A 72,089-nucleotide genomic window follows, 5' to 3' on the forward strand; every position below is an offset into this window, starting at 1 on the left:
GGAATAGTACGTCATTGGTGTCAGCGGGGGGGGGGATAGTGCCCTGTCATTGGTGTCAGTGGGGGGGGATAGTGTCCCAGCATTGGTGTCAGTGGGAGGAATAGAACCCCATCATTGGTGTCAGTGGCGGAAGGAATAGTGCCCCATCGTTGGTGTCAGTGGGGGGGAGGAATTGTGCCCCATCGTTGGTGTCAGTGGGGGGGAGGAATAGTGCCCCATAATTGGTGTCAGTGGGGGGGAGGAATAGTGCCCCATTGTTGGTGTCAGTGGGGGGAGGAATAGTGCCCCATCGTTGGTGTCAGTGGGAGTAATAATGCCCCATCATTAGTATCAGTGACACCAATGATGGGGCACTTTTCCTCCCACTGACACCAATGACACGTAACTTGCTCACCCCTACTCCAGCATGGTGCTGCTGCAGCCAGCATATCTGGTTGCAGCAGCACCATCAGCACGGCACACTTACCTGTCAGCTGTCCTTCTTCACTCTGGCCTCTCCCTCACTCGATGTTCACGGGGCCGCTTGGCTCTGCCTCCTCGCAGGTGATTGGCCGCTTGTGTGCCTTTCCTGAGCTACAGTTCTGGCGCCCAATCACTGGTGAGGAGGCGGAGCCGAGCGGCAGGAGTGAGGGAGTGGCCGGAGTGAATGAAGGAGCAGCGCTTCCTGGACTGGATCATCGTGGGACTGGGACCGGAGCCAGGTAAGGTAAGGTACAGCAGCCCCCTGCCCACCCCTGTACTTAGTGTCCCTTCCTCACGGAAAATACGCCCCTGCCGGCGGGCCGGATAAATGGCTTCGGCGGGCCGCATGTGGCCCGTTGGCCGTAGTTTGAGGACGCCTGATATAGATAATTGTATATAGTAATGATCTTTCCTCTTAACTCCCGGTTCACATATATGCAGCCGTGTGGGCCACGTTTTGCACAGGCACAAGAGCCCATTCATTTGAATGGACTCCCGTGCCTGTGACACGCAGGGAAAGAAGTCCCGGCACTTCTTTGGAAAATGCAAACAAGGTCCTCCATCCCTCTTGTTAGCTTTGTTGCCCTTCTTTGGACTCTCTCCAGTTCCAGCACATTCTTCCTGAGGACTAGTGATCAGAACCGGATGGCACAATCAAGTTGTGGCCAAAGCAGAAATTTGTAAATTGGTAGAATTTTACACGGCTCAAAACAATTAAAGGAACACTTTGAAAACACATCAGATCTCAATGGGGAAAAATATCATGCTGTATATCTATACTGACATGGACGGATAATGTGTTAGGAATGTAAGGACACCCCATGGTTTGAGGGAAATGAAAATCATCGACCTACAGAGGACTGAATTCAAAGACACCCCAAAAATCAAAGTTAAAAAATGATGCAGCAGGCGAGTCCATTTTGCTGAAATTTAATTGCAGCAACTCAGAATGGTCCTCAGTAGTTTGTATGGCCCCCACATGCTTGTATTCATGCCTGACAACGTCGGGGGAGGCTCCTAATGAGACCACGGATGGTGTCCTGGGGGATTTCCTCCCAGATCTGGACCAGGGCATCACTGAACTCCTGGACAGTCTGAGGTGCAACCTGGCGGTGTCGGATGGACCGAAATATGATATCCCAGAGACGTTCTACTGGATTTAGGTCAGGCGAGTATGGGAGGCCATTCAAAGGTTTCAATTCCTTCATCCCCCAGGACCTGCCTGCATACTCTCATCATATGAGGCCAGGCATTGCCATGCACCAGGAGGAACCCAGGACCCACTGCACCAGGAGGAACCCAGGACCCACTGCACCAGTGTAGAATCTGACAATGGGTTCAAGGATTTCATCTCGATACCCAATGGCAGTCAGGGTGCCATTGTCTAGCCTGTAGAGGTTTGTGCGTCCCTCCATGGAGATGCCTCCCCAGACCATCACTGACCCACCACCAAAACGGTCATGATGAACCATGTTAAAGGCAGCAGAACATTCTCCACGGCTTCTCCAGACCCTTTCCCGTCTGTCACATGTGCTCAGGGTGAACCTGCCCTCATCTGTGAAAAGCACAGGGTACCAGTGGTGGACCTGCCAATTCTGGTGTTCAATGGCAAATGCCAATCGAGTTCTATGGTGCCAGGCAGTGAGCACAGGGCCCACTAGAGGACGTCGGGCCCTCAGGCCACCCTCATGTAGTCTGTTTCTGATTGTATGGTTAGAGACATTCACACCAGTGGCCTGCTGGAGGTCATTTTGTAGGGCTCTGGCAGGGCTCATCCTGTTCCTCCTTGCACAAAGGAGCAGATACCAGTCCTGCTGATGGGTTAAGGACATTCTACAGCCCTGTCCAGCTCTCCAAGAGTAACTGCCTGTCTCCTGGAATCTCCTCCATGCTCTTGTCTCCTGGAATCTCCTCCATGCTCTTGAGACTGTGCTGGCAAACACAGCAAACCTTCTGGCAATGGTAGGTATGTGCCATCCTGTAGGCGTTGGATTGCCTGTGCAACCTCTGTAGGGTCCAGGTATGGCCTCATGCTACCAGTAGTGACACTGACCCGAGCCAAATGCAAAACTAGTGAAAAAAAGTCAGAAAAGATGAGTATGAAAAAAAATGTCAGTGGTCTCCAGCTGTAAAACCATTCCTATTTTTGGGGTCGTCTCATTGTTGCCCATCTAGTGCACCTGTTGTTAATTTCATTAACTGATTAACAACCCCCCCTGCTACTTAACTGACCAGATCAATATCCCAGGAGTTTCACTGTCTTGATGCTAGACTTTGATTAAAAAGTATTCTCTTAATCTTTTTGAGCAGTGTAGTTTTATCTGCGGAGTAAATACCCCTTTTAATGCACTAGTAATCTGGTGGCCTTGTTTGTTGCAGCTTTGCATTACATGCTATTGCTGGGACTTTCATCTACTAGGACCTCCAGATCCTTTTCCATCCTCTACCCCCCCCCCCCCCCAAAGATTCTCCCCCTAGTGAATAATTGCATTCATATTTTTAGCCCCCGATCCACAGACCAGGATACAGTTGTAGGGAAGAGGTCCCCCGGAAAGGTACTCTCAAGTTGAGGACATGTGTCCTGGCATGGTTTAGAATGGGAAAAGTGAACCCTCATCCTGTTTCCTCATCTGGCTGCATGCTTGGATAAGGGTTTGGTATAAAATTTTGAGAAGACCTCTGTTTTTGTGGGATCCCTCTTAAAATACAGAACGAAAGCAACTGGTATGAATTTTGGGGGGGGCTCCAAACCATTTTTTCTTTTTTTTTTGCACACTATCCCTGCTGTTTATTAACATTCACCTGTCAGTTGGTAGAATACGGCTGATAGATGAAGGTGCTGGGAGAGATTGAGTCACTGGCTGTTAGGATGTTGGCAATTACCAGCTCCCTAACATCCAGGAGGAAGATGTCACAGCTAGAAGGGCTAATAATACCATTGCTAAATGTTTCACTTCACACCAGGGGCGGACTGGCCATTTGGAAACTCGGGCACTGCCTGAGGGCCCGGAGTCAGTAGGGGGCCCCATGAGATGCCCCTGGTACCTTTTTCATAGGCTTTTTTAAGTTTGACAAGGACACAGGGGCCCCATGATCCCCTATTGCCCGGGGGCCCCATGAGTTGTCAGTCCGCCCCTGCCCCAGTGTAGCTCAGGGTCACCGCTTCTGGTACTGAACCTTTACCCCGACCTACACTCGGGAATACCGCCAGGGGGGGTTAATGCACACATTCATTCATTATGAAAAGCTGCCAATCCATCACAATGGATGGAAAACATGCAGGATCTATTTTTTGTAATGAGGCAGCACACCACAGAACATGGTATGTGCATTATGGTGCCTTGTGGTGTGTTGTGTGTTGGGATCTACTGTACAAAGCATTGGGGTGCAATTTACAATGAGTGACATAGAGGACGTACTTTGCCAATGCATTGTTACAACATGAATAAACACTGTAATCATACGCACAGAGGACAGTGGTGTATATAGGGTTTGCGCTGCGCTAGGCAGCACAAAAATCAGCACTCCCCTCCTGCAGAGAGAACCTGACATTGACCAAGAACACCCCTGCCCCCCACCAGAGAGAACCTTCCACTACCACTGCCCCTCCATACACCAGCCACCATCCATTGATAGGCTTTTTTGAGTTTGGGCAAGGACACAGGGGCCCCATGATCCCCTATTGCCCGGGGGCCCCATGAGTTGTCAGTCCACCCCTGCTTCACACTGCAGATTCACTCAGTGAACCCCTATGGATGAGTTGAACTGTCCTTGAATTCTGCTCTATCAAAGCTCAGGCTGCGCTCCTTTACCGTTGTCTGATTGAAAGATTCTGGCTTCAGCTCAGTCTCCACCCCTTTGATATATTTCACCTGGATTGGATTTAATTGTACAGTTACCACTATGATTAAGCCCAATCTGGGCGAAACACATCAATAGGGCATGGAAAACTGGCAGGGACTGAGCTGCAGCTGCAATATTTCAATGAGACATTGATTGGCATCAACAGAGTGCAGCCAGATTTTGGTGTAGTAGTACGTGAAAAGTGGGACATGCTCTTCAGCGATGCAATCAGCGAGCGCTTCAAATAATAGCAGCTATAGCATGTAAGGTAACCAAAAGTTAAACCTCATAAACATGTATATAGAAAGTGCAGCGCTGAATCAAATATGTATACTCCACTGAAATATGCTATATTCAATATGTTCACAATGTCATATGGATAAAAGAAGTACCACAATAGAATATTAAAAACAATAAATAAATAAAAGGTGACAGTTCGTGTTCAGTGAATTATTCAGGAGTTGCTAGTGACGTTCTGATCCTGTGGCCTGGTGACAAATACGCCTGCGATACATAAACCAGATACCTAAACTAGGAATTGGACTGGGTACTGGGCCCAACATCCAAGGAGAACCTTCAGGCATTATCCACTTAAGTCTAATGCAGGCCATAGATGGGTCGAAAATCGGCCGATTCTTCGGCCGAAAATAAAATCGGCCAATTTTCGGATCGTTAGTGGGCTATTTGTTCGGCCGTTTTTCTGTATTTTGGCAGATTTTTTTTATCGGTAAAGTTGGGGAAAAAAACGGCCGATTTTGCCGTTCGGCCGATTTTAACGGGAATGATGGGCAAATCGGACGATTTTTTACCGATAAAAAAATCTGCGCATGAGCAGTGACCTGCAAGAGGAAGACAAAAAGAAGAAAAAGAAGAAGAAGAAGAGGATGATGATGAAGAAGATGAGGATGATGAAGAAGAAGAAGAGGATGATGATGAAGAAGAAGATGAGGATGATGAAGAAGAAGAAGAAGAGGATGATGATGAAGAAGAAGAAGAGGATGATGATGATGATGATGATGATGAAGAAGAGGATGATGATGATGATGAAGAAGAAGAAGAAGAAGAAGAGTATGATGATGATGATGAAGAAGAAGAAGAAGAGGATGATGATGAAGAAGAAGAAGAAGAAGAAGAGGATGATGATGCTGAAGAAGAAGAGGATGATGATGATGATGAAGAAGAAGAAGAAGAAGAGGATGATGATGATGATGAAGAAGAAGAGGATGATGATGAAGAAGAAGAAGAAGAAGAAGATGATGACGATGAAGAAGAAGAAGAAGAGGATGATGATGATGATGATGAAGAAGAAGAAGAGGATGATGATGATGATGAAGAAGAAGAAGAAGAAGAAGAGGATGATGAAGAAGAAGAAGAAGAGGATGATGATGATGAAGAAGAAGAAGAAGAGGATGATGATGATGAAGAAGAATAAGAGGATGATGATGATGATGAAGAAGAAGAAGAGGATGATGATGATGAAGAAGAAGAGGATGAAGAAGAAGAAGAAGAGGATGATGATGATGAAGAAGAAGAGGATGATGATGATGATGATGATGATGAAGAAGAAGAAGAAGAAGAAGAAGAAGAGGATGATGATGAAGAAGAAGAAAAAGAAGAAGAAGAAGTAGGATGAAAAATAAGAGGAATTTCAGTCCAGCAAAAAGTGTCCCTGCAGAGAGCTCCGCTATTTCTTTGACAGTTCCTTGACATTTACAGCGGTTGCAACATTGTATCTATTTGTTTCCGAATAAAAACATCTGTATACTAAATGGAAACAAATAGATACAATGTTGCAACCGCTGTAAATGTCAAGGAACTGTCAAAGAAATAGCGGAGCTCTCTGCAGGGACACTTTTTGCCGGCTCTAGACGGGATGAAAATCGGCCGATTTTTTTTTACCATTGATGGTAACGTCAGCCGCTTGAACGACCGATTTTTCGTTTTTTAAAAGAAAAATCTGCCGTTTTTCTCCCCGTCTATGGCCTGCATAAGACCAGGCCGCCTTCTTACACTTTTTGTTTACAAGCAAAAATTTGTGCTAGAACTTAGAACCCCCAAACATTATATATTTTTTAAGCAGAGGCCCAAGAGAATAAAATGATGGATTTTACACATTTTTATGTCACGGTATTTGTGCAGCAGTTTTCCTAATGCAATTTTACACATTAATGCAAAAATACACTTTATTATATTTTAATGCACACAAACACAATATATATGGTGTTGCGCCGAATACATAGATACCAAACATGTCGTTTAAAATTGCTTGTGAAATGGTGACAAACTTCAGTATTTAAAAATAGACATAGACAACGATTTATAAGCCTTTACAGGATACCAGTTTAGAGTCACAAAGGAGGTCAGGTGCTGGAATTATTGCTATTGCTCTGGCATCTGTGGCAATACCTCACATGTGTGGTGCGATTTCCATTTACATATGTGTACAGGACCAATGTGTCCTTTGCATGCAAGCATGGGGGGGCGGGTGATTTAAATGTATCTACTTCTTTATTGGTGGGTCACAGGTACACTGACAGATTTTTTTGTGCACTTGTACAATGTGGCAGATGTTGATCGTCCAACAGTGAAACAAGTTGCAGTGGAACACTATTGCAGAAGTTTAGTGCACTGGTACACTGACAGACATTGATATGACACTGGTATATTGTGAGAGATGTTTTGTACACTGGTACACTAGTGCAGATGCTGATGTGACACTGGTACAGATGAGATGATGTGACACTGGTACAGATGTTGATGTGACACTGGTACAGATGTTGATGTGACACTGGTATACTGTGAGAGATGTTTAGTGCACGGGTACACTGTGACAGATGTTGATGTGACACTGGTGCAGGTGTTGATGTGACACTGGTATACTGTGAGACATGTTTTGTGCACTGGTACACTAGTACAGATGAGATGTTGATGTGACACTGGTACAGATGTTGACGTGACACTGGTACAGATGTTGATGTGACACTGGTACAGATGTTGATGTGACACTGATATACTGTGAGATATGTTTTGTGCACTGGTACACTGATAAAGATGTTGATGTGACACTGGTACAGATGTTGATGTGACACTGGTACAGTTGTTGATGTGACACTGGTATACTGTGGAGATGTTTAGTGCACTGGTACACTGTGACAGATGTTGATGTGACACTGATATACTGTGAGAGATGTTTTGTGTACTGGTACATTAGTACAGATGAGATGATGTGACACTGGTACAGATGTTGATGTGACACTGGTACAGATGTTGATGTGACACTGGTATACTGTGAGAGATGTTTTGTGCACTGGTACACTGTGACAGATGTTGATGTGACACTGGTATACTGTGAGAGATGTTTTGTGCACTGGTACACTAGTACAGATGAGATGATGTGACACTGGTACAGATGTTGATGTGACACTGGTATACTGTGAGAGTGAGAGATGTTTTGTGCACTGGTACACTGTGACAGATGTTGATGTGACACTGGTATACTGTGAGAGATGTTTTGTGCACTGGTACACTAGTACAGATGTTCATGTGACACTGGTATACTGTGAGAGATGTTTTGTGCACTGGTACACTGATAAAGATGATGATGTGACACTGGTACAGATGTTGATGTGACGCTTGTACTGATGTTGATGGGACACTTGGGCAGATGTTGATGGGACACTTGGACAGATACAGATGGTGCTTGGTGTACTGTGTGGGAATGGCTGCAATCTACCTTGCCAGGCCACATGCCCTTAACGTGGGGGGGTGTTTTCTTGATGAGGACGAAAAGCCTATTCCCCACAACCCTGGTCGTGGTTGTGGGGGTCTGGGGGTGGGTTGGCATATGAGAATCTGGAAGCCCCATTTAAAGATTACATAGGACCCTTACTGTTCAGTGACCATTTTTTAATGAAGATGCCAAAATATAGCCAGTGTTCACATTTGGGCAGTGATGCCTCTGCTATCCCCCCTTCTTTTGCTTATGTGCCGAGAATTTTCAGTGACATCAGCGGTTCCTAGGGATGCAAAGGTGCAAGCATGCACTGTTTTCTTAGGTATCACTGACAGCAGGAGGCTGTCATATATAGAAGCAGTAGAACTATCACTTCTATATATTATCATTGACTCCCACCGAAAAGAAGGGTGAAAGGGGAAAACTTTGACCATTTTTCTGAATGCCCAAACAGCCAAAGTTTGTTTCAAATGATTGGCTCACCTTTGTTTGTCCGTTCACACAGGATTCTCCATAGAGTGTACACAGTGCTGAGATCTTCATATTATTTGTCTAGCTCAGCAATGGGCAAACTACGGCCCGCGGGCCGTATACAGCTCGGCGGACCTTTTAATCCGGCCCGCGGAGCGTGATACTGTCAGGATGGCTGTCAGGATGTGTGTAGGAGGGGCAGCGTGACGAACGTGAGGGGAGCTAGGCTCCTCTCACAGTCCGCCCTGAAGACCGGAACGCGAGAGGAACGCGCGAGCAAAGGTAAGTGAATTGACACAGGGGGACTTGGCTTACTACTTGGCTTACTACTTGGGGGGGAATAATATGGGGGATGAATTAATATGGGGAATGAATTACTATAGGGGGGATAAATTACTATATGGGGGATGAATTACTATAGGGGGGATGAATTACTATGGGGGATGAATTACTATGGGGGATGAATTACTATGGGGGATGAATTACTATATGGGGGATGAATTACTATGGGGGATGAATTACTATATGGGGGATGAATTACTATATGGGGGATGAATTACTAAATGGGGGATGAATTACTATGGGGGATGAATTACTATATGGGGGATGAATTACTATATGGGGGATGAACTACTATATGGGGGATGAATTGAATTACTATATGGGGGATGAATTACTATATGGGGGATGAATTACTATGGGGGATGAATTACTATAGGGGGGATGAATTACTATATGGGGGATGAATTACTATATGGGGGATGAATTACTATGGGGGATGAATTACTATGGGGGATGAATTACTATATGGGGGATGAATTACTATAGGGGGGATGAATTACTATAGGGGGGATGAATTACTATGGGGGATGAATTACTATGGGGGATGAATTACTATATAGGGGATGAATTACTATATGGGATGAATTACTATATGGGGGATGAATTACTATGGGGGATGAATTACTATATGGGGGATGAATTACCATGGGGGGTGAATTACTATGGGGGATGAATTACTATGGGGGGTGAATTACTATGGGGGATGAATTACTATGGGGGATTAATTACTATGGGGGATTAATTACTATGGGGGATGAATTACTATATGGGAGATTAATTACTATGGGGGATGAATTACTATGGGGGATGAATTACTATATGGGGGATGAATTACTATATGGGGGATGAATTACTATATGGGGGATGAATTACTATATGGGGGATGAATTACTATATGGGGGATTAATTACTATGCTTACTATGAGGGAATATTACTATACTTACTATGGATGACACATACACATCATTCATCTACTCTTGGTCCGGCCCCCGGGTCCAATATATGAACCCATTGCGGCCCTCAAGTCAAAAAGTTTGCCCACCCCTGGTCTAGCTGGTCCAATGTTCTTAGCCTATACCCTTAGGCCATTTTCTCTATTGGTGAATGATGATGGTCATTGTCAAATGTTCTCATAGCTATTTTCCCTTAAAGGTTAGAGAATGTTACATTCACCAGATGAAAGGCAACAAAGAAACAATTCCACACACATTACAAACATCATGTTACTACTTGTATTCATTAAGCTTGCCAAATATTGAGACATTCATAGTTTACATCATAGGTCGTCCAACCTGCGGCCCTCCAGCTGCTGCAGAACTACAAGACCCATGGGGCATTGCAAGGCTGACAGTTGCAAGCATGACTCCCAAAGGCAGATGCATAATGGGACTTGTAGTTCCTCAAGAGCTGGAGGGCTGCAGGTTGGACACCCATGGTTTACACAGCTCCATCCATTCACCCTACATGTATGTGCATGAGTGTGTGATTTTTTTTTTTTTTCTCTAAACGTTCCCATAGTCCCATATATTCTGTATTCTGAGGAAGGCCTCTAATAGTTTTTGGAAATTGTTGGCACTATCTCCTAGTATCACTTCCTAGGAAAGGGAGTTGAACATTTTTACTTCTCTAACAGCAAAGAACCCTTTCCATAATCTAAGGTTAAACCTCCTTTCTTCTAACTTCAGATCATGGCTGGGTGTCCTCTTCAGGGTCCTTAGAGTACACAGTTCATCACAGGCAATATATTTGTACATTGCAATCACGTCCTCTCTGATGTGCCTCTTCTCCAGAGTGAATCCCTGCAATCTATGTCACCAGTCCTCATAGCTGAGCTCCTGCATCCTCCTTCATTTTGCTGCCTTTCGCTATACTATTTCTAATTCGACAACATCTTTCCTGAGGGTCGGCGGCCAAAACTGAACTACATACTCAAGAAGAAGCTGAGCCAATGTATGGTAAAGGGGCAGAATTAATGATTTCGCAAATTTTAGCAAATTTCTAATAAATAGTCCCAATACAATTTATCTGAAGCGCTCAGCAAACAGGTCATCTCATCATGATGGCATGCTCTAAATGAGACAGAATTATTTACATAGTCTATAATATAAATTATCTATAAAAAAAATATTATTATTATTATACAGTATCCGTTTCAATACCGGGCAATTTTACACCTTCCTGCCCAGGCCATTTTTCAGGTTTCAGCGCTCTCACACTTTGAATGACAATTGCGCGGTCATACAACATTGTACCCAAACTAAAATTTTATCATTTTCTTCACACAACGAGAGCTTTCTTTTGGTGGTATTTAATCACCGCCGGGGTTTTTATTTTTTGCTAAATTAACAAAAAAAGACCAAACATTTTGAAAAAAAACACATTTTTCTTTGTTTCTATTATAAAAGTTTACAAATAAATAATTGTTCTTCGTAAATTTAGGCCGAGATGTATTCTGCTACATGTCTTTGGTGAAAATAACCCAAATTAGGATGTATTTTTTAGTTTGTAGGAAAGTTATAGAGTTCACAAACTATGGGATAGATCTGAATATTGATCAATCCTGAAGTACTGACAGCCAATCTAATTTCTTGAGCTCCAAGAATGTCAGAACAGTACAGATATCCTCCAAATGTCAGGACAGTACAGATATCCCCCAAATGTCAGGACAGTACAGATATCCCCCAAATGTCAGGACAGTACAGATATCCCCCAAATATCAGGACAGTACAGATATCCCCCAAATGTCAGGACAGTACAGATATCCCCCAAATGTCAGGACAGTACAGATATCCCCCAAATGTCAGGACAGTACAGATATCCCCCAAATGTCAGGACAGTACAGATATCCCCCAAATGTCAGAACAGTACAGATATCCCCCAAATGTCAGAACAGTACAGATATCCCCCAAATGACCCCTTTTTGCAGAGTAGACAGTCCGACGTACTTCATAAGAGGCATGGCGAGTTTTTTGAAGTTGTATTTTTTTGTCATAATTTTTCGGAAAATGAAAAAATTTAAAAAATTATTTTCACTATTTTTTTTTTACATACTGTCACCAGTGCAGTACAGCGTCATCATATAACTGGCATGGTGGTGAACAGGGACACTGACTGGTGACAGTATGAAAAAAAAATATATATATTTTTTTAATTTTTTTTTTATTTTTTTATTATATTTAATTTTTTATTAAATTTTTTTTTATTTTTTTTAAGATTTTTTTTCATATTTTACTATGACCAAAGTAGTACAATGTTGCCATAGTAACATTGTATTACTTTGGGGAAGTGATCAGTATTTTTTTTTTTTACACAATTTGCTTATAGCAAAGAATGACTTTGCTATAAGCAAGCATTTACCTGAATGAAATCGATTCATTCAGCTTTTTTTTTTTTTTTTTTTTTGTGCTTAGCTGTGATTTGGTCACAGCTAATCACATGACATGTGCATGTGATTAGCTGTGACCATTCACAGCTAGGCACTAGTCTACAATGGATGGCATCATGAATGAAGCCATCCATTGTATACAACTGTCATGTGACCTGCTGTGATTGGTCACAGCAGGTCACATGGTACCAGCAACGGGAGCCGGTACTCGGATCTGTCATCGGCCGTGTCCCAGGTGCACGGCCCGTGACAGATCGCACTGCTGCGCCGCTCTGCATTAGCGCAAACGGCGCATGTGCGGGAGCACGCCAAATGGCGTGTACCCAGAACGGAGAGGCACATCTGAAGCCGCCAAACGGCCATTGGCCGGGCGGCTAATGGGTATTTATATAGCGCCAAAAAGTTTTCTCAGCGCTGTACATTATAGTGGGGGGCAGAACATGAGACAATACAGTAACAATACAATACACGAGGGGTTCCAGGGCCCTGATCTTTCGAGCTTACAATCTAGGAGGGAGGGGAGAGTGGTACAGGAGGAAGTGGTTGTGGGGGATGGAGTGGTAGGAGGAGTGGAGGAGATCGGCTGTTAGGTGAGGGTGGGGTAGGCTTCCTTGAAGAGATGGGTTTTCAGGGTGCACCTAAAGGTGAGGAGGGTAGATGACAGTCTGATGGATTGGGGTAGTGAGTTCCAGAGGATGGGGGAAGACCTGGAGAAGTCCTGGAGTTGGGCATGTGAGGAGGAGACCAGGGAACTGGAGAGAAGGAGGTCTTGTGAGGAGCGAAGATTACGGGTTGGGTGATATTTGGGTATCAGGTCGGTGAGGTAGTTTGGGGCAGCGTTATGAATGGCTTTGTATGTCAATGTTAGTAGTTTGAATTGTATGCGTTGGGCAATTGGAAGCCAGTGAAGGGAATGACAGAGGGGGGTGGCGGATACGGAGCGGTTGGTGAGGTGGATGAGTCTGGCCGCAGAATTCAGGATAGACTGAAGCAGGGAGAGTCTGTGATGAGGTAGGCCGGTGAGGAGGGAGTTGCAGTAGTCCAGACGTGAGATAATAAGGGAGTGAATGAGTTGTTTAGTAGTGTCTGGGGTTAGGAACATACGTATTTTGAAGATGTTGTGGAGGTGGAGCCTTAAATATTAAATATTTATTTCAGGTACTTATATAGCGCCGTCAATTTACGCAGCGCTTTATATATATTGTACATTCACATCAGTCCCTAACCCTCAAGGGGCGTACAATCTAAGGTCCCTAACTCACATTCATACATACACATACTAGGGACAATTTAGATAGGAGCCAATTCACCTACCAGCATGTCTTTGGAGTGTGGGAGGAAATCGCAGTACCTGGAGGAAACCCACGCAGGCACAGGGAGAACATGCAAACTCCAGGCAGGTGGAGCTGTGGTTGGGATTTGAACCTATGACCCTAGAACTGCCAGGTGGAAGTGCTAACCATTTACCCACTGTACTGCCCCGTGTTCTATATACTTGTTACCTATAAGAATTTCTGTGATTTTTTTTTAAGCTGTCCCGCTGTGTAAAAGAAGTACAATACAAGGATCCGAATGGCAAGGTAATGATTTTTAATGATAAAGGAGAACTTCCCAGCCCACTGGAAATCCTGAATTGGATTACAAGAGTAAAAGCTACAAATGCCACCATTGTGAGGCACATTGGCAACTTTGATGAGTCCCTTTCAGAGGGTCAGCAACTTTCACTAGATCCAGAGCGAATATCATGGAAAGGCGACAAGGTGAGTTACACTGGGGAAGCGGATTCAGAACTTATACAAAAAATACTAATTTTGAGCCCAAAACCTTCTACAAAACCTAATCCCCTCCTCCTATTCTGTTCTTAGATGGCCAACATCTACCCTGACTCATTCCATGGTGATTAGATTAGGATGTCTGTGCTAGCTGTGTGGATCTAAATGTCGGGAAACCTTCCCATCACTCATAATAACTGAAGATGTGGATGAACTACAAAGCATCTTCTACATTACAGAATGTGACGGGAGTCACTGTGGTTGGGGGACCCATGGAACCTAGTTCACTTTGGAGAGGTGGGGAGACCCCTGTCTCAGCTCCCCATATGTGTAAGTCACCCTGTGCCTGTTAGGGGTACAGGGTGATCTGTCCTAATATTGTGTGGGCTTTGTCTCAGACTGTGTAGACATGTTTAGTTAATAGGTGGTGGTGGGGGGGGGGTTGTTGTTTAATGTTATGTAACTGCATCCCATTGTTCTATTGTTTGTCTGGCTTGGGAGCAAACTATCATGGATGTATGTGTGTATGTGTACTAGCTTAGTGGGGGGTGTCTCCAGCAGCCCTCCCTCCTGATGGGACTGTTTGCTGGGGTGAAGTTAGAATACCTGCGTGTCTCTTGTTACTAAATGTAGATTGCCCCACCCTGTGTCATTTTGCAGGGAGGGGGGATTGTCCCCTGAGTGTATATATCTTGTATCTGTGTTCAAATAAAGTAGTCTACCTCCTGGTTTACTTCAAGACTGGTGTCGTCCAGTCTTGTATGGTCGGCTGTGGTGTCTGTTGTTGGTGTTCGGACGGGGAAGCGGTATTCTAACGGAAGTACTCCAGTGCAGTCTGGGTTGGTTCCATTACACAGAACAAGTCTTTTTTTTTATCCAAACTGTTTTTATTGAATTGAAAGGGAGTACATGAGTAGGTAACAGGGCATGAGACAATCTTACAGATGGGGACAGATAGAAATGTACATTGCATGTATACATCAAACACAGTAAGATTACATCTTTAAGAGCCCTTTGTTGTGGATATTGAGTATCGGGTCAATCAAGATTTTACAGAGTATGGAGAAATTAAGTAAAAGAAATAAAAGGCAGAAAAATTAAAGGAAGAAAAGAAGAACAGAACAGTCATCAAGAACAACAATAACAGTTGCAGGTGGGCCACCAGGTCCTATCTCAATAATCAACTAGCCGTAATGTATCATATTTGTAAAAGTCTGTTCATTATCCATCTTGGAGGGGCCAGTCCGGGTGCATCTAACCAGCTCTGCCAGATAAGATCAAACGTACGTGGGGCATTACGGGGACGATAGGTCATTTGTTCCCGTAAAAGGAGAGAATTAACATATTCCACCCAGCATTTCTTAGAGGGTATTATACTAGACAGCCAGTATCTAGCTATTAATTGTCTCGCTAAATACAAGAAATGAGTAATCATAATATAGACACCCGGGGAGTACATAATATAGACACCCGGGGAATACATCTCAGGGTCCAGCGCTCCCAATAGCCACACTAATGGATGGGATAGGAGTCTGGGCGAGGGAAGACACTATCCCCAGAACATCCCCCCAATATCGTGATAATTTTGGACATCTCCAAATCATGTGAATAAAGTCCCCTCTATGTGCCATACACTTTGGGCATAATGGTGTATCTCTCCTTCCCCACTCAAACAATCTAACGGCGTTCTGTCTGCCCTGTGAAGGATAAATAGTTGTGACGGCTTATATGAGGCCGACAGGGAGGATCTACAGTTGTGTTCAAAATAATAGCAGTGTGATGACAAAAGTGACTAAAGCTGAAAATCCTTCTAATAGCTTTTATTTCCATCCACACAAATGCATTGGGAACACGACACATTCTATTCCAAATCACAACATGAAGAAAAATACATCAAATTTGTGTTGTTCCTCTAAAAAAAATGGAAGAAAAGTGAATATTAGACGGTTCAAAAAAATATCAGTGTTTGTATTCTTCTTTACAAACTCAAACATTCACTATATAAACTGAGAAATGTTTGAAGATTTTGCTTTCCTTTGAATGACTTCATGAATATTTGGTTGTAGTCGCACTGTTTCTGAGAACTGCTGTACATCTGTGTTGCATGGAGTCCCCCAACTTCTGGCCCCTGTGATCAGGTATTCCAGCCCAGGATGATTGGACCACATTCCACAGTTCTTCTCTATTTCTTGGTTTTGCCTCAGAAACAGCATTTTTGATGTCACCCCACAAGTTTTCTATTGGATTAAGATCCGGGGATTGGGCTGGCCACTCCATAACGTCCATCTTGTTGGTCTGGAACCAAGATGTTGCAGGTTTATTGGTGTGTTTGGGGTCGTTGTTTTGTTGGAACACCCATTTCAAGAGCATTTCCTCTTCAGCATAAGGCAGCATGACCTCTTCAAGTATTCTGATGTATTCAAACTGATCCATGATCCCTGGTATGCGATAAATAGGCCCAACACCGTAGTATGAGAAACATCCCCATATCATGATGCTTGCACCACCATGCTTCACAGTCTTCACAGTGTACTGTGGCTTGAATTTAGTGTTTGGGTTTTTTTTGACAAACTGTCTCCGCCCACTAGACCCAAAAAGAACAATCCTACTTTCATCAGTCCACAAAATGTTGCCCCATTTCTCTTTAGGCCAGTCAATGTGCTCTTTGGCAGATTGTAACCTCTTCAGCACACGTCTTTTTCCCAACAGCGGGACTTTGCGGGGACTTCTTGCAGATAGCTTGGCTTCACATCGGCGTCTAATTGTAACAGTCCTCACAGGGAACGTCACACCTTCTTTCATCTTCCTGGAGCTGATTGTTGGCTGAGTCCGCACCATTTTGGCTATTCTTCTATCCATTCCAATGGTAGTTTTTCGCTTTCTTCCACGTCTTTCAGGTTTTGGTTGCCATTTTAAAGCATTTGTGATCATTTTAGCTGAGCAGCCGATCATTTTCTGCACTTCTTTATATGTTTTCCCCTCTCCAATCCACTTTTTAATCAAGGTACAGAACAGGTCTAACTGAACATGACTGACTACTAGAGATGAGCGAATCGAAGTATCCGAAGTGGAATTCGAGTCGAATATCTGAAAAATTTCGATTCGTGCCGAATCCGAAAAATAGCCTAATTCGGACGCGCGAATCGAAATTTTTCAGAAAATGGCGGCTGACATGTGCGGCGACGGAGCGGGGATGTCTGGGAAGGCGCGCAGACAAGGCGCGCTGACCCATAATGCATGCCTCAACTACATGTGATCGCATAAGCCTATCAGCAGCCAGCCAGCCAGCACTGTGTAATGGTCGAGCTATAAATAGCGGCCATTTTGGAATTCTTCATTTGCCTGCAGTTATTGAACAGAGGCAGACCGCTCTGTACTAGGGACAGGGACAGAGTTAGGGCCACAGAAACGATAATTGGGGACAGAGAAAAGTTACTTAGGGACAGAGAACCATTACTCAGGGACACAGACTTGTTAATGAGGGCCACAGAATCGTTATTTAGGGACAAAGAAACGCTAGTTAGGGCCACAGAATTCATAATCAGGGACAGACAGAATTGTTACTCAGTGCCAGAGAATTGTTACTTAGGGCCACAGAAACGTTATTAGGGCCACAGAATTGTTACTCAGGGACAGACAGAATTGTTACTGAGTGCCAGAGAATTGTTACTCAGGGACAGACAGAATTGTTACTGAGTGCCAGAGAATTGTTACTTAGGGCCACAGAAACTTTAATTAGGGCCACAGAATTTTTACTCAGGGACAGACAGAATTGTTACTCAGTGCCAGAGAATTGTTACTCAGGGACAGACAGAATTGTTACTGAGTGCCAGAGAATTGTTACTCAGGGCCACAGAAACTTTACTTAGGGCCACAGAATTTTTACTCAGGGACAGACAGAATTGTTACTGAGTGCCAGAGAATTGTTACTCAGGGACAGACAGAATTGTTACTGAGTGCCAGAGAATTGTTACTTAGGGCCACAGAAACTTTACTTAGGGCCACAGAATTGTTACTCGCACAGACACAGAATTGTTACTCGCACAGACACAGAACTGTTACTGAGGGCCACAGAACTGTTACTTAGGGACAAAGAAACGCTAGTTAGGGCCACAGAATTCATACTCAGGGACAAACAGAATTGTTACGGAGTGCCAGAGAATTGTTACTCAGGGACAGACAGAATTGTTACGGAGTGCCAGAGAATTGTTACTCAGGGACAGACAGAATTGTTACTGAGTGCCAGAGAATTGTTACTTAGGGCCACAGAAACTTTAATTAGGGCCACAGAATTTTTACTCAGGGACAGACAGAATTGTTACTGAGTGCCAGAGAATTGTTACTCAGGGACAGACAGAATTGTTACCGAGTGCCAGAGAATTGTTACTCAGGGACAGACAGAATTGTTAATGAGTGCCAGAGAATTGTTACTTAGGGCCACAGAAACTTTAATTAGGGCCACAGAATTTTTACTCAGGGACAGACAGAATTGTTACTGAGTGCCAGAGAATTGTTACTCAGGGACAGACAGAATTGTTACGGAGTGCCAGAGAATTGTTACTCAGGGACAGACAGAATTGTTACTGAGTGCCAGAGAATTGTTACTTAGGGCCACAGAAACTTTAATTAGGGCCACAGAATTTTTACTCAGGGACAGACAGAATTGTTACTGAGTGCCAGAGAATTGTTACTCAGGGACAGACAGAATTGTTACGGAGTGCCAGAGAATTGTTACTCAGGGACAGACAGAATTGTTACTGAGTGCCAGAGAATTGTTACTTAGGGCCACAGAAACTTTAATTAGGGCCACAGAATTTTTACTCAGGGACAGACAGAATTGTTACTGAGTGCCAGAGAATTGTTACTCAGGGACAGAGAGAATTGTTACTGAGTGCCAGAGAATTGTTACTTAGGGCCACAGAAACTTTAATTAGGCCCACAGAATTTTTACTCAGGGACAGACAGAATTGTTACTGAGTGCCAGAGAATTGTTACTCAGGGACAGACAGAATTGTTACCGAGTGCCAGAGAATTGTTACTCAGGGACAGACAGAATTGTTACTGAGTGCCAGAGAATTGTTACTTAGGGCCACAGAAACTTTAATTAGGGCCACAGAATTTTTACTCAGGGACAGACAGAATTGTTACTGAGTGCCAGAGAATTGTTACTCAGGGACAGACAGAATTGTTACGGAGTGCCAGAGAATTGTTACTCAGGGCCACAGAAACTTTACTTAGGGCCACAGAATTTTTACTCAGGGACAGACAGAATTGTTACTGAGTGCCAGAGAATTGTTACTCAGGGACAGACAGAATTGTTACTGAGTGCCAGAGAATTGTTACTCAGGGACAGACAGAATTGTTACTGAGTGCCAGATAATTGTTACTCAGGGCCCCAGAAACTTTACTTAGGGCCACAGAATTTTTACTCAGGGACAGACAGAATTGTTACTGAGTGCCAGAGAATTGTTACTCAGGGACAGACAGAATTGTTACTGAGTGCCAGAGAATTGTTACTTAGGGCCACAGAAACTTTAATTAGGGCCACAGAATTTTTACTCAGGGACAGACAGAATTGTTACTGAGTGCCAGAGAATTGTTACTCAGGGACAGACAGAATTGTTACGGAGTGCCAGAGAATTGTTACTCAGGGCCACAGAAACTTTACTTAGGGCCACAGAATTTTTACTCAGGGACAGACAGAATTGTTACTGAGTGCCAGAGAATTGTTACTTAGGGCCACAGAAACTTTAATTAGGGCCACAGAATTTTTACTCAGGGACAGACAGAATTGTTACTGAGTGCCAGAGAATTGTTACTCAGGGACAGACAGAATTGTTACGGAGTGCCAGAGAATTGTTACTCAGGGCCACAGAAACTTTACTTAGGGCCACAGAATTTTTACTCAGGGACAGACAGAATTGTTACTGAGTGCCAGAGAATTGTTACTCAGGGACAGACAGAATTGTTACGGAGTGCCAGAGAATTGTTACTCAGGGACAGACAGAATTGTTACTGAGTGCCAGAGAATTGTTACTTAGGGCCACAGAAACTTTAATTAGGGCCACAGAATTTTTACTCAGGGACAGACAGAATTGTTACTGAGTGCCAGAGAATTGTTACTCAGGGACAGACAGAATTGTTACGGAGTGCCAGAGAATTGTTACTCAGGGACAGACAGAATTGTTACTGAGTGCCAGAGAATTGTTACTTAGGGCCACAGAAACTTTAATTAGGGCCACAGAATTTTTACTCAGGGACAGACAGAATTGTTACTGAGTGCCAGAGAATTGTTACTCAGGGACAGACAGAATTGTTACGGAGTGCCAGAGAATTGTTACTCAGGGCCACAGAAACTTTACTTAGGGCCAGAGAATTTTTACTCAGGGACAGACAGAATTGTTACTGAGTGCCAGAGAATTGTTACTCAGGGACAGACAGAATTGTTACGGAGTGCCAGATAATTGTTACTCAGGGCCCCAGAAACTTTACTTAGGGCCACAGAATTTTTACTCAGGGACAGACAGAATTGTTACTGAGTGCCAGAGAATTGTTACTCAGGGACAGACAGAATTGTTACTGAGTGCCAGAGAATTGTTACTCAGGGACAGACAGGATTGTTACTGAGTGCCAGATAATTGTTACTCAGGGCCCCAGAAACTTTACTTAGGGCGACAGAATTTTTACTCAGGGACAGACAGAATTGTTACTGAGTGCCAGAGAATTGTTACTCAGGGACAGACAGAATTGTTACTGAGTGCCAGAGAATTGTTACTTAGGGCCACAGAAACTTGAATTAGGGCCACAGAATTTTTACTCAGGGACAGACAGAATTGTTACTGAGTGCCAGAGAATTGTTACTCAGGGACAGACAGAATTGTTACGGAGTGCCAGAGAATTGTTACTCAGGGACAGACAGAATTGTTACTGAGTGCCAGAGAATTGTTACTTAGGGCCACAGAAACTTTAATTAGGGCCACAGAATTTTTACTCAGGGACAGACAGAATTGTTACTGAGTGCCAGAGAATTGTTACTCAGGGACAGACAGAATTGTTACCGAGTGCCAGAGAATTGTTACTCAGGGACAGACAGAATTGTTACTGAGTGCCAGAGAATTGTTACTTAGGGCCACCGAAACTTTAATTAGGGCCACAGAATTTTTACTCAGGGACAGACAGAATTGTTACGGAGTGCCAGAGAATTGTTACTCAGGGACAGACAGAATTGTTACGGAGTGCCAGAGAATTGTTACTCAGGGCCACAGAAACTTTACTTAGGGCCACAGAATTTTTACTCAGGGACAGACAGAATTGTTACTGAGTGCCAGAGAATTGTTACTCAGGGACAGACAGAATTGTTACGGAGTGCCAGAGAATTGTTACTCAGGGACAGACAGAATTGTTACTGAGTGCCAGAGAATTGTTACTCAGGGCCACAGAAACTTTAATTAGGGCCACAGAATTTTTACTCAGGGACAGACAGAATTGTTACTGAGTGCCAGAGAATTGTTACTCAGGGACAGACAGAATTGTTACCGAGTGCCAGAGAATTGTTACTCAGGGACAGACAGAATTGTTACTGAGTGCCAGAGAATTGTTACTTAGGGCCACAGAAACTTTAATTAGGGCCACAGAATTTTTACTCAGGGACAGACAGAATTGTTACTGAGTGCCAGAGAATTGTTACTCAGGGACAGACAGAATTGTTACGGAGTGCCAGAGAATTGTTACTCAGGGCCACAGAAACTTTAATTAGGGCCACAGAATTTTTACTCAGGGACAGACAGAATTGTTACTGAGTGCCAGAGAATTGTTACTCATGGACATACAGAATTGTTACGGAGTGCCAGATAATTGTTACTCAGGGCCCCAGAAACTTTACTTAGGGCCACAGAATTTTTACTCAGGGACAGACAGAATTGTTACTGAGTGCCAGAGAATTGTTACTCAGGGACAGACAGAATTGTTACTGAGTGCCAGAGAATTGTTACTTAGGGCCACAGAAACTTTACTTAGGGCCACAGAATTGTTTCTCGCACAGACACAGAATTGTTACTCGCACAGACACAGAATTGTTACTGAGGGCCACAGAACTGTTACTTGGGGCCACAGAAACTTTAATCAGGGACACAGAATTGTTACTGAGGGCCACAGAACTGTTACTTAGGGCCACAGAATTGTTACTCGCACAGACACAGAATTGTTACTCAGGGACACAGAATTGTTACTCAGGGACACATAATCGTTTAATTAAAGAGTATGTCAGACAACATGCAGAGGAGTGGCAGAGGAGGCAATGTTTTAGGAGCGAGCAGACGTGGCAGCAGAGGAAGGGGTCGAGGCAGCACTATTCGCAGCCAGAGGCCAGTGCTCCCGGTGTCATCCAGCGGTCGTGTCTCCACCGACAACCCTGCCGTCGTCGATTGGTTGGCTCGGTCGTCTTCCTCTTCCCAGGTCACCTCTGACACCTACAGCCAACGGTCGGTGGGTACGTCAGACACAACCGTTAGTTGGCATGGCCCGGGACCAAGCCCACTGAAATCACGTGTCCTCTACCTGCCCCTGTCCTTTGGTGTTCCCTCACCAAGCGAAGTATCGCATGCTGTGGGCTCAGCCCCACTGTACAGTGAGGAAGAGCTAACAGAGGGCGGTCAGGAACGGGGGGAGACATCCGCCTTTTCAGCAGCCAGGCGAAGAAGTAGTGGCGAGGAGAGTGGCTCGGTAGCCGGTCTAGAGACAGGTCTGTCTCCTGACCCAGACGCAGCCGAGGGGGCTAGTAGTGAGGCGGAGACCCTACTTGATGATGAGGAGGTTGATCGCACTTGGCAGCCTCGTCGTCATCAGGCAATTTCTTCCGCATCATCAGGAGAAGAGGGTGGCAGCTTGGCAGCGAGCAAAACAGTCGGTGGGTTGCCCAGGAGACAGCAGCAGGGTCGCAGCAGTGTCAGTGGAGCCAAACGGCCACGGAGTAGAGCACCAGCTCCACTGCAGCCTACCACCACGGCCAGTAGTGGTGCCGGTGTGCACGGAGGAAGCAGCAGTCAGCCAGTGAGGAGTATCGGGGGCAAAGTTTCCTACTCGGCGGTGTGGCAATTTTTCGTCAAGCCGCCCGAGGAAGTAAACGTAGCCGTATGTCGACTATGTGGCCAGAAAGTCAAGCGTGGCCAGGGGGCCCATGTTGGGACTACAGCGTTGCGGCAGCATATGCAGCGTCGCCATTTGGTGGCCTGGGAAAACCGTGATAAAGATACGGCGGTTCTGCCCGCCCCAGCCCCCGCTCCATCACCCGCTCCGTTACTTGCTCCGTCACCCGACGTCAATCGCCCTCCATCAGCCAGTCAAGGCTCCAACACCTCTGCTGAGGGGAGTTGTCGCTCGTTGGCATCTTCCGCTCGTTCAGATGCTCCTTCTCCTGCTACTCCTCTTCACGGATTCCGTCAGCAGTCTTTCTTGGAATCCGTTTCCAAGAGACAACAGTTTGCGAGCACGCACCCGACGGTGCAGAAGCTGAACGTCCTCCTGTCCAAGTTGCTGGTGCTGCAGTCCCTCCCTTTCCAAGTGGTGGACTCAGCACCTTTCAGAGAAATGATGGCTTGTGCCGCGCCGCGGTGGAGAGTGCCAAGCCGTCATTTCTTCGCCAAAAAGGCAGTGCCAGCCCTGCATTCACATGTAGAAGACATGGTGGGCCAGTCTTTGAGCATGTCGGTCTCTGCCAAAGTGCACGGCAGCGCCGACGTGTGGAGCTGTAACTACGGTCAGGGACAGTACATGTCATTTACGGCCCACTGGGTGAACGTGGTGCCGTCACAGCCGCACCAGCAACTTGGACAGGTCACGCCGCTTTTGCCTCCACGTTTGCACGTCCTTGGTCCGGCAAAGATGTCCGCCTCTACCACCTCTTCTTCCGCCGTGTCCTCAGCCGCCACCCCCGTGCCAAGTCCCATTACCCGACCGGCATATCACATGTGCAGGGCGCAACGGTGTCACGCTGTTCTGCACCTGGTATGCCTTGGCGAACGTAGTCACACAGGGGAGGAACTTCTGAGTGTAATGAACAGAGAAATCGACAGATGGCTGTCTCCGCGCAAACTGAAAATCGGAACCATGTTGACCGACAACGGAAAGAACATGGTGTCTGCTCTGCGTCAAGGAAGGTTGTGCCATGCGCCATGCATGGCTCACGTGTTCAATCTGGTTGTCAAGCGGTTCTTAAAATCCACCATCCCACTGCAAGACATCCTTAAAATGTCACGTAAACTTTGCATGCATTTCAGCCATTCCTACACCGCAAAGCACACCCTCCTTGAGCTGCAGCGGCAGAACGGAATTCCACAGCATCGCCTGATCTGCGACGTTGCAACAAGGTGGAATTCAACACTACACATGTTAGACCGCCTTTACGAACAGCGAAAGGCCATCACCGATTTCCTGATGTTACAAGCGGATAAAGGTACTCCCCTGTGTAACTTAGATGTCAGCCATTGGCAGCTCATGCGTGACACCTGCCGCTTGCTCAGGCCCTTTGAGGAGGCCACGCTATTCGTGAGTCGGCAGGACTATGGGATGAACGACGTCATTCCTCTGTTGCACGTCCTTGAACAAATGCTGTTAACAATGGCTGGTCAGGGTGCGGTAGACGTGGCGCACAGATCTCAACGCCACATGACCCCTGTGGGGGCAGGACAGGAAGAAGAGGAGGAGGTAGAGGAGGACATTTGTGCTCAGGAATTATTGAGTGAAATGGGTGGTTTTTCCACTCAGCGGACAGGAGTGGAGGAGCAGGAGCATCTGGTAGAGGAGGAGGAGGAGGAGACAGAGGACCCAGACGCACCGTGGCAGTATGCTGTGGAGATGGAGGCAGGGAGTCCCTCGCATTCCTTGGCACAAATGGCCCATAGCATGCTCGCTTGCTTGCGTAGCGACAGCCGAATAATAACCATCAGACAGAGGGATGACTTTTGGCTGTCCACCTTGTTGGACCCTCGCTACCGTTCCAAAATGGTGGCCTTTTTCACACCTGCTGAGAGGGAGGCCAAAATAACGTACTATAAAAACCACCTATGTAGTCAGTTGGTCTCTGCCTTTGTGCGCCAACGTCCATCCTCAGACACTGTGGGCCCTGTGCGCTCGCGTTCCGCTGCCATGGCAGCAGGGGAGGGGTGGGGTGGTAGGAGCAGTGGCAGCTCCACCAGCAGCAGCTGCCTCAGTCTGCAGTCGATGATGAGTAGCTTTCTTCACCAGCGCAGTGAGGAAACTACTAACCAGCCGCAGCAGCAGCAGCAGCATCAGGTGGACCTGGAGCAGGACCTCAAACAACAGGCTTGGGCCTACTTGGACAGCACCCTGCCAACCGAGGTAGACAATCCCCTTGACTACTGGGCAACGAAACTTGACCTTTGGCCCCAACTAGCTGAATTTGCCCTTGAAAGGCTGTCATGCCCAGCCAGTAGCGTGGCATCGGAGCGTGTGTTTAGTGCGGCAGGAGGTATTGTAACTCCGCGGAGGACACGACTGTCCACCCAAAGTGTGGAGAGACTCACGTTTGTGAAAATGAATCAGGCGTGGATTAGTCTGGATTTCAAACCACCAGTTCCTGACACAACTGACTAAATCCGCCATGAATCATGCCTCAAACATGTGCCACTTTGAGGTCTCCTCACACACTGCTGGTGTGCAGAATTTTTTGACATAGGGTGCTGGCAGATTATGGGCCTCCTATAGCTGCTGCCAGGCCCCTAATCTGCCATAGGCCCCTATATACCGCTTCCTCATGCTGCTGCCAGGTCCAGAGTCTCTCATGCCATGTGCCACTTTCAGGTCTCCTCACACTGCTGGTGTGTAGAATTTTTTTGACATAGGGTGCTGGCAGATTAAGGGCCTCCCATAGCTGCTGCCAGGCCCCTAATCTGCCATGGGCCCCTATATACCGCCTCCTCATGCTGCTGCCAGGTCCAGAGTCTGTCATGGGTCCCTGTACGGCCTCCCATTGCTGCTGTCTCCATCGCCACACTCTGCCATGTGCCACTTTCAGGTCTCCTCACACACTGCTGGTGTGTAGAATTTTTTGACATAGGGTGCTGGCAGATTATGGGCCTCCCATTGCTGCTGCCAGGCCCCTAATCTGCCATAGGCCCCTATATACCGCTTCCTCATGCTGCTGCCAGGTCCAGAGTCTCTCATGCCATGTGCCACTTTCAGGTCTCCTCACACTGCTGGTGTGTAGAATTTTTTGACATAGGGTGCTGGCAGATTAAGGGCCTCCCATAGCTGCTGCCAGGCCCCTAATCTGCCATAGGCCCCTATATACCGCCTCCTCATGCTGCTGCCAGGTCCAGAGTCTGTCATGGGTCCCTGTACGGCCTCCCATTGCTGCTGTCTCCATCGCCACACTCTGCCATGTGCCACTTTCAGGTCTCCTCACACACTGCTGGTGTGTAGAATTTTTTGACATAGGGTGCTGGCAGATTATGGGCCTCCCATTGCTGCTGCCAGGCCCCTAATCTGCCATAGGCCCCTATATACCGCTTCCTCATGCTGCTGCCAGGTCCAGAGTCTCTCATGCCATGTGCCACTTTCAGGTCTCCTCACACTGCTGGTGTGTAGAATTTTTTGACATAGGGTGCTGGCAGATTAAGGGCCTCCCATAGCTGCTGCCAGGCCCCTAATCTGCCATAGGCCCCTATATACCGCCTCCTCATGCTGCTGCCAGGTCCAGAGTCTGTCATGGGTCCCTGTACGGCCTCCCATTGCTGCTGTCTCCATCGCCACACTCTGCCATGTGCCACTTTCAGGTCTCCTCACACACTGCTGGTGTGTAGAATTTTTTGACATAGGGTGCTGGCAGATTATGGGCCTCCTATAGCTGCTGCCAGGCCCCTAATCTGCCATAGGCCCCTATATACCGCTTCCTCATGCTGCTGCCAGGTCCAGAGTCTCTCATGCCATGTGCCACTTTCAGGTCTCCTCACACTGCTGGTGTGTAGAATTTTTTTGACATAGGGTGCTGGCAGATTATGGGCCTCCTATAGCTGCTGCCAGGCCCCTAATCTGCCATAGGCCCCTATATACCGCCTCCTCATGCTGCTGCCAGGTCCAGAGTCTGTCATGGGTCCCTGTACGGCCTCCCATTGCTGCTGTCTCCATCGCCACACTCTGCCATGTGCCACTTTCAGGTCTCCTCACACACTGCTGGTGTGTATAATTTTTTGACATAGGGTGCTGGCAGATTACGGGCCTCCCATAGCTGCTGCCAGGCCCCTAATCTGCCATGGGCCCCTATACCAACTCCTCATGCTGTAACGTTGCAACAAGGTGGAATTCAACCCTACATATGTTAGACCGCCTTTACGAACAGCAAAAGGCCATCACAGATTTCCTGATGTTACAAGCGGATAAAGGTACTCCCCTGTGTAACTTAGATGTCAGCCATTGGCAGCTCATGCGTGACACCTGCGCTTGCTCAGGCCCTTTGAGGAGGCCACGCTATTCGTGAGTCGGCAGGACTATGGGATGAACGACGTCATTCCTCTGTTGCACGTCCTGGAACAAATGCTGTTAACAATGGCTGGTCAGGGTGCGGTAGACGTGCCGCACAGATCTCAACGCCACATGACCCCTGTGGGGGCAGGACAGGAAGAAGAGGAGGAGGTAGAGGAGGACATTGGTGCTCAGGAATTATTGAGTGAAATGGGTGGTTTTTCCACTCAGCGGACAGGAGTGGAGGAGCAGGAGCATCTGGTAGAGGAGGAGGAGGAGGAGGAGACAGAGGACCCAGACGCACCGTGGCAGTATGCTGTGGAGATGGAGGCAGGGAGTCCCTCGCATTCCTTGGCACAAATGGCCCATAGCATGCTCGCTTGCTTGCGTAGCGACAGCCGAATAATAACCATCAGACAGAGGGATGACTTTTGGCTGTCCACCTTGTTGGACCCTCGCTACCGTTCTAAAATGGTGGCCTTTTTCACACCTGCTGAGAGGGAGGCCAAAATAACGTACTATAAAAACCACCTATGTAGTCAGCTGGTCTCTGCCTGTCTGCGCCAACGTCCATCCTCAGACACTGTGGGCCCTGTGCGCTCGCGTTCCGCTGCCATGGCAGCAGGGGAGGGGTGGGGTGGTAGGAGCAGTGGCAGCTCCACCAGCAGCGGCTGCCTCAGTCTGCAGTCGATGATGAGTAGCTTTCTTCACCAGCGCAGTGAGGAAACTACTAACCAGCCGCAGCAGCAGCAGCAGCAGCAGCATCAGGTGGACCTGGAGCAGGACCTCAAACAACAGGCTTAGGCCTACTTGGACAGCACCCTGCCAACCGAGGTAGACAATCCCCTTGACTACTGGGCAACGAAACTTGACCTTTGGCCCCAACTAGCTGAATTTGCCCTTGAAAGGCTGTCATGCCCGGCCAGTAGCGTGGCATCGGAGCGCGTGTTTAGTGCGGCAGGAGGTATTGCAACTCCGCGGAGGACACGACTGTCCACCCAAAGTGTGGAGAGACTGACGTTTGTGAAAATGAATCAGGCGTGGATTAGTCTGGATTTCAAACCACCAGTTCCTGACACAACTGACTAAATCCGCCATGAATCATGCCCCAAACATGTGCCACTTTCAGGTCTCCTCACACTGCTGGTGTGTTCCATTTTTTGTCATAGGGTGCTGGCAGATTACGGGCCTCCCATAGCTGCTGCCAGGCCCCTAATCTGCCATGGGCCCCTATACCGCCTCCTCATGCTGCTGCCAAGTCCAGAGTCTCTCATGGGTCCCTGTACGGCCTCCCATTGCTGCTGTCTCCATCGCCACACTCTGCCATGTGCCACTTTCAGGTCTCCTCACACTGCTGGTGTATTCCATTTTTTGTCATAGGGTGCTGGCAGATTACGGGCCTCCCATAGCTGCTGCCAGGCCCCTAATCTGCCATGGGCCCCTATACCGCCTCCTCATGCTGCTGCCAGGTCCAGAGTGTGTCATGGGTCCCTGTACGGCCTCCCATTGCTGCTGTCTCCATCGCCACACTCTGCCATGTGCCACTTTCAGGTCTCCTCACACTGCTGGTGGGTTCCATTTTTTGTCATAGGGTGCTGGCAGATTACGGGCCTCCCATAGCTGCTGCCAGGCCCCTAATCTGCCATGGGCCCCCGTACCGACTCCTCATGCTGCTGCCAGGCCCGTAATCTGTCATGGGCCCCTGTTGTCGCTTGTTGGCATATTCCGCTCGTTCAGATGCTCCTTCTCCTGCTACTCCTCTTCACGGATTCCGTCAGCAGTCTTTCTTGGAATCCGTTTCCAAGAGACAACAGTTTGCGAGCACGCACCAGACGGTGCAGAAACTGAACGTCCTCCTGTCCAAGTTGCTGCTGCCAGGCTTGTAATCTGTCATGCGCCCCTGTACCGCCTCCTCATGCTGCTGCCAGGTCCAGAGTGTGTCATGGGCCCCCGTACCGACTCCAAATGCTGCTGCCAGGCCCGTAATCTGTCATGGGCCCCTGTACCACCTCCCCATGCTGCTGCCAGGTCCAGATTGTGTCATGGGTCCCTGTACGGCCTCCCATTGCTGCTGCCAGGCCTGTAATCTGCCATGGGCCCCCCTACCGACTCCTCATGCTGCTGCCAGGCCCGTAATCTGCCATGGGCCCCTGTACCGCCTCCTCATGCTGCTGCCAGGTCCAGAGTGTGTCATGGGTCCCTGTACGGCCTCCCATTGCTGCTGTCTCTATCGCCACACTCTGCCATGTGCCACTTTCAGGTCTCCTCACACTGCTGGTGGTTTCCATTTTTGTCATAGGTTGCTGTATGGCCTCCCATTGCTGCTGCCTCCACCGCCACACTGTGGCTCCACACTCTGGTTTTGGCCCCGTGACTGGCCAAATGAGTGAAGTGTGCGGTGATTCTAAGATCGACGGCACTCATCTGCATGTCATACTGCCTGACAGTATTATTTCTCTTCCCCAGCAGACTCCAAGGGCATTTAAATTAAAGGTACAGTGTTCAGCACTAATATTAAGTCTCTCTGAAGCCTAGAAACACCCTTTTTTAAGTTAAATTCACAGCGAATATATTCGACTCAAATCGAATTTTTTCTACGAATTCGCCGAATCAGTCGAATCGAATTTTTGAATACTTCGCTCATCTCTACTGACTACTACTAGCTAACCCCTCCTCATCACTAAGACCGGGACATAGACACTCAAAGAAGAAACCTGACTCTTGTGCACAAAAGAAGATGAACGTCTTTGGAGTGGAATGACCGCCAGTATTATCCATGTCCAGATTCTTCACAGGCCTTCTGAATTAAAAAAAAAAAGAACAGCGTTTTGAATCGTAATTCCCCCGATCAGTTACAGAGAGGGTTTGTTGCTGTAACATTTCTAATGAAAGGATTCTGCTAGTACTGCTACATGTATATTTCTGCCGGCTTACTATGGAGATGACTGGGAATAAGAACGTCCCCAATCAGCTCTATGGTCTAAGAAACCATATTTTGTCATTTACAGTTTTGCCAGGATGTAAATAAGCCATTACTGGCTTACGAAAGCATCTGATAAAACTGATACTGGTGTCATCAGATTCTTCCAAAGCTAGAGGAAAGATCTGGGGTCTAATGGACCCCAGATGTCTCAGTAAAGATTACCTGTCACTGCCCATGCTATCACAAGGGATGTTGTTCCTCCCTTGTGATAACAGTAAAGTTGATAAAAAAAAGAGACATCATAAAAATAAAAAAATAATTAAATAATTAAAAAAACCCCAAAGGCTCCCTGGTCCCCCTATGCTCATGTGCAAAGGCGAGCGGTGCTCGCACAACACACAGTAATCAATATGTTAAAGAGGCGATAATCCTTTATAAAAAAAAAAAGAGTGTGATTATGTGAACTACTGCACCATGAGATGTATTCTGTTTCTTTGAGCTGATATTGCTGAAGGATATCTGGTGGCCTGTACCCTGCTGGAGATTTCCAGATACATCTGGTGTATAAAAGAGGAGCAACTCTATGTAAAGAGCCAGGAACATTTTGGCTTTACTATTTTAGTGGGTTAAACATAGAGGTAACGGACTTGGTGGGATGGTGGAGGAACCTTTTGCTGGGGATAAAGACTGGCACAAGTGGGAAGAATGCATTGGAGTGGATACCCAGTGATAGCACACGGCTTCTAATAGACCCTTTTCAGGGCCCTCTCCCTCCTGTAGTATCACAGCTCAAGGTGGATTTAAAGATTCAACATCTTGGGGTAACTGTATTTAAATCAAAACCACCTCCAAATATACTCATATAAATTCAACTCCCCCACAGAACAATCAACACCCTCACCCCTGAAGATGTGCAAATAATATAATGTGAAAAATACTATAAAAAGCTGAAAAAGAAAAATGATATAATATAACAACAGTGAAGTCCAATCCCTAATCAGTCCACCAAATATGAACCATAACCTTCCTGTGTGATTACAGTGCAAAATAAAGTCCAAAAGGAAAATATAATGAATCCTTCCAGCGATATCCACGATATATATACCTCAAAGAAAAAGAAATATCATATAGTGCATTACCTTTTGTAAACAAATAGCATCACTCTAGTGGATACCCCATACAATTTATGCAGTGAATATCTGTGAAAAATTGTGAGAAAAAAAACGTGAAACAATCAGTGAAAACACTGTGTATGTGAATCACTCTTCAGTGCCAAGGTTTGGCAGTCGCAGGGCGCGCGCTCTCAGCACATGTGTTTTTTCTTACATGAACGCAAATATGTGGCTGCTCGGCGTCTAAGCCCAGACACCGGGAGGCTGCACATCTGTGTGCGGCCGACGTAAAGGGGTTAAAAAATATGGAAAAAAAAAGATAGATACACCACGTTCAAATTTAAACTGACGAGAAGTGGGAACGCCTGCACCCTTCCTTTTTTCTTTTTTTCTCTTATGCCGTTTTTTTTGTTTTTTTCAATGAATGGGGTGACCTATCTTAGGGAAAACTCTTTATCTATTGCTAATAGTATTTTACAGCGGTTACCCTGGAATATTTTTGAGTTCTTGAACTTCTGTGAAAACCTTCTGAATAGTTCTGAAAGTTAGATGATAATGAAACAAATGTATTGTCGGCGTTATTGTTGATGTTATCGTATTATTTGTTAAATTGATATTATTATTATTATTATTGTCATTATTGTTTATTTTTCTTTCTACTTTGATGTTTTAAATTCATGTTTTGTTCTTTTTTTTCTCTTTTCTTTCTATATACTTGTTATGAAAACTTTAAAATGAAATCTGAATTAAAATAAATAAATAAATAAGCACACAAGAGATATATGGTTTGCGGTGTTTATTGATCTACAAAAGAGCACGGAACTTTCACATATTTGTAAAAACTTTTTTTCACTGGCATGAATGTAGTTCACACGTATTAACCCCTCGCCCTCCAGAGTATTTACCCCCCTTCCTGACCAGGCCATTTTTTGCAATATGGTGTTCCTTTTCTTTAACTGACAATTGTGCGCTCATGCAACGCTGCACCCAAATGACATTTTTTTCCCCACAAAGGGAGCTTTCTTTCAGTGGTATTTGATCATCTCTGCATTTTTTTGTGCTATAAACAAAACAAGGCCGACAATTGAGAAAAAAGCTATATTTTTTACTTTTTGCTACTGAACATATCCAGTAAAAAATTAAAAAAATTTAATTTCATTATAAATTTAGGCCAAAATCTATTATGCTACATGTCTTTGCTAAAAAAAATCCCAATATGTGTAAATTATTATTATTATTATTATTATACAGTATTTATATCGCGCCAAAGGGTTTGCTCAGCGCTGTACAATAGCAAATTAATTGGTTTACAGGAAATTTATAGCGTCTACAAATGGCGATATATATATACTGCAATTTTTTTCTTCTAGTAATGGCGATCACTGACTTATAGAGGGACTGCGGCGGGCATTCTGACACTGGGGGTGGGAACTGACTAACTACCACTGACATCCCCAGTGACACTAATACAGTGATCAGTGCTAATAAAAAGAACTGACACTGTACTAGTGGCACTGGACAGGAAGGGGTTAACATCTGGGGCGATCAAAGGGTAAACTGTGTGTTGTGTGTGTTTTACTATGTAAGTACACAGCTATGCAGAGCCATACAAAGCATCATGCTGGTGCTGACAGTGGAGAGATCTATATTGTTTACATACAGACCTCTCCCCTGTCATCGATACTAGGCAATCGCTGAGAGCCGGCAGGGAATCACCGTCTGGCACCCAGTGATCGACAGCTGAGGCCACCTACCCAGAAATACAAACTCACATGATTTTGCACAGCCCTGCATCCCTGTAGCAGTAGTTCTGCTATAAGGCGGTCGGGAAGCGGTTAATTAATTGATGATTTGAGGTTGCACTGCACTTATTTTATGTTACATCTTTAGTTTTGCACTTGAATAGTTCACATTGTTGTGCTGTATATTATCTTAGGTCCCAAGCGGTCGATGCTCCAAGGAATGTCTTCCAGGGTTCAGAAAATCTGTAAGAGAAGGACATCAGCCATGTTGTTATAACTGCGCTCCGTGTTCAGAAGGAGAAATATCAAACCGTTCTGGTAAGCTTTATGTTAACCACTTGCCTACCGAGCACTTATACCCCCTTCCTTACCAGGCCAATTTTCAGCTTTCAGCGCTGTTGCACTTTGAATGACAATTGCACGGTCATGCGACATTATACCCATATTACATTTTTATCATTTTTTCATCAGCTGCACTGAGGGGCAATGGTGGACACTGCTGGGCACAGGTGGGCAGCACTGCTGGGCAATTGTGGGTGGAACTGGTGGGTACTTGTGGGCGGAACTGGTGGGTGACACTGCTGGGCACTGATCATCAGGACACTGCTGGGCACAGGTGGGCAGCACTGCTGGGCAATTGTGGGTGGAACTGGTGGGTACTTGTGGGCGGAACTGGTGGGTGACACTGCTGGGCACTGATCATCAGGACACTGCTGGGCACAGGTGGGCAGCACTGCTGGGCAATTGTGGGTGGAACTGGTGGGTACTTGTGGGCGGAACTGGTGGGTGGCACTGCTGGGCACTGATCATCAAGGCACTGATCATCAGTGCCCTGATGATCAGTGCCGATCCCTACTCTGACATCTGCCGGTTCTCGGCATTACTTTCCTCACGCTCTGACAGCGTGAGGAAAGTGCAGCCGAGAATCGGCAATTGCATTTCCCGGTGATCAGCTTGTCATTGGACATGGCTGATCACATGGTAAAAGGCCGCTGTGATTGGGCTTTCACCACATCACGTGATCAGCTGTGTCCGCGATCACAGAGATTGCCAGGTGCGCGCCCCCGCATTCTGGGAGGACGTCATATGACACCTTCCCAGAACTGGCCGGCCGCAGTGCAGACGTCATTCGGCTATCTGCGGTCGGCAACTGGTTGAATAGAAACTCTAATATTGAACTAGAAAATAGAGCGAATCTGTAACCACTTTACACTTTGCATATTCCTAAATTGTATGAAATGAATGATTTCTGATGGCGCCTTTCTGCCATTTTTTTGGTAAAGATTGCTGCACTTTTCTTCTACCTCTGAATAATAAATAATAGATAATAGGGCGCCGCTCTCTATTAAATATCTAGGTCTATATATTAAACAAAACTCTGTACATGATTCCAAGTATATGATTGGACTCATGGGGCCCCTGGGCAATAGGGGATCATGGGGTCCCTGTGTCCTTGCCCAAACTCAAAAAAGACTATGAAAAAGGTACCAGGGGGATCTCATGGGGCCTCTACTGACCCTGGGCCCTCGGGCAGTGCCCGAGTTTCCAAATGGTCAGTCCGCCCCTGATAGTCTGACATCTGCATGAACTTCCACCATAAACATGCATATATATAAATAATTCATATAATCCAAATTAATGCAAAATAAATAAATGAATAATGGTGTAAACAAAAAAGTGAAAAATGAAATAAATCAGCATAAACATAAAAGTGAAATAGTCCAATCGTGATCTTCAGCTATATAAAGTATATCAATATGTGAATCCAATGGCTTTTGCCATGTTTTTGATGCATTTTTAATGTTTTTTGTGCTTTGCTTTTAAAAATCTGTCTAGCAACAAGAAAATATTAAGAAAATGTAAAAAAAAAAAATGCAAAACGCATCAAAAACATTGCAAATATGCGTAAAAAATGCAGGTGCAAAACGTAATGCAGAAACGGCTCAAATGAAACCTGCATAGGTGGGAACCTAGGCTAAAGCAAGCAAAGGGAAACCGCTTGTGTAATAACAAAGTGGGAATAATTTGCCAAACCTAAATTTGTGAATAAATGAACATTCAGTGTTAAGCTCAGCTGCTGTAATCACTAGTTGTGGCTGTCAAACCAAATACATCAAATAAAACAAGGAAAATGTGTTGCGCTATTGTGGAATACCAACCCCCCCCCCCCAAAAAAAAAACTATAAGCTATAACCTATAGTCCATAGTCTGCATGATACGTGTAACCACATCCAACAGCACAGTCTCTCATATATCCCATGCAAAATCTGTACGCAATCTTGATAGTGATCCTCCTGCTTTTGTTTGTACCCTTCTCCCCGATGAGGACAGTAATCCATGTAAAAAGGTGCACCACCCAAAACGTGTGTCTGAAATGGACTCTCACCTCCACACAAAGACCTATTTAACCACTACAAGTCCAGACACTTTCCCCCCCTTCCAGTCCGGACGCTTTCACTCCCCTTCCAGTCCGGACACTTTCCCCCCCTTCCAGTCCGGACACTTTCCCCCCCTTCCAGTCCGGACACTTTCCCCCCCCTTTCCAGTCCGGACACTTTCACCCCCCTTCCAGTCCAGACACTTTCCCCCCCTTCCAGTCCGGACACTTTTACCCCCTTCCAGTCCGGACACTTTCCCACCCTTCCAGTCCGGACACTTTCACCCCCTTCCAGTCCAGACACTTCCCCCCCCTCTTCCAGTCCGGACACTTTCCCCCCCTTCCAGTCCGGACACTTTCACCCCCTTCCTGTCTGGACACTTTCAACCCTTTCCAGTCCCGACACTTTCCCCCCTTCCAGTCCGATCACTTTCACCCTCTTCCAGTCCGGACACTTTCCCCCCTTCCAGTCCGGACACTTTCCCCGCCTTCCAGTCTGGACAATTTCCCCCCTTCCTGTCCAGACACTTTCCGCCCCTTCCAGTCCGGACACTTTCCCCCCTTCCAGTCTGGACACTTTCATCTCCTTCCAGTCCAGACACTTTCCCCGTCTTCCAGTCTGGACACTTTCCCCCCCTCCAGTCTGGAGACTTTCCCCCCTTCCAGTCCGGACACTTTCACCCCTTCCAGTCCAGACATTTTCCCCCCTTCCAGTCCGGACAATTTCCCCACCTTCCAATCCGGACACTTTCACCCCCTTCCAGTCCAGACACTTTCCCCGCCTTCCAGTCCGGACACTTTCTGTTAGAACCCGCCAGGTGGTGCCCCTGGCTGCCCACTTGACAGACCTACCCAAAGCGTGGAGTCTAAGTCCCGGTCTGTGCTTTCACCAGGGCCCCTGATGGTGGGGATGGACTTGAAACAGACCGGGACCAGGTCACGACCTCCGAGCAGGCCCACCAGTGGCAGGGGCAACCTCCGGGGAAGTATGGGTACCGGGAGAGCCAGATGTGAGGAGGACGGCAGGACCTAGCAGGATGGATCACGAGCGGGGGTCCCGTGGGGTAGGCGAGGTACAGAATCGGCAGGCGGAGAGTAGTCAGGTCACACGCAGGGTGAGCAGGATAAGTCAGTCCGTAGAGAGGTCAAAACAAGCCGAGGGTCAGGATGGGAGAAGGCAGAGTAGTCAGGTACAATCCGGGTCAACACAGGAGTAGGCAGCGTAGTCAGGGTCAATCAGGGTCAAAAACACAGGTACAGGACTCAGGAACTCAGATAGACCTTGCGGCGATTACTGACAGTGCAGGGCATCTTTAAATATTGCGCCCTGCACTGTCATTGGCCGCCCGGGACGCGCCCCCGGGCTGTCATTGGCCGCCCGAGGCGCGCCCGCGGGTCCCACTGCGCATGCGCGGCATCCTGTCATCCACGGCTGGCCGGGACCTAGTGCCTGTGTCCCGGCGTGAGCCGTGGCCAGCGCGTATGCGCCGGCCGACAGGACGCCGCGATCCCTGACACTTTCACCACCTTCCAGTCTGGACACTTTCATCCCCTTCCAGTCCGGACACTTTGCCCGCCTTCCAGTCCGGACACTTTCCCCCCCTCCAGTCTGGACACTTTCCCCCCTTCCAGTCCGGACACTTTCACCCCTTCCAGTCCAGACACTTTCCCCCCCTTCCAGTCCGGACACTTTCCCCCCCTTCCAGTCCGGACAATTTCCCCACCTTCCAGTCCGGACACTTTCACCCCCTTCTAGTCCGAACACTTTCCCCGCCTTCCAGTCCGGACACTTTCACCCCCTTCCAGTCCGGACACTTTCACCCCCTTCCAGTCCAGGCCAATTTTGAGCTCTCAGCGCTATCACACTTTGAATGACAATTGCACGGTCATGCAACACTGTACCCATATGAATTTTTTAGTATTTTTTTGAGACAGATAAAACTTTATTTTGGTGGTATTTATTCACCGCTGGGATTTTTTTTTGCTATATAAATGAAAAAGTCCAAAAATGTAGAAAAAAATTTTCGTATAGCATTTTGAAAATAAATAATCTTTCTTTATAAATCTTGACCAAAATGTATTCAGTTATCTAAAAAAAAACCAAATTAGTTTATAACCAAAAATTATAATTTTTTAAATTTTGTTTACATTTTTATTTTATTTTTTTATATTTTTTATTTTTTTTATTTTTTTTACTTTATTTTGGTGGTATTTATTCACCGCTGGGTTTTTTTTGCTATATAAATTAAAAAGTCAAAACATTTTGAAAAAAAAGTATTTTTCTTATAAAATTTTGCAAATAAATAATCTTTCTTCATAAATCTTGGCTAACATTTATTCAGTTATCTTTTTAGTAAACATACTTTTTAGTTTAACCTACTGTCACCCTAGCAGTACAGGATCACCATAGTAACACTGTACTACTTGTGGGGGTGATTAAGAATTTTTTTTTTTTTACACTGATTGCTTTTACACCCATAAAGGTTGCAAAAGCAATAATTTCTCCTTCTCTCTGTCTGCATTCTTGCAGCCACTGAGAAATACTGTGTGTTGTGATTGGTCACAGCTTGTCACATGGTACAAGGCTGTTGTGAATAGCCCTGTACCATGTGATCTCTGTGATCATTAACAGATTTCACACGTAGTAAGCAATGATATCAGAAGTGACATCTTGCTTGCTACTATTCATGTGATCACTGATTGGCCAATCAGTGATCACATGATCGGGACCTCACACAGAGGTCCCATACAGCGATCTGTGTTCCGCTGTGTCCGGAGGACACAGAGGGGACTGGATTGCGGTGCTGCGTGCTTCCAGGGACGTTTATAAATGGCCACCTGCCCCTGCAGTGCTCCCGGTTAATTGAAAACAGGTCAAAAGCGCTTCCTCCCCATCTGTGAGGGATAAGTATGGGCGTCTCTGTGGATCATAGGACTCTCTCTTCTCTCTCTCCTCCACTGCACACTGGTGTAAGAATGCTCCTATAACCGATGATCTGTCAGGTGGAGCTCACAGAACAGAGGGACCCGCCATAGTGTAGTATGTAAAATAACAAGTTTTATTAAAATTACACTTATATTTAACAAGATGAAATGTTTCTATAAAATACTGATAATGTGTGCAGCCCGTCGGCTCTCCTTTCCCCCAAGCTCCTCCCCACGCGTATCGTCACCAATCACGTGACTTCCTCAGGGGTCTCCCACACTTCTGCACTTATTTAAAAGGAATGGAAAATTATTACACTGAAGAGACCAAAAGTTGTAAAATAAAAGAAATTTCATTGTTACATACATATTAAGATTACAGATAGGCTCTGTCATGGCCATCACTGAGGCTGAAGGTTCTTTTGTTTTCAGTAGGACCTCATCACACTTTATTCATCACTAAAGCTTTCTTCAAATATTCACCATATATATACTGTATATATATATATATATATATATATATATATATATATATATACATTGTATACAGTCCGGGGGAGGGGGGACTCACTTCTGGGAGATATATATATATATGTTCCAACATTTTTTTTGTTTTGTGTGGCTTTTAACTCATATTTATTATTACATCTTAATTCCTGCTTGAAAACTTTAAGGAAAATTAAGGAAATTACTGAAAAAATATTCAATACTTTCAAATATCTGCAGTCTTGGTATACCATGCCTAATGATATTTTCACTTATTTTTACTCTACAGACAGTAAAATCTGCAAGAAGTGCCCTGAAAATGAATGGCCTAACAAAGCTAAAAATATTTGTATTGCCAAGGTCAACGAGTATTTATCATACAAAGAGGATATTCTAGTTTTATTTTTTTCAGTAACTTCAGTCGTATTTGCTACAACATCTCTCTTTATACTTGGAGTATTTTCTTGGTTTCGGAGCACTCCCATAGTCAAAGCCAATAACCGGAACCTCAGCTTCATTCTGCTCTTCTCCCTCATGTTGAGCATCCTGTCTGTGTTCCTGTTCCTTGGCCATCCTGTGGATATCACTTGTATGCTGCAACAAGTCATGTTTGCAGTTCCCTTCACCATCTCAGTGTCTTCTATCCTAGCCAAAACCATCATGGTCTTCATCGCTTTTAAAGCCACCAGACCTGGAAGTGCTTGTAGAAAATGGGTGGGAGTCAAACTTTCCAATGCTGTCATGTTATTTTGTTCATCCATTCAAGTTATGAATTGCATTCTTTGGTTGTCCATCTCTCCACCATTTCAGGAGTATGACATGGACTCCTATCCTGGGAAGATTATCATTCGGTGTAATGAGGGTTCAGTTATCGGGTTCTACTCCGTGTTGGGTTATATGGGGTTTCTGGCAGCTGTGAGTTTTGTTCTGGCTTTCATGGTGAGGACATTACCGGACAGTTTCAATGAAGCCAAGTACATCACCTTCAGCATGCTGATGTTCTGCAGTGTCTGGATTGCCATGATCCCGGCCTATCTGAGCACCAGAGGGAAATATATGGTGGCTGTGGAGATATTCGCTATATTGACCTCCAGTGTTGGAATATTACTGTGTATGTTTTCTCCAAAATTGTACATTTTGCTTTTGAAACCTGAGATGAACACAAGAGGAACAATGCTGGGGAAAAGAATGTTGTAAATGTAACACATTGATTTAATGTATAATGCTGTAGACCAGATTAAACATGTTCAGTCATATTGCTGCAATCATCATTGTCATCATCATCATGATTTTTGGTATTAACTGCCTCCTGTCTGTGTATTGTACGTAAATGGATGGAAGGTGGATGTTACACGGCGGGAGGCTCTTTTAGAACTTCATTTTTTCTCTTCCTCTTACATGCCCCTAGCATGCACAAGCGAAAGTATGGTGACTGTGCTGTCCATTGAACAAAACAGATCACAAAAAATGCTGTGACCAATCAACAAAATCAGACAATGTAACCAACACCTGCTGTTAGCGGCTTGCTCCCACTTTGCTCTCACACACTGATTGGAGTGTGATAGGAAGGAAAGCTTCAAAATCACCAGTCAGTACAAGTACAATCCAGTACCAATACCAGCAGTACCACAAACAGCTTCATGCATCATTGTATTGTCATTCATTCCTCTACAGTACACATATCAAACACAAGGCCTGTGGGCCTAAACCAGCCCACCACCCCTGTCATGTGGCCCTCACAACCAGTTTTACAGCCGAAACGTGGCGAGACTCCATTCTACCACCTCTGACTCTCACCCTCTGCTCCAGCTCCCCACTTTCACTAGTAAACACAGAGGTATTCTATGTTTAAAAGAGACAGCTTTGCTCTTGGTGGCTTCCAGAACTAACATGTCCCTGCACACACTAACTGTGGGTCATGGCAAGGAAAGTACTCCAGAAAGAGAAAGAGGACAATTTCTATGCAAGGTGAAGCAGAGACTCTTCTACAAGGAGGTACTAGAGCTGGGATAGGTAGGAGAGAGAGATATGAGGAAGCTTTGAGTGGGGTTGGGGTTGCACCCCAAACTCTGCATTGTGTTCGTAACATACTCCTGAACTCTACACTCTGTACATATCTCACTTCTGAGCTCTACACTCTGTACATATTACACTCCTGAACTCTACACTCTGTGAATATCTCACTCCTGAACTCTACACTCTGTGAATATCTCACTCCTGAACTCTACACTCTGTACATATCTCACTCCTGAACTCTACACTCTGTACATATCTCACTCCTGAACTCTACCCTCTGTGAATATCTCACTCCTGAACTCTACACTCTGTACATATCTCACTCCTGAACTCTACCCTCTGTGAATATCTCACTCCTGAACTCTACACTCTGTACATATCTTACTCCTGAACTCTACACTCTGTACATATCTCACTCCTGAACTCTACACTCTGTACATATCTCACTCCTGAACTCTACACTCTGTGCATATCTCACTCCTGAACTCTACACTCTGTACATATCACACTCCTGAACTCTACACTCTGTACATATCTCACTCCTGAACTCTACACTCTGTGCATATCACACTCCTGAACTCTACACTCTGTACATATCTCACTCCTGAACTTTACACTCTGTACATATCTCACTCCTGAACTCTACACTCTGACATATCTCACTCCTGAACTCTACACTCTGTACATATCTCACTCCTGAACTCTACACTCTGTACATATCTCACTCCTGAACTCTACACTCTGTACATATCTCACTCCTAAGCTTTATGTTTCAATTTTTTTATTGAGTTTTTCAAAGATAAACAGGGAAAAACAGTGAAAAGAGATATGGTTCAATCATACATACAATATTGCAATAGACAAAATATGGTTGATCATTTTTGTTGTGGTTCCGCCCCTTGGACGGATGAGGTGTTGGTCTTGTTTAGCAATATCATTAGAGGTATTCATGTGCATAGGATGAACCTTGGTGATGATTTTGGGGTTTTATGGGGGTTTTGGTGGAGAGGAGGGGGAGGATAGGATTGGGGGAGAAGGGATATAACTGGGTAATTGAGGAGATACCAATCTTGACGTGGGATGTGATTTCATCTCATGAAATGTCATCAGGGTTGTACATAACATTTTGGGTGATTTAGCCATCGGGTCCACTGGATATTGAATTTGTGATGGGGGAAGTGTTAATTGAGGATAGTTTTTCCATTTCACATTGAATGTTAAGGTCTGCAATTAATGAAGTGACTCAGGGGGTGTTGTTTGTGTTCCATAAACTAGTAATATTAATTTTGGCGGCAAAGAGTATGTGGGTAATAATTGTTTGAGAATGGAAAAGGGAGTTTCTCTTTTCCGATGTGTAGGAGTGCTAATGAGGGGTTCAGGACTAACGGAATTTTGTTTATTTCGGAGATTAATTGGAATGTAGTATTCCAGAAGGATCGAAGTGATTTGCATGACCACAGAATATAAATTGTTGAGCCTGGCTCACCACAGAGTCTCCAGAATGTAGGAGATTGTTTTGGGTAGTAGATGGAGAGTTTGACCAGGGTCAGGTACCATTGGTGGAGTATTTTTAGATATGACTCCCAGTGGGATCTGCATCGGGTAGCTTTATAGGTGATGCTGAAGGTATTTTCCCAGCATTTTAAAGTTATTTGGGCTGATAGGATTTTGTCCAAATTGGTTAGGGAGGTTGTTTGTAGAGTGAATTGTGAGTTTATGAGGTGTGTATAGAAAGTGGATATACCTTTACCTGGGTATTGAGGTTTGGTGAAGAAGATGTAGGCTGTAGTTGGTATTATAGTGTTGTGGGGTAAGCTAGTTGTTTGTAGACAATGAGCGATTCTTAGGTATGTAAAAATTTCAGTAGTAGGGAGATTATATTTGGATTGGAGAATTTGGAAGGGGTATAAGGATTGATTGATATAGAGGTCTGTTATGTTGGTTATCCCTTGTTTTGTCCATTGAGATAGGTCTAATGAGGGAATGAGGAGGTGTAGTATATTGATTGGAGTAGGTATATGTTTAACGTCTTTGAATTTAGTGGACAGGAGGTCCCGCCAAGCTTGTAGGGAGGCTAGAATGCAGGGATGTTTTAGTTGGGGTTCTATACGTTTGGTCGGTGGAGTCAGGATTATATTTTGGTGTTTAAGTGGTTGAAAAGGGAGGGTTTCCATTATAAACCAGATATTTTCCTTTTGAAGGATTCCACCAGAAATATAATTGGTCTAAGAGAGTAGTTGTGTAATAAGATTTGAGGTGTGGGAGTCCTGCTCCTCCTTTAGTTGTAGGTCGTATTAGAAGATTGGAGGAACATCTGGTTTTTTCGAGTTCCATAGGAACTTTGTGAGAATTGTTTGAAGGTTAGAGAAGAATGAATTAGGGATCGGTAAGGGGAGAGTGCGGAATATTTATTTATTTATTTATTTATTTATTTATCGAGTTTATATAGCGCCAAAGGGTTTGCTCAGCGCTGTACAATAGAGGGGGGACAATACATGAAACAGAACAGTAACATCAAACAGCACACGAGGGGTTAGAGGGCCCTACTCTTTCGAGCGTACAATCTAGGAGGGAGGGGGTAGAGGCACAGGAGGAAACGGCTGTGGGGGATGGAGTGGTAGGAGGAGGGAAGGGCAGCGGCTGTTAGGTGAGGGTGGGGTAGGCTTCCCTGAAGAGGTGGGTTTTCAGGGAGCGCCTGAAGGTGAGGAGGGAAGGTGACAGTCTGATGGATTGGGGTAGTGAGTTCCAGAGGATGGGGGAGGACCTGGAGAAGTCTTGCAGTCGTGCGTGGGAGGAGGAGACCAGGGAGCAAGATAGAAGGAGGTCCTGTGAAGAGCGAAGGGTACGGGTAGGGTGGTACCTGGGAATCAGGTCGGTGAGGTAGTTAGGGGCAGTGTTGTGAATGGCCTTATAGGTCAGGGTGAGCAATTTAAATTTAATGCGTTGGGCAATGGGGAGCCAGTGGAGGGAGAGGCAGAGGGGGGTGGCAGAGGTGGAGCGGCTGGTGAGGTGGATGAGTCTGGCCGCTGAGTTCAGGATGGTCTGAAGCGGGGAGAGCCTGCACTGGGGTAGATAAAGTAGATCCTTATCAGAGTTTTTGGACTTGCTAGTAAGCAAGTCTACATCTGCATTGACTACAAAAACTTTCAGAAAGCCTACAGCTGGTAACACCCTCCTTCATTCCACTAGCCATCACCCCTGGCATTTAATTAGAGGGATCCCCACAGGACAGTTCCTTAGGATTCGGAGGAATTGCTTGAATCCTAGAGAATTTCAAGAGGAAGATATCCATCTGGGTAAGAGTTTCAAAACCAGGGGGTACCCTAACTCTGTAGCTAAGATTGGTAAGCACAAGGCATGGCATCGAAGTAGGGAGGATATCCTGAATAAGTAAGGTGTATGCTCTAAATTCACACAGAATCATCAAGACAAAATAGGTATTGTTACTACATATGGTACCCACTGGGATCGATTGCGATCAGTATTGGATAGACATTGGCATGTATTATTGCTGGATGGTAGGCTAAAGGAAATTTTAGGCCCCAGACCCAATTTAATTGCCAGGAAAGCCCCAACTATCGGTGATGCCTTGGTCCACAGTAAGTACATTCCCACCAAAAAAACAAACACTACTTTACCTTTTACTAAACCAATAGTGGGCATGTATCTGTGTGGACATTGCAGCATCTGTAAATATCTGGTAAATACTAAAGTTTTTGGAAATTGGAATAATACTCAGAAATATCAGGTTTTTTTCTTGCCAATAAAAATGTCTTAATTTTTTTTACCTGCATCTGAATTTTAAATATAATACCGTATATACCGAATATCCAGAAAAAGAAACAACTAAACAGTTTAACATTTATTTCTCTCAGCATTCCTCATACTGGAAAGCAGTTCCTTAGTAAAGTATTATTAGACATCTTCTCCAGAGAACAGCCGGAGTTTGTTCTATTGGATGGAAGTTTAGAGGCACATTTAGACTTTTGTATTTCTTGTGTCTTATACTGTAAAATCTTTTAATATCCCCGTAGAGTGATTCTAAGCCTTCTGTGCGCCGTTCTCCCGGGACTACCGACACCTGAGCTGAGCGGTCACTGGAGACCCCACAAGACCCACACATGATTACAGTGGTGGGACCGCGCCATTCACAATACAACAAAAGAACAACTAAGTCATCGAAGAACAAACCTGATATTTTATTGGATAAAAGTTTCTGCCAGATTCAGACACTTAATTTACTGATCACCATCTGCTTTCCAATATATATGTATAAGAATTGGGGTAAAATATACATTTTTAGTGTCGCCACTCGGCTAAGTTTGGAGAGTTCTGAGGTGCGTAAAGTGTTTAGTTCTTGGGGTATAGTTTCAAGCAACATTTTGTGATTTGCTGTGTATAGATGGTCTGTCGCTGGTGTGAGTCTGATTCCTAAGTAAGGAATGCTGTTTGTTTCCCATAAAAATGGAAATTGTTTGGCTAGTTGGGTTTGGAGTTGGGCTGAGATGTGAAGGTTAAGTATGGAAGATTTGGGTTCATTAAGTTTGTAGTATGAAACTGTTGAGTAAGTGAATAGGTGTGAGCGGATCGTTTGGAGGGATTTTTTAGGGTTGGTCACCATTAGTATTATATCGTCCGCAAATAGGCTGATTTTGTGTTCCATGTTAAGATGTGTGATTCCTGTGAATGTTCTGTCCTCTCTGAGTTTTGAAGCTAGGGGTTCAATAAGGAGTGTAAATATTATCGGGGAGAGCGGGCAGCCTTGTCTTGTACCGTTTGATATGTCGAAGGGATCGGATAATGTGCCATCTGTCAGGACTCTAGCGGATGGGTGTGAATATAATGACAAGATGGCTTTCATCATCCAACCTGTGATGCCAAATTTTTGAAGTGTGAGTTGCATGAATTGCCAATTGTCGAATGCTTTCTCTGCATCCAAAGATAGGAGCAAGGAGGGGGTCTTAGTGCTTTCTAAGTTGTGTAGGAGGGATATAAGTCATCTGGTAGAATCGGGTGCTTGGCGACCTGGGATGAAACCTACGTGATCTGGGTGTATTAGGGTGGGTAGGTAGGGGAGAATTCTTCGGGATATGATTTTCGCGTATAGTTTTATGTCGGTATTGAGTAGCGAAATAAGAAGTATTTCCGCCAAATATGAGGAGTTGCAATGGGAGCTGCATGTGCACCATGCTATCATACCTGCATCTAGGATGGTGGGAAAGGGAAGACGTCTATACTCAAGTGGCTTTTGACCTACATGTACTACTATGGGTTCAGTATATCGATGCTGTGCTGGTGGTATGGAGGGGTACTGTGGAACAGTATGAGAACACAATAGGAATGCTAAAAATATTTTCCTTACATATAAAGTAGATCCTTATCAGAGTTTTTGGACTTGCTAGTAAGCAAGTCTACATCTACATTGACTACAAAAACTTTCAGAAAGCCTACAGCTGGTAACACCCTCCTTCATTCCACTAGCCATCACCCCTGGCATTTAATTAGAGGGATCCCCACAGGACAGTTCCTTAGGATTCGGAGGAATTGCTTGAATCCTAGAGAATTTCAAGAGGAAGATATCCATCTGGGTAAGAGTTTCAAAACCAGGGGGTACCCTAACTCTGTAGCTAAGGATGGTAAGCACAAGGCATGGCATCGAAGTAGGGAGGATATCCTGAATAAGTAAGGTGTATGCTCTAAATTCACACAGAATCATCAAGACAAAATAGGTATTGTTACTACATATGGTACCCACTGGGATCGATTGCGATCAGTATTGGATAGACATTGGCATATATTATTGCTGGATGGTAGGCTAAAGGAAATTTTAGGCCCCAGACCCAATTTAATTGCCAGGAGAGCCCCAACTATCGGTGATGCCTTGGTCCACAGTAAGTACATTCCCACCAAAAAAACAAACACTACTTTACCTTTTACTAAACCAATAGTGGGCATGTATCTGTGTGGACATTGCAGCATCTGTAAATATCTGGTAAAAACTAAAGTTTTTGGAAATTGGAATAATACTCAGAAATATCAGGTTTTTTTCTTGCCAATAAAAATGTCTTAATTTTTTTTACCTGCATCTGAATTTTAAATATAATACCGTATATACCGAATATCCAGCAAAAGAAACAACTAAACAGTTTAACATTTATTTCTCTCAGCATTCCTCATACTGGAAAGCAGTTCCTTAGTAAAGTATTATTAGACATCTTCTCCAGAGAACAGCCGGAGTTTGTTCTATTGGATGGAAGTTTAGAGGCACATTTAGACTTTTGTATTTCTTGTATCTTATACTGTAAAATCTTTTAATATCCCCGTAGAGTGATTCTAAGCCTTCTGTGCGCCGTTCTCCCGGGACTACCGACACCTGAGCTGAGCGGTCACTGGAGATCCCACAAGACCCACACATGATTACAGTGGTGGGACCGCGCCATTCACAATACAACAAAAGAACAACTAAGTCATCGAAGAACAAACCTGATATTTTATTGGATAAAAGTTTCTGCCAGATTCAGACACTTAATTTACTGATCACCATCTGCTTTCCAATACAAATTGTCATTATACAGGTGTTGCCATGTCTCCTTCACGTTAACTACTCATTGACCCATTTAGTTTAGATGGATATCAATGAAATACAAAAGAATAAATAAAGTAATAGTAAAAGCAATATCATTGTTATTATTATTATTATTTTTTTTTTTAAACAAGCACTATGCATTTAATTGATACAATTGTATACGTTTAATATGTACATTGCAGCCCTAGTTTGCTATTGGTATAGAACAGTCAAATATTGATGCTTTTGGCCCAAATAACTTTCTTTCTGTATGGTAAATTGTGAATGTACTGAGCTAAATGATGTCAGAAAAAAAATCCTGTACACTATGCTATCATAGAAAAAAGGCAACAGATATATGAGTGCTAATGTACAGCATAAATATACATGCGTGAGCAGTTCAATATGATCCACTTATGGCTTTTTACTTTTTACAAATTAGTTTTACTTGCCCTCTAGAGGATTTCCCCCCCCCCCCCTTCCTGACCAGACTATTTTTTTGCGGTACAGCGCTGTGTTACTTTAAATGACAATTGCGCGGTCATGCAATGTTGTATATAAATTTAATTTATGTTCTTTTTCCCCCACAAATTGAGCTTTCTTTTGATGGTATTTGATCACCTTTTTACGCTTTTTGTTTATGCTATAAACAAAAAAAGACCAACAATTTTGAAAGAAACCCCCAATATTTTTAACTTTTTGCTATAAAACATATCCAGTAAAAAAAAAATGTTAAAAATCAATTCTCCTCATAAGTTTAGGCCAAAATGTATTCTACTCCATGTCTTTGCTAAAAAAAAAATTCCAATAAATGTAAATTAATTGGTTTACATGAAAGTTATGGCATGGACAAATGACAGTATATATACTGAGATTTTTATTTATTTTTATTTTATTACTAGCAATGGCGGTGAACTGTAACTTATAGCGGGACTGCGGGACTATGGTGGGCATTCTGACACTAGGGGGGGACTGACTAACTGCCACTGACTTCCCTAGTGTCACATTAATTCAGTGATCAGTGCTAATAAAAAGCACTGACACTGTACTAATGGCACTGATCAGGAAGGGGTTAACATCTGGGGCAATCAAAGGGTTAACTGTGTGCTGTGTGTGTTTTACTATGTAGACAAGCTGTTTTGTATTGCTCTGATGTGCCAACAAGCAAACCCCAACATTAGTGAAGTCTATTGGACGTATATATTGATATTAAATTCTTGCTATTTTTCAGGCTAATAGACTAGTTATTGTCACAAAGGTCACCCCCATGAGGTATATGTATCAATGCAAATTTCATGCTCCTAACTTTGTGGGAAGAGTTTGGGGATGGCCCCTTCATGTTTAAACATGACTGCACACCAGAGCACAAAGCAAGGTGCATAAAGACATGGATGAGCGAGTTCAGGGTGGAGGAACTTGACTGGCCTCAATCCGTCTGTCTTATATAGTGTGGGGTGGATACTGTGCACCATGAGAGTGGAATGCATTGTGGGGTGTTTGGCAGGCAAACAGTTGGTGGTGTCTTCACACCGTAACCCTTCAGAATTATTCTTGAAGAGGGCAGGATTGGACCCTGCTCTAAAAATTCTAATTATATCCACCTGTCATACAGGTGCAGAAAAATTGGGCCTTGGGTGTTGGTGGTGCCTGAACACTGTAACTCCTCACAGTTACTATTGCTGGGAGCAGGAAAAGGCCCTGCAGTTAAAAATTGTTAACAAAAAAAACGGTGAAAATTTTTAATTAGATGCACCTGTCACAATTACAGAAAAATGGTAAAATATTGAAATGACATGCACCTGTGAAACAGGTTCTGAAAAGTTGGGTATTGGGCACCCCTAAACAAAACAATTGTTGGAAGCTAGCAAAATGAGGGTTCAGGCATAGGGTAGGTAGCATAGGCAGTCTTCAAAGGATCCCAGATCCCTAACAAATTGAATCAGTTACATCAGCATCAGGGGCAAGATAGTTGCTGCTGATCCAGGACTGATTCATTCAAATGTCAGCTGGTCAAAGGAGTCTGTGGACAGATGCACTCTTTTATCTATCACAAAACCTCCAGCAGCACTGAATGCCAGGCCAGTAGCTTGATGGCATATTGAGCAAGTTCTGGCCAGTGATCCATCCTCAAGACCCAGTAACCCAGTGGATCCTCAGTTGGAAAGGTCTCCAAGTCTGCTCTTGCCCCTAGATAATCCTGCACCATATGGTGCAGACCGTGCCGATGGGTGCTTAAACCTAACAGCCCTGGGCGCTGAGGACTAAAGAGCTGTTTAAAGACATCGGTCAGCTGGCTGCCTTCTCCACCAGAAACACGTTGTCCAGGAAATGGTAACCTCCCATCTTTTGGAAAGGTGTTACACAATTTTTTTTTCAAGGCATCCTCAAGATGTTTTAACCTCTGCTCCCTCTGTGAAGTCTGGATGAGCTCTGCAACTTTACCCTTGTAACGTGGATCAAGAAGGGTTTCCAACCTGTAGTGTTGGTCTACATGGTCTGTGAACACATGAATGGCACTGTGTACCGCACCCAGACAGTGCATTGTGATTGTACCGCACAATGTACCGCACCCAGACAGTGCATTGTGATTGGCCAAAGCATAGCACCCGACCACAGGCCAGGTGCTATGCTTTGGCCAATCACAGGGCACGGTGACGTCACAAGGGGCGATCCTGCCCCCTTGTGACGTCATCACCCTATTGAAGAATTGTCATCCCAGCACAGCTGTCAGACAGTGGGAGCCAGCGTCGAGGGCGGGTCGGGGTTTTTTCCTTTTTCTTTTTTTGGATAGGGGGGACGGCGGACATTGTGATTGACGTTGGATCTACTTCGGGGGAATTTTTTTTTTTGTAATAAATGACTTGTCAAAGACTGCCTCCTGTCTTTTTTTACACTACACTTTTCTTTGTGATTGGGTAGTGGTACCATGTACCCCATACTCATTCACATATGGGAGGCAGGATATGGGAGCCCCCTTGCTAAAAGGGTTCTTCCAGATTCCGATAAGCCTCCCACCCACATACCCCCACAACCACTGACCAGGGTTGTGGGGAAGAGGCCCTTGTCCTCATCAGCATGGGGACATCGTCCCTATGCTGAGGGCATGCGGCCTGGGGGGGAGGGACACTCATTTGTCTCCCCTTTTCCTGCCCTGCCAGGCCTGTGCTCGGATCAAGGGTCTGGTAGGAATTTAGGGGGGACCACATGCTTTTCCCCCCAATTTTTGGGAGTGGTGTTCCCCTTAAAAGTCCTACCAGGCCTAAAGGGTACGCACATTTAAAAAAAAAATTTACTGTGGGGTCTCTCCTAACCTTCCAACAGGTCCTAAAGGGTCCTAAAGGCCCTAGATAATCCTGCACCATATGATATAGACGCTGCCGATGGGTGCTTAAACCTAACAGCCCTGGGCGCTGAGGACTAAAGAGCTGTTTAAAGACATCTGTCAGGGACCACGGCTCCAGGGTCCGCGATCGCGGCTCCGTCCCTCGCGCATGCTCAGTGGCGGCGGCTCGCGCCGGGACACGGGCACTAGGTCCCGGCGAGCCGCAGATGACAGGACGCCGCGCATGCGCAGTAGGAGCCGCGGGCGCGCCTCAGGCGCGTCCTAGCCGGCCAATGACAGTGCAGGGCGCACTATTTAAAGATGCCCTGCACTGTCACAGATTGCCGCAAGGTCTTCTGTGATCCTGAGTTCCTGCACCTATCCTGTGACCCTGATTGACCCTGACTATTCTGCCTGCTCCTGCGTTTGACCCGGATTGTCCTGACTACTCTGCCTGCTCCTGCGTTTTGACCCGGATTGTCCTGACTATTCTGCCTGCTCCTGCGTTTGACCCGGATTGCCCTGACCATTCTACGGATTGACTTCCCTGCTGACCCTGCGTGTGACCCGACTACTCTCGCCTACCGATTCTGTACCCCGCTTACCCCCACGGGCCCACAATCCGTTACTACCCTGCTGGGGCCGCCATCCTCTTCATATCTGGCTCTCCCGGTACCTGTCCCCAAGGGTCTCCTCAGCCACTGGCGGGCCTGCTCGGAGGTCGTGACCTGGCCCGGGACTGTTTCAAGTCCATCCCCACCATCAGGGGCTCTGGTGAAAGCACAGCCCGGGCTTAGACCCCACGCTCTGAGTAGGTCTGTCAGTTGGCAGCCTGAGGCACCACCTGGCGGATCATAACAGTACCTTGCGGCCATGACAGAGCCAGGAAGTGGACCGGCGTCCCTAGAGGATATTTGTCAGCACCTGGCCACCTTGACCCAGGCTTTTCAGAACTTCCACAGTCGCTGCGCCCGACTGGAGGACCGCATGGAGTCAATAGCCCCCCTGACTCCCCCTGCTCAGAGTCCTCCACCTGCAGGACCTCCCGCTAACCCGGTATCCGGAGCGGTTGCCACATCCCCAGCTCCTGAACCCCGCGTTCCTCTGCCGGAACGATTCCGTGGTGATCGGAGCCGCTTCCGGGCCTTCCGGAACGCCTGCACCCTATACTTTGACTTACAACCCCGCACGTTCACCACTGAGACCGTCAAGGTGGGGTTTATAGTCTCCCTCCTTCAGGATGAGCCCCAGGATTGGGCTCACCGTCTGATGGAGAAGCACGACCCCCATCTTGAATCCGTGACCGAATTCTTTCGGGCCATGGCCGTCTTGTATGACGACCCTCAGCGAGCTGCTTCCGCTGAAGCGACTCTATACTCCCTGCGGCAGGGCCGCCGGACAGCCGAAGAATACGCGTCCGATTTTAGGCGTTGCATGGGCGACACCAGATGGAACGATGCGGCCTTATGCCACCAGTTCCGCATCGGGCTGTCTGAGCCTCTCAAGGACGAACTAGCGCGAGTAGGCCTACCTGACTCCCTGGAAAAACTGATTGAGTTGGCCATTCAAATCGACCGTAGACTAAGGGAACGTCGGCTGGAAAGGAGCAGTCAGGGTCAAAGGGTGGCATGGATTCCTTCCAGGGATACAGCTCCAACCCCAGGGAACCATCCGCGAAGCACGGAAACAGGGGACAACCCGGAACCCATGCAGCTGGGATTGGCTCGTTCTCACTTATCGGTCGAGGAACGTCAAAGGAGACTGTCACAGAACCTATGTCTGTACTGCGGGGAAGCTGGTCATCAGGTGCGCTCCTGTCCTGCTAAAATGAGTAAGTCCACGCCCGTTTCTTTTTCTCTACCCGCAGGAAGGGATGATCTGTCGAGTTACCTGGCCATTCCTGTGTCTTTACAGCTCCCCGGAGGAACATTGTCGGTGACCGCAATCGTTGACTCAGGAGCCTGTAGTTGCTTCATCGATCTGACTTTTGCCCACCGGCAAAAAATCCCTCTCCAGACCAAAGAAAGGGGGTTCAACATCTTCTTGGCAGATGGGTCTCGTATAAAATCAGGGGTGGTGGACCAGGAGACACCACCCATTTTCACCACAATGGCAGACCATCACCAGGAGTTCCTCCGTTTGGATGCCATCGCATCCCCCCTTTTTCCAGTCATTCTGGGCCTCCCTTGGCTTAGGGCCCATAACCCCCAGATTGACTGGGAAAAGGGAACAGTTCAATTTTGCTCACCCTACTGTTTAAGCCACTGCCACGTCACAGGATCCGTGGTCCCCCGGTTCCTCCTGTGCTTGGATGGTGACACCGATCTTTCCCAGGTTATTCCCCCGGCCTACCATGACTTCTTAGACGTCTTTAGTAAGCGAGGAGCTGACGTTCTCCCTCCGCACCGTTCCTACGACTGCCCCATAGACCTCCTACCCGGATCTGAAATCTCTTTCGGCCGTATCTTTCCCTTGTCCGAAGCAGAATCAGGAGTACTGAGGGAATACATTGATGAGAACCTTCGGAAGGGATTTATTCGTCCATCCACATCCCCAGCCGGGGCCGGGTTATTCTTCGTAGAGAAGAACGACAAGTCGTTACGGCCCTGCATAGACTACCGTGACCTGAACAAAATAACGGTAAAGAATCGTTATCCTTTACCCCTAGTCCCCGAGCTCCTCCAGAGATTGAGATCGGCAACGATATTCACTAAATTAGACCTGCGGGGGGCCTATAACCTTGTCCGTATCAGGGAGGGGGATGAGTGGAAGACGGCGTTCCGTACGAGATTCGGTCACTACGAGTACTTGGTGATGCCGTTCGGGCTCTGTAATGCACCAGCGACCTTTCAGCACTTTATCAATGATGTTTTTCGTGACCTTCTTGATATTTTTGTGGTGGTTTATTTGGATGACATCTTAATTTTTTCCCCTTCACTGGAGGTTCATCGGGGTCATGTGATACGGGTATTAGAACGGTTGCGTCAACACGGGCTATACGCAAAGGCAGAAAAATGCTGTTTCGAACAGCACGAAACCACATTCTTGGGACTGGTTCTCTCTTCCGCGTGGGTCGCGATGGATCCCCAGAAAGTCACGGCGATCTTAGATTGGCCAATACCCGCCGACAAAAAGGGGGTACAGCGTTTCATCGGTTTTTCCAATTTTTACAGGAAGTTTATTAGGAACTTCTCCGGTCTGGTCTCCCCGATCACGCAACTGACGAAACAAGGGGTCCGCTTTAAGTGGACTCCCGAAGCGCAGACAGCCTTCGAAAAGCTCAAAGAATTGTTCACCTCTGCTCCCATTCTCTGCCATCCAGATGCTTCTCTCCCATATGTGTTGGAAGTGGACGCCTCCGAAAATGCTGTAGGGGCGGTTTTGTCCCAAAGGAATGGTACCAAGGAACTTCTGCACCCTGTGGCGTTCTTCTCCAGGAAGGTGACTCCAGCGGAACGCAACTACGACATTGGAGATCGGGAGCTCCTGGCCATTAAACCTGCTCTAGAAGAATGGAGGTATTTACTGGAAGGAGCCACACACCCAATCCTAATATTCACAGATCACAAAAACCTCGAATATTTGAGAACGGCAAAACGACTGAGACCTCGCCAAGCGAGATGGGCGCTTTTCTTCTCTCGATTCTCATTCCATATAACGTACCGACCCGGTACTAAGAACACTAAGCCAGACGCTCTGTCCCGCATGTTTGAGGACCCCGACGACGCTGTGCCACCTGACACCATCTTACTTTCTGGGAGTTTCCTCGCTCTACAAACGGAACTTCGCTCTCGACTTCTTGATGCTTCTGTAGGACTACCAGTTCCGTCAGAATCACCCCTCCAGAGCCACGGTGGGCTAATTTGGAAGGAAGACCGGATCATGGTCCCAGAAGAAGTGCGAACCCTGGTCCTAGGGCACTGCCACGACCATCCTATGGCGGGCCACTTCGGGGTAACGAAGACGCTGGATCTGCTACGGCGCTCGTTCTGGTGGCCAGACATGATCAAGGACTGTGAGCGGTACGTCCGAACGTGTTCCACCTGTCAAAGGAACAAACCCTCCAGGAGCAGGGCATGGGGATTGTTACGTCCTTTACCCATACCCAAGCGGGCTTGGCAAATGATAGCCATGGATTTCGTGGTCGAACTTCCACCATCCCAGGGCTACACTGCAATAATGGTGATCGTTGACCGCTTCTCAAAGATGGCACATTTCGTGCCCCTGGAGAAGACCCCATCAGCACCGGAAACGGCACGGATCTTCATCAAGGAAGTGGTTAGGCTTCATGGTGTTCCCGAAGATATAGTATCAGATCGGGGGGTCCAATTCACCTCCAGGTTCTGGAACGCCTTGTGTAAATCGCTGGGAATCAAGCTGTCGCTTTCATCCGCCTACCACCCACAGACCAACGGCCAAACTGAAAGAACAAACCAGACGCTGGAACAGTACTTACGGTGCTACACATCCTACCTTCAGGACGACTGGCTGTCGTTGCTGCCTTCCGCGGAATTCGCGTACAACAACTCGAGTCACTCAGCCACGGGTCAATCCCCGTTCTTTTCCAATTATGGGTATCATCCCACATTCCTCCCTGATCTGATGCCTGAGAATCCGGTACCAGCTTCTCAAGACATCTTGAACTTCTTTTCTGTCAATAACAAGACAATTCAGGAAGCCATCGCTAAAGCCCAAGAGGACAGTAAGAGGGCATTCGACAGAAAGAGAAGAGGAGAATTACTGCTTCAACCAGGGGATCAGGTTTGGCTGGCAACGACCAACTTGAAGATGCTATGTCCTTCAAGGAAGCTGGGACCCAAGTTCATCGGCCTCTTTCCGGTAAAACGAGTGGTTAACGAGGTGGCCTACGAGCTCGAGCTTCCGCAGACCTTCAAAATACATCCTGTCTTCCATGTATCTCTCCTGAAACCATCCAGACCAGATCCCTTCCCGGACCGTGAATCCAGACCTCCCGAGGCAGTCACTATAGGTGACCAGGAGGAATTTGAAGTGGAGACTATCCTCAGTTGCCGAAGGAGGGGGGGCCAGACACAGTTCCTGATAAAATGGAAGGGGTATGGCCCTGAGGAGAACTCATGGGAACCCGCCCAGAACGTCCACGCACCCAGGCTCATCCGGGAGTTTTTTCGTGCTCACCCGCGGTGGAGAGATCAGTGGGGCTCCCGGAGGGTGCCCATTGGGGGGGGGCAATGTCAGGGACCATGGCTCCAGGGTCCGCGATCGCGGCTCCGTCCCTCGCGCATGCGCAGTGGCGGCGGCTCGCGCCGGGACACGGGCACTAGGTCCCGGCGAGCCGCAGATGACAGGACGCCGCGCATGCGCAGTAGGAGCCGCGGGCGCGCCTCAGGCGTCCAATGACAGCCGGGGGCGCGTCCTAGCCGGCCAATGACAGTGCAGGGCGCACTATTTAAAGATGCCCTGCACTGTCACAGATTGCCGCAAGGTCTTCTGTGATCCTGAGTTCCTGCACCTATCCTGTGACCCTGATTGACCCTGACTATTCTGCCTGCTCCTGCGTTTGACCCGGATTGTCCTGACTACTCTGCCTGCTCCTGCGTTTTGACCCGGATTGTCCTGACTATTCTGCCTGCTCCTGCGTTTTACCCGGATTGCCCTGACCATTCTACGGATTGACTTCCCTGCTGACCCTGCGTGTGACCCGACTACTCTCGCCTACCGATTCTGTACCCCGCTTACCCCCACGGGCCCACAATCCGTTACTACCCTGCTGGGGCCGCCATCCTCTTCATATCTGGCTCTCCCGGTACCTGTCCCCAAGGGTCTCCTCAGCCACTGGCGGGCCTGCTCGGAGGTCGTGACCTGGCCCGGGACTGTTTCAAGTCCATCCCCACCATCAGGGGCTCTGGTGAAAGCACAGCCCGGGCTTAGACCCCACGCTCTGAGTAGGTCTGTCAGCTGGCAGCCTGAGGCACCACCTGGCGGATCATAACAACATCGGTCAGCTGGCTGCCTTCTCCACCAGAAACACGTTGTCCAGGAAATGGTAACCTCCCATCTTTTGGAAAGGTGTTACACAATTTTTTTTTCAAGGCATCCTCAAGATGTTTTAACCTCTGCTCCCTCTGTGAAGTCTGGATGAGCTTTGCAACTTTACCCTTGTAACGTGGATCAAGAAGGGTTTCCAACCTGTAGTGTTGGTCTACATGGTCTGTGAACACATGAATGGCACTGGTGTTCGCCTGCCGTGCCCCACAATGTACCGCACCCAGACAGTGCATTGTGATTGGCCAAAGCATAGCACCTGACCAAAGGCCAGGTGCTATGCTTTGGCCAATCACAGGGCACGGTGACGTCACAAGGGGCGATCCTGCCCCCTTGTGACGTCATCACCCTATTGAAGAATTGTCATCCCAGCACAGCTGTCAGACAGTGGGAGCCAGAGTCGAGGGCGGGTCGGGTTTTTTTCCTTTTTCTTTTTTTGGATAGGGGGGACGGCGGACATTGTGATTGACGTTGGATCTACTTCGGGGGAATTTTTTTTTTTGTAATAAATGACTTGTCAAAGACTGCCTCCTGTCTTTTTTTACACTACACTTTTCTTTGTGATTGGGTAGTGGTACCATGTACCCCATACTCATTCACATATGGGAGGCGGGATATGGGAGCCCCCTTGCTAAAAGGGTTCTTCCAGATTCCGATAAGCCTCCCACCCACATACCCCCACAACCACTGACCAGGGTTGTGGGGAAGAGGCCCTTGTCCTCATCAGCATGGGGACATCGTCCCTATGCTGAGGGCATGTGGCCTGGGGGGGAGGGACACTCATTTGTCTCCCCTTTTCCTGCCCTGCCAGGCCTGTGCTCGGATCAAGGGTCTGGTAGGAATTTAGGGGGGACCACATGCTTCCCCCCCCCAATTTTTGGGGGTGGTGTTCCCCTTAAAAGTCCTACCAGGCCTAAAGGGTACGCACATTTAAAAAAAAAATTTACTGTGGGGTCTCTCCTAACCTTTCAACAGGTCCTAAAGGGTCTGGTATAGATAAGGGGGGGGGGGGGGTTCCACACTGTTTTTTTTTTAAATAAAAATGTAATTTTTAAAAAAATGTCCATCCTGCTGCAGCAGGTTTTATACATTGTACACGTGTGCAACTTTGCAGGTAGTTTGAGGGGACCCCCCAGGCATGATATTTAGAGAAATGTTTTAACTTTTTTTACTTAAATCAATGAAAAATGCCCCTTCAATAATGGTACTTTTTTTCACTCATTCATGTCCTCCAGGGCAGTACCTGAGTTCCAACACCCCTTTTATGGCCAATAACTTGCATATTAGCCTTCAAAACGGGCACTTTTGAATTTACAATTTCTATTCCCATAGATTTGCACTATGTTCGAGGTAGAAGTTTTAGGTTCGAATGTTCTACCGCCACTAGCCATCACCCCTGGCATTTAATTAGAGGGATCCCCACAGGACAGTTCCTTAGGATTTGGAGGAATTGCTCGAATCCTAGAGAATTTCAAGAGGAAGATATCCATCTGGGTAAGAGTTTCAAAACCAGGGGGTACCCTAACTCTGTAGCTAAGGATGGTAAGCACAAGGCATGGCATCGAAGTAGGGAGGATATCCTGAATAAGCAAGGTGTATGCTCTAAATTCACACAGAATCATCAAGACAAAATAGGTATTGTTACTACATATGGTACCCACTGGGATCGATTGCGATCAGTATTGGATAGACATTGGCATGTATTATTGCTGGATGGTAGGCTAAAGGAAATTTTAGGCCCCAGACCCAATTTAATTGCCAGGAGAGCCCCAACTATCGGTGATGCCTTGGTCCACAATGAGTACATTCCCACCAAAAAAACAAACACTACTTTACCTTTTACTAAACCAATAGTGGGCATGTATCTGTGTGGACATTGCAGCATCTGTATATATCTGGTAAATACTAAAGTTTTTGGAAATTGGAATAATACTCAGAAATATCAGGTTTTTTTCTTGCCAATAAAAATGTCATTATTTTTTTTACCTGCATCTGAATTTTAAATATAATACCGTATATACCGAATATCCAGCAAAAGAAACAACTAAACAGTTTAACATTTATTTCTCTCAGCATTCCTCATAGTAGAAAGCAGTTCCTTAGTAAAGTATTATTAGACATCTTCTCCAGAGAACAGCCGGAGTTTGTTCTATTGGATGGAAGTTTAGAGACACATTTAGACTTTTGTATTTCTTGTATCTTATACTGTAAAATCTTTTAATATCCCCGTAGAGTGATTCTAAGCCTTCTGTGCGCCGTTCTCCCGGGACTACCGACACCTGAGCTGAGCGGTCACTGGAGACCCCACAAGACCCACACATGATTACAGTGGTGGGACCGCGCCATTCACAATACAACAAAAGAACAACTAAGTCATCGAAGAACAAACCTGATATTTTATTGGATAAAAGTTTCTGCCAGATTCAGACACTTAATTTACTGATCACCATCTGCTTTCCAATACATATTGTCATTATACAAGTGTTGCCATGTCTCCTTCACGTTAACTACTCATTGATCCATTTAGTTTAGATGGATATCAATGAAATACAAAAGAATAAATAAAGTAATAGTAAAAGCAATATCATTGTTATTATTATTATTTATTTATTTTTTTTAAACAAGCACTATGCATTTAATTGATACAATTGTATAGTGACGTTTAATATGTACATTGCAGCCCTAGTTTGCTATTGGTATTGAACAGTCAAATATTGATGCTTTTGGACTTTTTTCCTGTATAAGGTGCTGTACACAATGCAGAGCAATGCTTTACAGAATTTTTTTTTAAATAATAAATAAATAAAAGAATGTGACTGTCTTTCTGTATGGTAAATTGTGCATGTACTGAGCTAAATGATGTCAGAAAAAAAAATCCTGTACACTATGCTATCATAGAAAAAAGGCAACAGATGTATGAGTGCCAATATACAGCATAAATATACATGCGTGAGCAGTTCAATATGATCCACATATGGCTTTTTACTTTTTACAAATTAGTTTTACTTGCCCTCTAGAGGATTCCCCCCCCCCCCCTTCCTGACCAGACTATTTTTTTGCGGTACAGCGCTGTGTTACTTTAAATGACAATTGCGCGGTCATGCAATGTTGTATATAAATTGAATTTATGTTCTTTTTCCCCCACAAATTGAGCTTTCTTTTGATGGTATTTGATCACCTTTTTACGCTTTTTGTTTATGCTATAAACAAAAAAAGACCAACAATTTTGAAAGAAACCCCCAATATTTTTAACTTTTTGCTATAAAACATATCCAGTAAAAAAAAAATGTTAAAAATCAATTCTCCTCATAAGTTTAGGCCAAAATGTATTCTACTCCATGTCTTTGCTAAAAAAAAAATTCCAATACATGTAAATTAATTGGTTTACATGAAAGTTATGGCATGGACAAATGACAGTATATATACTGAGATTTTTATTTATTTTTATTTTATTACTAGCAATGGCGGTGAACTGTAACTTATAGCGGGACTGCGGGACTATGGTGGGCATTCTGACACTAGGGGGGGACTGACTAACTGCCACTGACTTCCCTAGTGTCACATTAATTCAGTGATCAGTGCTAATAAAAAGCACTGACACTGTACTAATGGCACTGAGCAGGAAGGGGTTAACATCTGGGGCAATCAAAGGGTTAACTGTGTGCTGTGTGTGTTTTACTATGTAGACAAGCTGTTTTGTATTGCTCTGATGTGCCAACAAGCAAACCCCAACATTAGTGAAGTCTATTGGACGTATATATTGATATTAAATTCTTGCTATTTTTCAGGCTAATAGACTAGTTATTGTCACAAAGGTCACCCCCATGAGGTATATGTATCAATGCAAATTTCATGCTCCTAACTTTGTGGGAAGAGTTTGGGGATGGCCCCTTCATGTTTAAACATGACTGCACACCAGAGCACAAAGCAAGGTGCATAAAGACATGGATGAGCCAGTTCGGGGTGGAGGAACTTGACTGGCCTCAATCCGTCTGTCTTATATAGTGTGGGGTGGATACTGTGCACCATGAGAGTGGAATGCATTGTGGGGTGTTTGGCAGGCAAACAGTTGGTGGTGTCTTCACACCGTAACCCTTCAGAATTATTCTTGAAGAGGGCAGGATTGGACCCTGCTCTAAAATTCTAATTATATGCACCTGTCATACAGGTGCAGAAAAATTGGGCCTTGGGTGTTGGTGGTGCCTGAACACTGTAACTCCTCACAGTTACTATTGCTGGGAGCAGGAAAAGGCCCTGCAGTTAAAAATTGTTAACAATTAGAGAAAAACGGTGAAAAAGTTTAATTAGATGCACCTGTCACAATTACAGAAAAATGGTAAAATATTGAAATGACATGCACCTGTGAAACAGGTGCTGAAAAGTTGGGCATTGGGTGTTTGTGGTGCCCTAAACAAAAAAAATTGTTGGAAGCTAGCAAAATCAGGATTCAGGCATAGGGTAGGCAGCATAGGCAGTCTTCAAAGGATCCCAGATCCCTAAAAAATTTAAATCAGTTACATCAGCATCAGGGGCAAGATAGTTGCTGATGATCCAGGACTTATTCATTCAAATGTCAGCTGGTCAAAGGAGTCTGTGGACAGATGCACTCTTTTATCCATCACAAAACCTCCAGCAGCATTGAATGCCAGGCCAGTAGCTTGATGGCATATTGAGCAAGTTCTGGCCAGTGATCCATCCTCAAGACCCAGTAGCCCAGTGGATCCTCAGTTGGAAAGGTCTCCAAGTCTGCTCTTGCCCCTAGATAATCCTGCACCATATGATACAGACGCTGCCGATGGGTGCTTAAACCTAACAGCCCTGGGCGCTGAGGACTAAAGAGCTGTTTAAAGACATCGGTCAGCTGGCTGCCTTCTCCACCAGAAACACGTTGTCCAGGAAATGGTAACCTCCCATCTTTTGGAAAGGTGTTACACAATTTTTTTTTTCAAGGCATCCTCAAGATGTTTTATCCTCTGCTCCCTCTGTGAAGTCTGGATGAGCTTTGCAACTTTACCCTTGTAACGTGGATCAAGAAGGGTTTCCAACCTGTAGTGTTGGTCTACATGGTCTGTGAACACATGAATGGCACTGGTGTTCGCCTGCCGTGCCCCACAATGTACCGCACCCAGACAGTGCATTGTGATTGGCCAAAGCATAGCACCTGACCACAGGCCAGGTGCTATGCTTTGGCCAATCACAGGGCACGGTGACGTCACAAGGGGCGATCCTGCCCCCTTGTGACGTCATCACCCTATTGAAGAATTGTCATCCCAGCACAGCTGTCAGACAGTGGGAGCCAGAGTCGAGGGCGGGTCGGGTTTTTTTCCTTTTTCTTTTTTTGGATAGGGGGGACGGCGGACATTGTGATTGACGTTGGATCTACTTCGGGGGAATTTTTTTTTTGGTAATAAATGACTTGTCAAAGACTGCCTCCTGTCTTTTTTTACACTACACTTTTCTTTGTGATTGGGTAGTGGTACCATGTACCCCATACTCATTCACATATGGGAGGCGGGATATGGGAGCCCCCTTGCTAAAAGGGTTCTTCCAGATTCCGATAAGCCTCCCACCCACATACCCCCACAACCACTGACCAGGGTTGTGGGGAAGAGGCCCTTGTCCTCATCAGCATGGGGACATCGTCCCTATGCTGAGGGCATGTGGCCTGGGGGGGAGGGACACTCATTTGTCTCCCCTTTTCCTGCCCTGCCAGGCCTGTGCTCGGATCAAGGGTCTGGTAGGAATTTAGGGGGGACCACATGCTTTTCCCCCCAATTTTTGGGAGTGGTGTTCCCCTTAAAAGTCCTACCAGGCCTAAAGGGTACGCACATTTAAAAAAAAAATTTACTGTGGGGTCTCTCCTAACCTTCCAACAGGTCCTAAAGGGTCTGGTATAGATAAGGGGGGGGGGGGGTTCCACACTGTTTTTTTTTTAAATAAAAATGTAATTTTTAAAAAAATGTCCGTCCTGCTGCAGCAGGTTCTATACATTGTACACGTGTGCAACTTTGCAGGTAGTTTGAGGGGACCCCCCAGGCATGATATTTAGAGAAATGTTTTAACTTTTTTTACTTAAATCAATGAAAAATGCCCCTTCAATAATGGTACTTTTTTTCACTCATTCATGTCCTCCAGGGCAGTACCTGAGTTCCAACACCCCTTTTATGGCCAATAACTTGCATATTAGCCTTCAAAACGGGCACTTTTGAATTTACAATTTCTATTCCCATAGATTTGCATTATGTTCGAGGTAGAAGTTTTAGGTTCGAATGTTCTACCGCCACCAGCCATCACCCCTGGCATTTAATTAGAGGGATCCCCACAGGACAGTTCCTTAGGATTTGGAGGAATTGCTCGAATCCTAGAGAATTTCAAGAGGAAGATATCCATCTGGGTAAGAGTTTCAAAACCAGGGGGTACCCTAACTCTGTAGCTAAGGATGGTAAGCACAAGGCATGGCATCGAAATAGGGAGGATATCCTGAATAAGCGAGGTGTATGCTCTAAATTCACACAGAATCATCAAGACAAAATAGGTATTGTTACTACATATGGTACCCACTGGGATCGATTGCGTTCAGTATTGGATAGACATTGGCATGTATTATTGCTGGATGGTAGGCTAAAGGAAATTTTAGGCCCCAGACCCAATTTAATTGCCAGCAGAGCCCCAACTATCGGTGATGCCTTGGTCCACAATGAGTACATTCCCACCAAAAAAACAAACACTACTTTACCTTTTACTAAACCAATAGTGGGCATGTATCTGTGTGGACATTGCAGCATCTGTATATATCTGGTAAATACTAAAGTTTTTGGAAATTGGAATAATACTCAGAAATATCAGGTTTTTTTCTTGCCAATAAAAATGTCATTATTTTTTTTACCTGCATCTGAATTTTAAATATAATACCGTATATACCGAATATCTAGCAAAAGAAACAACTAAACAGGTTAACATTTATTTCTCTCAGCATTCCTCATACTGGAAAGAAGTTCTTTAGTAAAGTATTATTAGACATCTTCTCCAGAGAACAGCCGGAGTTTGTTCTATTGGATGGAAGTTTAGAGGCACATTTAGACTTTTGTATTTCTTGTGTCTTATACTGTAAAATCTTTTAATATCCCCGTAGAGTGATTCTAAGCCTTCTGTGCGCCGTTCTCCCGGGACTACCGACACCTGAGCTGAGCGGTCACTGGAGACCCCACAAGACCCACACATGATTACAGTGGTGGGACCGCGCCATTCACAATACAACAAAAGAACAACTAAGTCATCGAAGAACAAACCTGATATTTTATTGGATAAAAGTTTCTGCCAGATTCAGACACTTAATTTACTGATCACCATCTGCTTTCCAATACAAATTGTCATTATACAGGTGTTGCCATGTCTCCTTCACGTTAACTACTCATTGACCCATTTACTTTAGATGGATATCAATGAAATACAAAAGAATAAATAAAGTAATAGTAAAAGCAATATCATTGTTATTATTATTATTATTTTTTTTTTTAAACAAGCACTATGCATTTAATTGATACAATTGTATAGTGACGTTTAATATGTACATTGCAGCCCTAGTTTGCTATTGGTATTGAACAGTCAAATATTGATGCTTTTGGACTTTTTTCCTGTATAAGGTGCTGTACACAATGCAGAGCAATGCTTTACAGAATTTTTTTTTTAAATAATAAATAAATAAAAGAATGTGACTGTCTTTCTGTATGGTAAATTGTGCATGTACTGAGCTAAATGATGTCAGAAAAAAAAATCCTGTACACTATGCTATCATAGAAAAAAGGCAACAGATGTATGAGTGCCAATGTACAGCATAAATATACATGCGTGAGCAGTTCAATATGATCCACTTATGGCTTTTTACTTTTTACAAATTAGTTTTACTTGCCCTCTAGAGGATTCCCCCCCCCCCCCCTTCCTGACCAGACCATTTTTTTGCGGTACAGCGCTGTGTTACTTTAAATGACAATTGCGCGGTCATGCAATGTTGTATATAAATTTAATTTATGTCCTTTTTCCCCCACAAATTGAGCTTTCTTTTGATGGTATTTGATCACCTTTTTACGCTTTTTGTTTATGCTATAAACAAAAAAAGACCAACAATTTTGAAAAAAACCCCCAATATTTTTTACTTTTTGCTATAAAACATATCCAGTAAAAAAAAATGTTAAAAATCAATTCTCCTCATAAGTTTAGGCCAAAATGTATTCTACTCCATGTCTTTGCTAAAAAAAAAATTCCAATACATGTAAATTAATTGGTTTACATGAAAGTTATGGCATGGACAAATGACAGTATATATACTGAGATTTTTATTTATTTTTATTTTATTACTAGTAATGGCGGTGAACTGTAACTTATAGCGGGACTGCGGGACTATGGTGGGCATTCTGACACTAGGGGGGGGACTGACTAACTGCCACTGACTTCCCTAGTGTCACATTAATTCAGTGATCAGTGCTAATAAAAAGCACTGACACTGTACTAATGGCACTGAGCAGGAAGGGGTTAACATCTGGGGCAATCAAAGGGTTAACTGTGTGCTGTGTGTGTTTTACTATGTAGACAAGCTGTGTTGTATTGCTCTGATGTGCCAACAAGCAAACCCCAACATTAGTGAAGTCTATTGGACGTATATATTGATATTAAATTCTTGCTATTTTTCAGGCTAATAGACTAGTTATTGTCACAAAGGTCACCCCCATGAGGTATATGTATCAATGCAAATTTCATGCTCCTAACTTTGTGGGAAGAGTTTGGGGATGGCCCCTTCATGTTTAAACATGACTGCACACCAGAGCACAAAGCAAGGTGCATAAAAGACATGGATGAGCCAGTTCGGGGTGGAGGAACTTGACTGGCCTCAATCCGTCTGTCTTATATAGTGTGGGTGGATACTGTGCACCATGAGAGTGGAATGCATTGTGGGGTGTTTGGCAGGCAAACAGTTGGTGGTGTCTTCACACCGTAACCCTTCAGAATTATTCTTGAAGAGGGCAGGATTGGACCCTGCTCTAAAAATTCTAATTATATCCACCTGTCATACAGGTGCAGAAAAATTGGGCCTTGGGTGTTGGTGGTGCCTGAACACTGTAACTCCTCACAGTTACTATTGCTGGGAGCAGGAAAAGGCCCTGCAGTTAAAAATTGTTAACAATTAGAGAAAAACGGTGAAAAAGTTTAATTAGATGCACCTGTCACAATTACAGAAAAATGGTAAAATATTGAAATGACATGCACCTGTGAAACAGGTGCTGAAAAGTTGGGCATTGGGTGTTTGTGGTGCCCTAAACAAAAAAAATTGTTGGAAGCTAGCAAAATCAGGATTCAGGCATAGGGTAGGCAGCATAGGCAGTCTTCAAAGGATCCCAGATCCCTAAAAAATTTAAATCAGTTACATCAGCATCAGGGGCAGGATAGTTGCTGCGGATCCAGGACTGATTCATTCAAATGTCAGCTGGTCAAAGGAGTCTGTGGACAGATGCACTCTTTTATCCATCACAAAACCTCCAGCAGCATTGAATGCCAGGCCAGTAGCTTGATGGCATATTGAGCAAGTTCTGGCCAGTGATCCATCCTCAAGACCCAGTAGCCCAGTGGATCCTCAGTTGGAAAGGTCTCCAAGTCTGCTCTTGCCCCTAGATAATCCTGCACCATATGATACAGACGCTGCCAATGGGTGCTTAAACCTAACAGCCCTGGGTGCTGAGGACTAAAGAGCTGTTTAAAGACATCTGTCAGGGACCACGGCTCCAGGGTCCGCGATCGCGGCTCCGTCCCTCGCGCATGCGCAGTGGTGGCGGCTCGCGCCGGGACACGGGCACTAGGTCCCGGCGAGCCGCAGATGACAGGACGCCGCGCATGCGCAGTAGGAGCCGCGGGCGCGCCTCAGGCGTCCAATGACAGCCGGGGGCGCGTCCTAGCCGGCCAATGACAGTGCAGGGCGCACTATTTAAAGATGCCCTGCACTGTCACAGATTGCCGCAAGGTCTTCTGTGATCCTGAGTTCCTGCACCTATCCTGTGACCCTGATTGACCCTGACTATTCTGCCTGCTCCTGCGTTTGACCCGGATTGTCCTGACTACTCTGCCTGCTCCTGCGTTTTGACCCGGATTGTCCTGACTATTCTGCCTGCTCCTGCGTTTGACCCGGATTGCCCTGACCATTCTACGGATTGACTTCCCTGCTGACCCTGCGTGTGACCCGATAACTCTCGCCTACCGATTCTGTACCCCGCTTACCCCCACGGGCCCACAATCCGTTACTACCCTGCTGGGGCCGTCATCCTCTTCATATCTGGCTCTCCCGGTACCTGTCCCCAAGGGTCTCCTCAGCCACTGGCGGGCCTGCTCGGAGGTCGTGACCTGGCCCGGGACTGTTTCAAGTCCATCCCCACCATCAGGGGCTCTGGTGAAAGCACAGCCCGGGCTTAGACCCCACGCTCTGAGTAGGTCTGTCAGTTGGCAGCCTGAGGCACCACCTGGCGGATCATAACAGTACCTTGCGGCCATGACAGAGCCAGGAAGTGGACCGGCGTCCCTAGAGGATATTTGTCAGCACCTGGCCACCTTGACCCAGGCTTTTCAGAACTTCCACAGTCGCTGCGCCCGACTGGAGGACCGCATGGAGTCAATAGCCCCCCTGACTCCCCCTGCTCAGAGTCCTCCACCTGCAGGACCTCCCGCTAACCCGGTATCCGGAGCGGTTGCCACATCCCCAGCTCCTGAACCCCGCGTTCCTCTGCCGGAACGATTCCGTGGTGATCGGAGCCGCTTCCGGGCCTTCCGGAACGCCTGCACCCTATACTTTGACTTACAACCCCGCACGTTCACCACTGAGACCGTCAAGGTGGGGTTTATAGTCTCCCTCCTTCAGGATGAGCCCCAGGATTGGGCTCACCGTCTGATGGAGAAGCACGACCCCCATCTTGAATCCGTGACCGAATTCTTTCGGGCCATGGCCGTCTTGTATGACGACCCTCAGCAAGCTGCTTCCGCTGAAGCGACTCTATACTCCCTGCGGCAGGGCCGCCGGACAGCCGAAGAATACGCGTCCGATTTTAGGCGTTGCATGGGCGACACCAGATGGAACGATGCGGCCTTATGCCACCAGTTCCGCATCGGGCTGTCTGAGCCTCTCAAGGACAAACTAGCGCGAGTAGGCCTACCTGACTCCCTGGAAAAACTGATTGAGTTGGCCATTCAAATCGACCGTAGACTAAGGGAACGTCGGCTGGAAAGGAGCAGTCAGGGTCAAAGGGTGGCATGGATTCCTTCCAGGGATACAGCTCCAACCCCAGGGAACCATCCGCGAAGCACGGAAACGGGACAACCCGGAACCCATGCAGCTGGGATTGGCCCGTTCTCACTTATCGGTCGAGGAACGTCAAAGGAGACTGTCACAGAACCTATGTCTGTACTGCGGGGAAGCTGGTCATCAGGTGCGCTCCTGTCCTGCTAAAATGAGTAAGTCCACGCCCGTTTCTTTTTCTCTACCCGCAGGAAGGGATGATCTGTCGAGTTACCTGGCCATTCCTGTGTCTTTACAGCTCCCCGGAGGAACATTGTCGGTGACCGCAATCGTTGACTCAGGAGCCTGTAGTTGCTTCATCGATCTGACTTTTGCCCACCGGCAAAAAATCCCTCTCCAGACCAAAGAAAGGGGGTTCAACATCTTCTTGGCAGATGGGTCTCGTATAAAATCAGGGGTGGTGGACCAGGAGACACCACCCATTTTCACCACAATGGCAGACCATCACCAGGAGTTCCTCCGTTTGGATGCCATCGCATCCCCCCTTTTTCCAGTCATTCTGGGCCTCCCTTGGCTTAGGGCCCATAACCCCCAGATTGACTGGGAAAAGGGAACAGTTCAATTTTGCTCACCCTACTGTTTAAGCCACTGCCACGTCACAGGATCCGTGGTCCCCCGGTTCCTCCTGTGCTTGGATGGTGACACCGATCTTTCCCAGGTTATTCCCCCGGCCTACCATGACTTCTTAGACGTCTTTAGTAAGCGAGGAGCTGACGTTCTCCCTCCGCACCGTTCCTACGACTGCCCCATAGACCTCCTACCCGGATCTGAAATCTCTTTCGGCCGTATCTTTCCCTTGTCCGAAGCAGAATCAGGAGTACTGAGGGAATACATTGATGAGAACCTTCGGAAGGGATTTATTCGTCCATCCACATCCCCAGCCGGGGCCGGGTTATTCTTCGTAGAGAAGAAGGACAAGTCGTTACGGCCCTGCATAGACTACCGTGACCTGAACAAAATAACGGTAAAGAATCGTTATCCTTTACCCCTAGTCCCCGAGCTCCTCCAGAGATTGAGATCGGCAACGATATTCACTAAATTAGACCTGCGGGGGGCCTATAACCTTGTCCGTATCAGGGAGGGGGATGAGTGGAAGACGGCGTTCCGTACGAGATTCGGTCACTACGAGTACTTGGTGATGCCGTTCGGGCTCTGTAATGCACCGGCGACCTTTCAGCACTTTATCAATGATGTTTTTCGTGACCTTCTTGATATTTTTGTGGTGGTTTATTTGGATGACATCTTAATTTTTTCCCCTTCACTGGAGGTTCATCGGGGTCATGTGATACGGGTATTAGAACGGTTGCGTCAACACGGGCTATACGCAAAGGCAGAAAAATGCTGTTTCGAACAGCACGAAACCACATTCTTGGGGCTGGTTCTCTCTTCCGCGGGGGTCGCGATGGATCCCCAGAAAGTCACGGCGATCTTAGATTGGCCAATACCCGCCGACAAAAAGGGGGTACAGCGTTTCATCGGTTTTTCCAATTTTTACAGGAAGTTTATTAGGAACTTCTCCGGTCTGGTCTCCCCGATCACGCAACTGACGAAACAAGGGGTCCGCTTTAAGTGGACTCCCGAAGCGCAGACAGCCTTCGAAAAGCTCAAAGAATTGTTCACCTCTGCTCCCATTCTCTGCCATCCAGATGCTTCTCTCCCATATGTGTTGAAAGTGGACGCCTCCGAAAATGCTGTAGGGGCGGTTTTGTCCCAAAGGAATGGTACCAAGGAACTTCTGCACCCTGTGGCGTTCTTCTCCAGGAAGTTGACTCCAGCGGAACGCAACTACGACATTGGAGATCGGGAGCTCCTGGCCATTAAACCTGCTCTAGAAGAATGGAGGTATTTACTGGAAGGAGCCACACACCCAATCCTAATATTCACAGATCACAAAAACCTCGAATATTTGAGAACGGCAAAACGACTGAGACCTCGCCAAGCGAGATGGGCGCTTTTCTTCTCTCGATTCTCATTCCATATAACGTACCGACCCGGTACTAAGAACACTAAGCCAGACGCTCTGTCCCGCATGTTTGAGGACCCCGACGACGCTGTGCCACCTGACACCATCTTACCTTCTGGGAGTTTCCTCGCTCTACAAACGGAACTTCGCTCTCGACTTCTTGATGCTTCTGTAGGACTACCAGTTCCGTCAGAATCACCCCTCCAGAGCCACGGTGGGCTAATTTGGAAGGAAGACCGGATCATGGTCCCAGAAGAAGTGCGAACCCTGGTCCTAGGGCACTGCCACGACCATCCTATGGCGGGCCACTTCAGGGTAACGAAGACGCTGGATCTGCTACGGCGCTCGTTCTGGTGGCCAGACATGATCAAGGACTGTGAACGGTACGTCCGAACGTGTTCCACCTGTCAAAGGAACAAACCCTCCAGGAGCAGGGCATGGGGATTGTTACGTCCTTTACCCATACCCAAGCGGGCTTGGCAAATGATAGCCATGGATTTCGTGGTCGAACTTCCACCATCCCAGGGCTACACTGCAATAATGGTGATCGTTGACCGCTTCTCAAAGATGGCACATTTCGTGCCCCTGGAGAAGACCCCATCAGCACCGGAAACGGCACGGATCTTCATCAAGGAAGTGGTTAGGCTTCATGGTGTTCCCGAAGATATAGTATCAGATCGGGGGGTCCAATTCACCTCCAGGTTCTGGAACGCCTTGTGTAAATCGCTGGGAATCAAGCTGTCGCTTTCATCCGCCTACCACCCACAGACCAACGGCCAAACTGAAAGAACAAACCAGACGCTGGAACAGTACTTACGGTGCTACACATCCTACCTTCAGGACGACTGGCTGTCGTTGCTGCCTTCCGCGGAATTCGCGTACAACAACTCGAGTCACTCAGCCACGGGTCAATCCCCGTTCTTTTCCAATTATGGGTATCATCCCACATTCCTCCCTGATCTGATGCCTGAGAATCCGGTACCAGCTTCTCAAGACATCTTGAACTTCTTTTCTGTCAATAACAAGACAATTCAGGAAGCCATCGCTAAAGCCCAAGAGGACAGTAAGAGGGCATTCGACAGAAAGAGAAGAGGAGAATTACTGCTTCAACCAGGGGATCAGGTTTGGCTGGCAACGACCAACTTGAAGATGCTATGTCCTTCAAGGAAGCTGGGACCCAAGTTCATCGGCCCCTTTCCGGTAAAACGAGTGGTTAACGAGGTGGCCTACGAGCTCGAGCTTCCGCAGACCTTCAAAATACATCCTGTCTTCCATGTATCTCTCCTGAAACCATCCAGACCAGATCCCTTCCCGGACCGTGAATCCAGACCTCCCGAGGCAGTCACTATAGGTGACCAGGAGGAATTTGAAGTGGAGACTATCCTCAGTTGCCGAAGGAGGGGGGGCCAGACACAGTTCCTGATAAAATGGAAGGGGTATGGCCCTGAGGAGAACTCATGGGAACCCGCCCAGAACGTCCACGCACCCAGGCTCATCCGGGAGTTTTTTCGTGCTCACCCGCGGTGGAGAGATCAGTGGGGCTCCCGGAGGGTGCCCATTGGGGGGGGGGCAATGTCAGGGACCACGGCTCCAGGGTCCGCGATCGCGGCTCCGTCCCTCGCGCATGCGCAGTGGCGGCGGCTCGCGCCGGGACACGGGCACTAGGTCCCGGCGAGCCGCAGATGACAGGACGCCGCGCATGCGCAGTAGGAGCCGCGGGCGCGCCTCAGGCGTCCAATGACAGCCGGGGGCGCGTCCTAGCCGGCCAATGACAGTGCAGGGCGCACTATTTAAAGATGCCCTGCACTGTCACAGAT

The 72,089-nt window shown here is 46.2% G+C and overlaps 1 protein-coding gene across 1 annotated transcript; it reads left to right on the forward strand.

Annotated features, from left to right (window-relative positions):
- The first annotated feature begins 13,820 nt into the window (after positions 1-13,820).
- LOC149445071 (vomeronasal type-2 receptor 26-like) lies at positions 13,821-40,304 on the forward strand. Its single transcript, XM_089654234.1, has 3 exons — positions 13,821-13,997; positions 33,457-33,580; positions 39,340-40,304. The coding sequence occupies exons 1-3, from the start codon at positions 13,821-13,823 to the stop codon at positions 40,245-40,247; spliced, it is 1,209 nt and encodes a 402-aa protein (XP_089510360.1). The 3' UTR covers positions 40,248-40,304.
- Positions 40,305-72,089: the final 31,785 nt, after the last annotated feature.

Source organism: Staurois parvus, unplaced genomic scaffold (genome assembly GCF_062004578.1).
Source record: "Staurois parvus isolate SC_StPar_1 unplaced genomic scaffold, SC_StPar_1.0 ptg000747l, whole genome shotgun sequence".
Lineage (NCBI taxonomy): Eukaryota > Metazoa > Chordata > Amphibia > Anura > Ranidae > Staurois > Staurois parvus.

Bases quoted from the DNA above. Each gene is read 5' to 3' on its own strand.
- LOC149445071 (XM_089654234.1), top strand. From the start codon at position 13,821: ATGATTTTTAATGATAAAGGAGAACTTCCCAGCCCACTGGAAATCCTG. The intron at 13,998-33,456 runs GTGAGTTACACT...ATATTATCTTAG, and splicing joins TATCATGGAAAGGCGACAAG to GTCCCAAGCGGTCGATGCTC. The intron at 33,581-39,339 runs GTAAGCTTTATG...TTTACTCTACAG, and splicing joins AGAAATATCAAACCGTTCTG to ACAGTAAAATCTGCAAGAAG.